Source organism: Lepisma saccharinum, chromosome 14 (genome assembly GCF_977018435.1).
Source record: "Lepisma saccharinum chromosome 14, izLepSacc3.1, whole genome shotgun sequence".
Taxonomy (NCBI): Eukaryota; Metazoa; Arthropoda; class Insecta; order Zygentoma; family Lepismatidae; genus Lepisma; species Lepisma saccharinum.
The window spans coordinates 64,471,162-64,531,073 of record NC_139242.1 but is presented as its reverse complement, the minus strand read 5'-3'; the positions used below and the strand labels follow the sequence as shown (position 1 = coordinate 64,531,073).

At 38.0% G+C, this 59,912-nt stretch overlaps 2 protein-coding genes across 5 annotated transcripts; one reads left to right on the top strand and one right to left on the bottom strand.

Moving 5' to 3' along the window:
* Positions 1 to 4,233: 4,233 nt before the first annotated feature.
* Positions 4,234 to 27,357, bottom strand: shtd (anaphase promoting complex subunit 1). Of its 3 annotated transcripts, XM_083135800.1 has the most exons (3): positions 27,260 to 27,349; positions 22,912 to 23,090; positions 4,234 to 10,720 (listed from the first exon to the last, which is right to left on the bottom strand). In XM_083135800.1, exon 3 carries the CDS (start codon positions 10,673 to 10,675, stop codon positions 4,787 to 4,789), a length of 5,889 nt encoding a protein of 1,962 aa, XP_082991926.1. In that variant the 5' UTR covers positions 10,676 to 10,720; positions 22,912 to 23,090; positions 27,260 to 27,349; the 3' UTR covers positions 4,234 to 4,786. The 3 variants fall into 3 exon arrangements, with proteins under 3 accessions (XP_082991926.1, XP_082991925.1, XP_082991927.1); XM_083135799.1 differs by lacking the exon at positions 22,912 to 23,090 and having other exon boundaries at positions 27,260 to 27,357; XM_083135801.1 differs by lacking the exon at positions 22,912 to 23,090 and having other exon boundaries at positions 27,178 to 27,264.
* Positions 27,358 to 27,616: 259 nt separating this feature from the next.
* On the top strand, positions 27,617 to 49,895 carry ND-B17.2 (NADH dehydrogenase (ubiquinone) B17.2 subunit). Of its 2 annotated transcripts, none has more exons than XM_083135016.1 (4): positions 27,617 to 27,770; positions 35,982 to 36,064; positions 42,985 to 43,100; positions 49,612 to 49,895. In XM_083135016.1, the coding sequence occupies exons 1-4, from the start codon at positions 27,679 to 27,681 to the stop codon at positions 49,741 to 49,743; spliced, it is 423 nt and encodes a 140-aa protein (XP_082991142.1). In that variant the 5' UTR covers positions 27,617 to 27,678; the 3' UTR covers positions 49,744 to 49,895. The 2 variants fall into 2 exon arrangements, with proteins under 2 accessions (XP_082991142.1, XP_082991143.1); XM_083135017.1 differs by lacking the exon at positions 27,617 to 27,770 and adding an exon at positions 32,833 to 32,965.
* The last annotated feature ends 10,017 nt before the right edge of the window (positions 49,896 to 59,912 follow it).

The window sequence follows — 59,912 nt, the reverse complement described above, 5'->3', positions numbered from 1 at the left end:
AAACACAATCTAATCGGCTGCAAAGTTCAATTTTGCAATTTTTTTTGCAAAAAGTCGCGCAGTGACTCTCGCGAGAATTGTGAAAATTCCTTGCTTCGTCGCAGTGTGCCGACCTTATTGCAAACATTCTTCCTGGTACAGATTTCACATCGCCTTGTGAACTCTCAAGTGATGCTGAGTCTACATCCACATCATTAAATAATGTTGAAGAAGTGCTTTGTGAATCACCTAGAAGTGATAAATGTGTTGGAATGTCTATGAACTTACTTTTCAACGAAAACATACTCAGTGGAATTTAGCAACATGTATTCTCGCGCTTCATCATCATCCTGGGCGAGTTCCATAGGTAAAGGTAATGTAAATTCCCCCGTGCATATAGCACCGTGCCATGAAGGCACACGTAGTGGTGTGGTGGGCCCCAAAGATTCTAGATCTCGAAATATTTTGCAGGTGATGTGATCAGCACCATGCTCCGGCAGCCTTCATCCCCCAGGGTTGCTCTCAGGTACCCATTGCTATGAGGCTCGGTGCGGAGACAAGGCTGGATAAATTCCAACCAATTCCGGGAATCGAACCCGGATATCCCACGAAGTTGTCAGACTAGACCAGCACGGCTCCTTGAATGAGTTTCATATTTCGATTATTTCAATAAATTTAATATATTTGCTTTTTTTATGGATTTTCTTCACACTTAAAATGTCTTGACTTATCACATACAAATAACCGTTGACTAGACAATTATTTTGTAACAAAGAAACAAAAGAAATGTAATTTTGTTCTATTTCTTTCATAAATAGCAGCTGCATTAGTAGTAATTGAACTAATTAATTAATTAATTAATTATGAGAATTATTAATTTATTATTATTATTATTAATTAAAGTATAATAAAACAATGGTAATGTGAATTTGTAGAAAGTTTTCGAAATAACACCCCCCTTCATGAAATCCTGCGTATGCTACTGCTTATTTGTATTGCATTGACTAATTGCTGGCCCGACTGGGAATGAACCAGGTTAGCAATGGAGACATAATGAAGGATCAAAAATACAAAAACTCCTGGCATAAGTAGTTAGTAGTAGTAAAGGTAAAGTAAAGTTCGTCGTGCATATAGAACCGTGTCATGAAGGCACATTTAGGGAATGTGGCAGTAGGGCGCCGTATATTCTCGAATCCGGCCATTTTGGAGGTCATGTGATCAGCACCATGCTCCAGCCGTCTTTACTCACCAGGGATGTAGTAGAAACGATTTTGATTTGATTCTTTATTTTATTTCGCTTTTTGTGCCACTTTTGGCTAATTTGCGAAGATGGGAATGAGGGATGATATGATGAAATTGATGAATGGACACTCAGAAACATCCATGCCCAGGCCAGGATTCGAACCCGGGACCCCTAGCATCGTAGCACGATATGCTAACCACTCCACCACAGGGGCCGGCTAGTAGAAACGAGAAAATAAAAATAATTAAAAAAAAAACATTCTGCGTATGTGACAGTATTTTTTTGGATATTGTCTTGGAAGTATCTGTTAACATCCTAACCTGCAATTTTGTTTAAGGATAAAACTTAGTTGAAGGCCGCGAGTGTTCCTGAGAAGTAATAAGCACATCACATAGATTAATGCGCAATAGTTTAGCTCGGGTTTTCGAAAAAAAAAGAGAAGGATATGCAAATCAATTCTACGAATGCTTACGTCATTGTGACCATGGAGTGCATTTTGCACACTAACGAGGATCTGGCATCTAGACATAAGGCCCGTATAATGGTCCGTGGGGTTTGGACTGTGTCCTATCCATCTACGTTTGTAGTTGTCCTTTCACAAATTTCATCATAACACACCTTTCATCCTTATCTTTGTGATTACCCAAAAGTGGTAGAAAAGTGAAATAAAATAAATCAATCAATCTGTTATTGTGTCCCTGCATTTTTCAATTTTTCTTCATGACTGAAAATTAATGTTTCACTGATGTAATGCATCATTATAATCATGTGAATTATTTTCCGTCACCATCGTGTGCTTAATCATTCCTTAAATCATAGACCCTAACGCTGTTGTCCTTAGTGTAATTGATCATATTGTGTGGAAGTTTTGATGTAGGCAAAAGAATGGTTAAGAATAAATCTCAATTAATTGTTCAAAATTTAAAATATAATAACTCTGACGTGACGAATATTAACTGTTCTTAGTTCGATGTCAAAGAACGATTTCTCCTAATTAAAAGGATTCCGGCCTCCGTGGTAGAGTGGTTAGCACAGCTTGCTTAATCACCGGCCTTGGCATTGTGTTCATTCGGTGTTCATTGTGAATGTCCCTTCATTAATTTCACCATTTCATCGACCATCCTCATCGTCGCGTTTAGCGAAAAGTGACACAAGAAGGGAATTAAAATAAAGCAAATCAATCAATCAATAGAACATAGGGTCTCCATAGAACAGTATGCAAAGCACTCGGTCATGGAGGCCCTGAAAATTGAAATAATAATTGCAACAGAAAACCTGATATTAGAGTATTTTAAGAGTTTAGGCATATTAACAATTCACGTCAACCAACAATACTTTCACCTGTATTGTGTGATATATGGTTCTGCCCTAACACTTCCATTGATTAATTTGCTTTTATTTTACTTATCTTTTTGTGCTAATTTTGGCTTATTTGCGAAGATGGGGAAGATGATATGATGAAATTGATAAATGGACACTCACAAACATCCATGCCCAGGTCGGGATATGAACCCGGAACACCTGGTCCTGAGATTTCGGTCTGTGTATGGAACCGCTGGCCATCCACAGTCATGAGGAAATTGGGGAGCTAAAAATGAGTAGCGTTGATCGGTCACGGAAACCTACAACGACTGAAGGCTTGTCTTGCTGACCACACGTCACCCCATAATTCCCACCTCGGCAGGTGGATGTGAGACCGGCAGTCGGTAGGTAGGACCTGGCCCTCACGGGGAGGGGGAGAGAGAGAGAGAGAGAGGCGCGCAGAGGCAGGGAGGGTGGTAGGAACACAAAATCCTTCCACAAACTACCAAGACTCCAACAGAAAGCTTGCCGGAAACAAGTTTGCGTGATGGCCTTGTCTGCTGCTGCCCTCCCCCACTTTCTTATCTATACAGGAGCAATGAAGAGTTTCCAACTCGCTTCTGAGTTAGTAGGAAAAGGAAAGTACATTTCATTTGATTCCGTCTGTACATACATAATAATGATACTATTTTGTCATCACAATGTTGTTACCTTGAAGACTGCAGAGGTAAAAGTAAGGTAAAAAAAAGTGTGCAGTGTGATTATCTGGTAACAAGACATTTTTTTTTAAAAATGAAATCCACCAAAATCATATATTATACCATGTAAGTTTAAGTTGTTACAAGTTACTAATAAAATATATCCACATCCACAAGGTTTTTTGAGGGAGGTTAGATAGTGGAAGCAATTTGAACACCATGTGTGTGTGTAGGATTAATTTAGTTTATTTATGTTGCTTTTCTGAAATTTTTGGTTAAGGGGATGAATGGTGATAAGTTCAGATGGACAACCCTTCAAGAGGTTACCCTGGCTGTGCATCCAGGTGCCAGGGCTATGTTAGACTGCAAAAATACAACCCAGGGTGTACTATGTGGAAGAGAGGTTGACAATTGAGTGCCTTTAAAGAGAAAATAGGTAATAACTAAATCTGAAGGGAAAGGGTTCTGATTCCCATAAACCCCTTTGATGCACCTAACTCTCCAGGATATATACCTGGTATGAATACAAACATACAGTCACTAAATAACATCCAACAATTAATATTAATATCCATACAACTACACCATGTTAATATGTAGGTGCTGGCAAGTGGCTGTGTGTGTACACATCCACACACCATCAAACAAATGCACTTGTGTATATATTCACAGTTAGTAAATATTGTAGTACATGCGCTATTTTTAAAATGTTAATCCCAGACTACCCTACTAAGCAACAAATATATTGAATGTTATGGTAGTAAATAAACCTTAACCTGCATGATAGTGTGCATACCATTTCTAAAATTCTAGATTTTAACATATTTTTTTTGTGTAATTCATTTGGTGTTTACACACCAAATTACAGCGAATGACATAATATTCAATAGAAAAGTGTGTGTGGTGAGCAAACAGGACAGGAAAAGAGGAACATGGTTCTGGATAAAGACATGCAGACCTTTGAAATGGCTGTGCAATACAAGGAAAACCAGACATGAACAAATTGCAAATTATTTTTATTTTAATACAGCAACAATTAGATCTCATTCAAATGGTTTCTTATATCTGTCTCGCATACATGCTTGTAACTATTTTTATTACTCAAATACTTTTAAATACACAATGAGCTTATATTTAAGTAAAAATAATACAATGAAACTCAATACCTTAGCCAAGCATTTTAGTGAATGCCTTTTGATATACAAACTAGACATATAGTTTACACAAAATTATAAGTTGCTCAAAAACAGAAAATGGCTGCTACAAGTTACTATGCATGTGGCAAAAGCCTGGAAATGCTACTAAACCATTAATGTTATCTTGATGCCACTGTAAATGCACGATGAATAGGAATATTGAATATTTGTTCTTGGTTAATGTTAATAGTATATTTGTGACATTTCAGACCCTATATTTACATTCTGATAATTACATTACCTCTGAACTTTGTGTCTGTTATTGTGTAACATGTGCAACTTTGTGAAAGCCAAGATTCTGAAAAAAAAAAAAAAAATGTAAAGAAAAGTACATCACAATGCATGAGCTCACATTACTCACCAAAGTATCACATGTTGTTACACAATATTGATGATATTTTCTGCATTGCAGTTGCTGACAATCCTAATGTGCTTAACTTCTTGGTGCACAAAAATGGGTTCATTTTCATCCGCAAAATGGGTAAAAATTTATGATAGTTAGGAATATCATGGAAGGTTAAATATGCAGTCAACTTCGCTAAATGCTCATTAGAGTTTATTGGCACACCTGTTAGGTACTGCTTGAGCAATGGTTTCAGATCAGCTTCCCAATTTTCCAATTTGTGTTCCGTTTGGTTGTACATTGACAAAGCAAAGTCTGTAGAAACTAAGAACATGTCCTGTGGATTGGGACTTTTCTTTGCCTGTACATTCTTCCATGTGAGCGCTTGCACAAAAAGTATTTTCAACTGCCACATCAAAAATACACTGGGACTAGCATCCATTGTATGAAGAGCCTTGAGAAATGTGATCCAGATGGGCAAAATGCCTGGTTTATCCTGCATCACACATTCATAAACCAAAGTTGAGAGAATCTGCACTAATTCCTTCTCAACTTCCGTACAATTTATGTTATTTTCTACAAAATAGTGTGTAAAGTTCACCATTGCAGGATCAGAAGAAAAATTGAAAATTGAGGCAGGAGACACCGACCAACACATGGCCTCTTCACATGTCAGGGTTTGGGCAAGCAAGCTGCGGAATCCTTGTGGGTCTTCTAAGTAAGATAAGCAGCCTGCTTTCTGCTTCACATCTAAATATCCATTGTTCCCCATGAGATTTTTAAGTTGGCCCCAATTGGAACCTCTGCTAAAAGTAATTGTCCAATATCTATCGTCTTCAATTTTCACCTCCTTTACTCTGCTTAGTTCTGGAAGGAGGCATGGTGCACATAGCTTAACACTTTGGTTTTTGTACCACTTTGTGTCCAGGAAAACAACAGATAAGTGAACATAACAAAGTTGTCCTGTATCTATGTCTCGTGGCAGCAAGAGACGTGGTTCCACTGCAAGAACGTAAAGGTGCCGAAATGCTTGCAAGTGGTATCTGTTGTCATTGCTATGAGTGGGGAACTTCGGGAAAAAGGCACAAATCATAGCTGCTAATGCGGAGGGTGATGTTGATAAGGTATAATGGCCTCCACCCAGAAATAACAATCCCAGAGCCATATGAGTTGCAAGATGCGACCCATATGTCACAACACTGTTCATTGGACCCACACGAGACCTCAGGTAACGGCAAATTCTAAGAACTTCCAACTCTCCAGTTCCAGCCATTACCATTGCCAGTGAAAGGACAATAACATTTAGGCAAGTTTCTATGGTCGATTTTCCTGCCAACTCTGCAATTGACTTCCCAGAAAGTGACGTAAACATCTTTGTATATTTCAGTAATGTTAAAAATGCTTTATTGTTTGCAGATCCTGCAAACCGTAATCCCAATGCCATGCATGCACCAGCAAGAATGTTACAATAAGCCTGGTTCATTGTTTCATAATCAACATTTTCCACCATATCTGTTCTCGGCCTGCAAAGACAGTATGGGCGAATTGTGTCGGGAACATGAGATTCAACCCATTCAGAGGTAGGAAGTATCTCATCCCATAGAATGAGTCCCCTTGCAACAACTCGCAGTAGAAGAAAATCAGGCCGAACAAAATCCAAAAGATACTGGGTATCTGGAGGCTTCATCCACTCAGCTACAGCTTTGTTACCTGTATGGAAATACATCATTCCTAGAGCAAGTGTAGCTCCTGGGCTTGTGACGTCAATGTTCACAGCATCTCCTTCCCTGATCTGGTAGCTGGGAGATTTATATTTCTCCTTTTGGGAACCAGTAAGTGGCCTCCGGTGACCACCAACCATGTAATAATGTAGCGTGTCTGGAATTGCTAAATCAGCTAGTCCAGTCAGTTTTGAACCTTGCCCAAAAACAACTAAACCAAGAGCTAAACCTGCAGCAAGAGAGTATGATTCTCTATCAACACTATTTTCCATTTCAGGACCCGGTGGTCGACCTATTTCCGACAGAAGTACCTCGGCAATATGCCTATGGGCAGTGCCCTCATATACCAACCCAACTCCAAGGAGTGCAGCTACCTGAATATTTTGTGGAATATCAAGCTCAATTGAAGTTGGAGGCAGTAAAGCTTCCACGTGTATGCTCAAAAGCTTTGTTGTTGATAAATCCATCGTCCCTCTCTTTGTTGCAGCAATTCCTAAAAGCAATCCTACACTGGTCATTTCATGGCACTTGACCAAGTATTCATAGGTGCTCAGGACAGCTAAATTTCCAAGGTGCCCATTCAAGCCAAGAGCCATGAGGAATCCTGCATGTTCTGTGGGTACATCGCTGTTTCCTTTTGGCTTGTTGTAAATAATCCACGTTGAATCAATGTCACATGCACTAGGACTTATCCGAAGGCCCGCTGCAACACCGTTATGAAACAGTGGCCACAGATTCATATTTGGAACAACTTCAATGTGTGTTAGGTCCACGGTAGTTCCTCGAGGAGGAGCTTTTCCAGTCAGACACAACCTTGGAATAGGAAGAGGTTCAGTGATGACGGGAGCTGCTGTTCTCAAAGTAAACATGCCTCGTCCTACTACCAAAGCCATCGTTCTGGTACAGAGAGCATACAAATGTTTCTCCTGTTCCTCTATGAACTCATGATCCGACACCTCTGGTCTCTGCGTAATAGCAATCCTCACGGGATGCGAAGATTGCAACAAACGACGAACTTCTGCCACTCTGTGGTCCTTGTTGAAGCGTAACTTCAACACCTCCATATCCATACCTTCCATGCCATCATCTTGTGCATCTGCCATTCGCCCAGATTTCCTATTATCTATATTGCTGCAAGGCATGTTTGATAAACTACTTGGTCTGGGTTTTGTCTGCTTTGGATGACACTGAGCTGCTAAATCCTGACGCACAACAAGCCGATATGCAGATTCAGGCCAATCAGAAGGTGGATTTTGACGGCATAAATATATTGCCGTGTTAAGGAGTAATGCAATGCCAGCAGGCAGTGTCTGTATATCTCTTGGTGTCATTCCAATTTCAGACATTAAAAGTACAACTTGTTCGGGAATGGAACCTTTACCGACAATTGGCACGGCAGGAGCATTGTGTGTAATGCTTTCATCTTTAGGTTGAATAAATTGTACGAAGCTATGCAACGGAATACTTTCACTGCACTTTCCATACAGCAAACCAACTATCTGAGCAACATCTTTTGTTCGTCTGTTAATCTCGTGAATGTATGGAAAAGGTGCAGGATTGTGGTTTCTAAGAATGCTATAGATATGATCAAATATACTTGGTGGTACTGAATTAATAAATTTTGGTTTCTGCAATTTTTCTAAATTTTCAGGTGAAATTTGGCTCTTCTGCTGGACAAATAAGGGACATAGTTTTGGGAAATCTCTCCAATAATAATTAACATACACCTCAAGTTGTAAATCAAATGCCAACTGATGTAACAGTTGAGCAAGATAAGGCAAACTTTCTGACAATAATAAGTTCAACTTGAATTCTTCATAAACCAAATGAAGTGAGAATAAAATAAGTGGAATGTGGGGAAACAGGACTGCATTTGAGTCAACTTTTCCACAAGATTCGGTTTCACAACCTGCGTAGCATGGGGGGGATTTTAAACCCAACATTGCACAGAGACTGTGTCCAACAGATTCATGATGCGTCGAGCCTAAGAAATAGTCCCAGTCCTCTTCTGAACCACAGTCCAGGGCCCTCTTTTTCTTTGTTAAGAAGACTGGACTGTAAGTTCCTTCAGTTTCTTGATGGACCAAGGAAAGTTTGTTCAATTCGTAGCCCATCAATTCGAACAGCACTACAATGAACATTTGCCACTCGACAGCTAACGGCACATTTTGAGTCCCTGGAGCATTTCTTACACCATACCACTTTGTGAACAACTGCATGGCCAAGTCATGCCCTAAAATGCATTTCAGAGCAGCAAGGCAATCTGATACTAAACGAGAAGAACTGAGCTGTGGTAAGGACAGGCGAAAGTATGATCCATTGCCGTATTCCAATGTAACCCTGTTCCCTACAGAGTCCCGAAGCCTAACGAGACCTGTTGGGGGTTCTTCAAATGATGACCCATTAAGATGTGCTGCAGCATGGCTAGGATCTGGTACAACTGGTGACAGAAGATGAAATGACTCATCAAAGTTTGGTTCCACCGAAGAACCTCGATGGCTTGACAGTAAGCTGCTTCTTTTTGGAAAAGGTGACAGGTACTGATTGAAAGATATGTACGATGGCTGAAGAACTGCAGCTGCTATTCCTGGTATGTGCACTTTGCTAACAAAATTAACACCTGAATAAAGCACAACCAATCCATTTAAGTCAACTACAGCTATCATATGTAATAGAGGTAAATTTGCAGCATGTCTAGCTTGAATAGTTGAACATGCACCAAACACAAGTTTACCTGAAATAGAATTATTTTCTTTTAACTCTACACAAATGAGCTGAAACTGTGAATGTAGAAGATAGCACATAAAAGTTTCCCCTATAAAGTTTGTTGTCAAGAACACCTCACTCGCAGAGCCAGAAGACAGATCTTTAGTGAAGCTCTGCGGTTCTGTCCATAGATGCTCAAAACAAATTTCAGGAACAAGTGGTTTTGATTCGATTGCTGAAGTGTCCATAGAAATATAAGACGAAGATATTTTGTCCTGAGCTGAAACATACGTGGCTGAATTTGAAGTGCCTGGACCAAATGCACTGCGAGATCTCTGTGCTGACCGAGTAACCCAGCCTTGGGGCGATGAAGTCAAAGTAACCCTTGGCAAGTTATTGTCACAAATGCTTGGTGATTGGCATCGACTAAGAGCAGCCATTGGGCTCTGGGAACGTGATCCTTGAACTGAATTTGAATGACTGTTTCCAGCACTAGAGCGAGCCTCATATGGATTAAACAGATTTGGGAATCTTTCTCGTGGGCCTATGATTCCAGAAATATGAGAAATGATGCTTGCTGATGCATGAAGTGAACCAGATACATTACTTTTAGTGATGGCTGAGGAATGTGCCGTTGTATCAACTGTCTTGGAGATATCGGCCCTGGCACATATACTTTGGCTTTCTTCTGGATATATTTTCCGTACTTTCCATACACTGTGAAGACCAGATCGTGAGTCATAAGTCATACATATGGATGGGTTCTCGTTAGTAAACACTATTTTCTGACAAGAATCTGTTATGTACGATAATGAATTGGCACACTTTTGTGAAACAACAGGTGATATTTCATCCAGAGGATGAGATAGAGAGAACACTATCGGAACCTGTCCTGAATTTGCCCCATGCAGAGATTGGTACTCAACAGTATCACTAATAGAAACACTGCTATTTGCTTCTAACAAAACACCAAATTTAGTTGTCCAAATACTTTGCACTTGGAAAGGCAGTGATGAAACATAGTCTTTACCATCAAGTGTGAAGGTACTGATGCCATTACTATCAACAACACACACAGAAGGCATCGGTTCACCCTTCGGTTCTTCAGAAAATGCTGTATTGATAAGTGTTGAACTATCTGTAGAAGTATAAAATGTGCACCACAAGGCATGCTGGATAAGATTCTCGCTTGTATAGCTACGTAGCACTGATCTGTTGTCTCCAGACACTATGCCATGACTCCACACTAAAGTTTTACCGGAAACATACAATTCATCTTCAAACTGAAGTTCTCCACTAACATTGGATTTTATTGTCCACCATTCTTTATTGTGCTCTGATATTGCTACCTGGCTAAGTCGGTGAAGAAGAAAGGACTCTGGTTGAAGCTGTGGGTGTGTAGAAGGTAGCACAACTTCCCCTGGGTGCTGCTCCATGTGCTTCCGACCATGGGGAGCAAACACCTGGGGGTCGGAGGCTGAAATCATTATTTCCTTCTTCTCATCCAGATTTGCTGGCCCAAAGTAAGCAACCTAAAAAAACAAGGGAAATAATATCAATCCAAATTTACTACAGGGATATTCTCATTAATCATTTATAAATATCAAATGTCAAAATATGCACACTATAGTGTTTGGCTTACAGTGATTGTGTTTCCTGTGATGAACCCTCTAGGATTATCAACTATATACCCTGGCTATCTTCCTGTACCCCAAAAGAAGGATCTGATAGGAAGGTGATATGACAAGCGCATGTTATGAAATAACTTGTTAATACGTGAGTTGGTAAATCTATTGTACTTTTGTTTAATTTGCATTTATGCAAAACAAATAAGTGAGTGTTCTTAAAACAAGTTAAAAGTGATTTTTATTTCAAAAAGATATAAGGTTCCAAATGCTCAATACAGAATTGAATTTTCTCTTTGTCTCTTTCTATTCGGTTATTTCATTTCACCTTTCCACCTGTTGAGTTACTTGTAAAGATGAGAATGGACAATGAACTTCTGAAATCGATGATGGGACAAACAGTGATGCATCTGCATCTTACGTAGGGTTCAAAATTAGAACCTCTGGCTTCACTCTGACCACTCAACAACAGGGGCTGGCAACCGAATTTCTCATCAGCCAGTATATATTTACTGTAATATTGTGTGTTAATTATGATAGCATATTATTGATTCATATTGTTACATTATTTTGTTTCTCTTTGTAATTATTTACATTATATCTCCACGAATTGATCAAAGAGCTATCTTGGCAAGAATGGAAAAATTTTAATTCTTACTGCTCCCGATGAAAAAAAAATACTTCCCACAGGCATATTTGTACACAATGGTCAGTAATTTTATGAAAAATACAAGGTCAAAGGATTTCTTGTTGGAAGAGAAAAAAAATTCTTACATAATAACGAAGGAGGCCAGATTTTACAACTTGAAAATGCTGTAGATCTGATATTCACCATAAAGCAAATACAGGAAAGACATTACGAGTATGGAAATGAATTGATTATGGCATTCTTAGATATAGAAAAGGCATATGATAGCAACAACAGGACAATGATTTGGAAGGCTCCAAGAGAGAAAGGGGTCGACGAAGAGATAGGGTGTAGAGTGCAGAGCACATACAAGGCCAACCAGAGTTGTGTGAAGATGCCAGTGGGAAGAACAGAATGGTTCAGTAGAAGTAATGGACTAAAACAGGGAAGTGCTCTTTCCCCACTGCTCTTCATAATTACAATGGATGCAATTAATGAAGAGGTGGGGAAGAAGATAGGAGAGGAAGAGATGAAGGCCCTGTTGTTCGCTGATGACTTAGTAATATGGGGAAACAGTGAAGAAGAAGTACAGTTAGTTGATAGAATAAGGAATCAGAAGAGCAGGAATGAAATTCAGTGCAGAAAAGAGTGAGGTGCTAATAACAACAAGAAACAAGCCAGAAATGAACCAAGAATGAAGATGGACACGGAAGAGTTGAGGGTAGTGGAGAGCTTCAAATATCTAGGAAGCATAATTGAGAGAAATGGAAGAATAGATGAGGAGGTGAACAGAAGAGACAATTGGTGGTAGACTACATCAAAGTGTTCAAAGAGTAATATGGAACAGGGATGTACCTATGAAATGCAAGAAGGTAATATACAACACATACTATGTGCGAATAATTATGTATGGAGCAGAGACTTGGACAATGACAGAGAGAGACAAAAGAAAGATGCAGGCAGTGGAGATGAAATTTTTATAAGGAGTATATTGGGGAAGACTAGAAGGGATAGAATAAGGAATGAAAAAATCAGACAGACAGTGGGTGTGGTGAAGCTTCCAGACAGAATAGATCAGGCACAGATGAGATGGTTCAGACACATGAAGAGGATGGATGCAGAAAGACTACCAGTAAGAGCTTATAATGCACAAGAAGTGGGTATAAGGCCAAGGTGGAGACAAAGATGTTGGTGGAAAGAGCAGATAGTGAAGAGCGTTAGGAGAAGAGGACAAGATTGGAATACCATGGAAAGAGTGGAGTGGTGGAAGACCAGGAAAAATTGAGAGGTTTCACTTCTATGCTTACCCAGCCAGAGGCAGGAAACGTCAAAGGATGATGATGATGAAAATGATGTAGCCTATAGCGTGAAATCCATGTACAAACATTAAGAAAATTAACAGTATGCAAAGTGAAAAGTACTGAACACAATTAACAGTATGCAAAGTGAAAAGTACTGAACACTATTTGTACTTTAATTAGAAGGCATATTTTTAAAGTAAGTTCCGGTTTGCAATTAGGCTGCTGTAGCGCTGCACTCGCCGTTTCGCACATGCGTGCTGAGGACCTGCATCTATGGGCTTGCCACAGACGGCAGTATGCAACCGTTTGCCCGAGTAGACAGTTGTTCAGGTGTAGTTACAATGCCTCAGATGATTGAAAGTCCAGCGGAGTGTGAACTACACGCTGTCATTTGTTTTCTAAGTGCAAGAGACGTGAAAGTGGCCGAAATCCATCAGCGGATTGCAGAAGTGTATGGAGACAATGCTATGAGCGGTAGCGTGGTAAGAAGATGGGTGAGGGCATTTAAAGATGGCCATACAAACGTGCACAATGAGGGACAAAATGGGCGACCATCCATCATTAACGATGACCTGGTGCAGCAAAACAGATGCTTTACAAATTCATCTTTATCTACGCAGTTTCCAGAAGTGTCACGCAGTGTTCTGTATGAAATTGTGACAGTACGCTTAAATTACCGGAAGTTGTGCTCACAGTGGGTACCAAAAGTGCTGTCTGAGTTACACAAAACCAAACGGTTAGCCAGTGCTTTGACTTTCCTCGAGAGGTACAGTGCTGAAGGCGATCAGTTCTTGAGCAAAATTATCACTGGTGACGAGACATGGGTGTCTCACTTTACACCAGAATCAAAACAACAGTCTATGGAATGGAACACGGCCTGCTTTATAAAGGCCAGAATCCTGAAATGTGGCAATGCTGTTTCGTCGGCCTAAACATCCAGCTACATAGCATGGGAGCGAATAGCAAAATTGATGTTGACTCTTAAAGAAACACGGGAATCTGTGTAAAATGTTTTCCATTTTCCAAATCTGGACAGAAGATTGACATTACGATGTAAGTGGAAAACATACATTAACAATTGAAATATAAATTTGCCGTTAAATAACTTGAAATAAGCAGAAAATACAGGGAGTCCATAAAGTCCTGCAAAAAACTAAAACTCTATAACTTGAAAACTATTAAGTTTATTAACAAAATATTTTGTGTGTACCTACAGCAAGGTTCAAAGTTTATTTCCTGCTTGTTAGGTTCATCGCCAAACCTCTAATTGTGCACCATTCACGTCCAAACACTGTTGCAGAATTTTTTTTTAAAACCGAGAATTTCGTACTGACGGTGCTCTCCTGGGATATTCAGAATCACATCTATTTTTTTTATTTTAGGTCATCCAGATTAGCTGGTTTCTGTGAATACACCTCGGTCTTTACATGTCCCCACAACCAATAATCGCAAGGTGTCAAGTCTGGTGATCTTGCAGGCCAAGGTGTGGGCCGTCTTCTGCCAATCCATCTACCTTGAAATTGTTCGTTAAGAAACTGCCGAACTTGTAGGGCCGGGCCTACACCTTCTTGCGTACGATCTTGTGTAATGTTGACTTCGGTATTCCCAGTTCCAGTGATCTTCATTTCAGCGATTTCATTGGACTCCGATGCACGCTGTCCTTCACTGACTGAATCACATTGTCACTCGATCCTGGCCTACCACTGCATGGCAAATCTGACACACTTTCCGTTGTCTTGAACTTTTCATACCATCTCTTGATACTTGAATTTGCTGGGGGTGGTTTCCCATATGTTGTCTGGAACTTTCTCTGCACTGACACACAAGATTTTAACTCTGCAAACCACAGAACACACTGTGCTTTTTCCTGGATGGACGCCATTTTAAGTCACATGATCACCTGATTACCAGTGCAAGCGTCACTGAGCAGTGTGACCAGAACAAAACTTTAAACTTCCACCCTTCTCACCTAAAAAATGTGTATTGTTAAACGCAACAGCTAAAAAGTTATAGAGTTTTAGTTTTTTGCCGGACTTTATGGACTCCCTGTACAATGCCAACTTTGCATTTCATACACAGTATCAAGTATGGAACTTTCCAATAATGTGTAGCTTGCCCTTATTTTATTTGATAGCATTTCGGAATGACATTCGAATCTAACAACTAAATATATAAATGATGGAAGATCTAACACACTGGACTTAAAGTTCTAAAAGTAAGACGTACAAAGTAGTTGTGGATGTGATAAACCAGCATGAATGAGTGTTACATTCAGAGTTTAAATAAATCTTATGTAGCCTACGTATTTCTGTACAACGTCTTCATTTCAGCAGTCTATGACATAATTGCCAAGATTTTGTTCAACAGACAGTACATTGTATTACAATGTGCAGATGTACAAATATTTGTTTTGTTTGCATATAGCCCATGTATGTACAAGGCTAAAATAATGCCGACTGCTGGTGACTATCTAGTCCCTGCAAGAAAGTGGATAATTTTACATGGTTCAGAAATTAGAAGGTGTTACATTTCCGTTGTTTTTCTCTTGTGGAGATATGTTACAGTGAAGGAATTAGTGATTTTGTGTTCTAAAGTTTTTGTTAGGTTAGGGGATTTTATGCTCTTAGAGGTTTGCTTGAGTTTGTATTGTTTCCCAAATTCTTGTTTGAGTGTTGTAGTTTAATCCTTGTACTTAATACAAGTAAAAGCTTAGCGCGTGGTGCCTCATACTCATACTCATTAATACACTAGCGAATACAATTTGAGCGAATGAAGTTATTACGGGATGAATAGGTTACATAAAATTAATACTTTTTCTTTTACTTTTGGACGTTCATTCTCTAATGTTTCTTCCGAGAAACATCGGCCGGTTGATGTCACGGTTTACAGGGTTGCCAAATTGAAGGCTCCGGCCTCTATTAAAGATGGCCGTGAATGGAGGCATTCAACAACACCAAAGAAAGTGAAGTTCAAGCAAACAATTTCAGCCTGAAAAATCATGTGCACAGTGTTTTGGGATAGGTAGGGGGGGGGGGGGTTGTTGCTTGTGGATATTTTGCCTCGGGGTGACACAGTAAATGCTGCGACATATTGTGAGACCTTGAATAAACTGAGTCATGCAATCCAAAACAAAAGGCGTGGCATCCTCAGTAAAGGTATCGTCCACACTTGGTGCATCGAACCCAAGATCACATCACATCATTTGGTTGGAAAAAAAAAGATCATCCTCCCTACAGCCCTGACCTAGCACTCAGTGACTATCACTTTTTCCTGCACTTAAAGAAGCACCGGGTCCATGGTCACTTCCTCCACCCTCGATTTCGCTAGGGATATTTTTTTTTTATGAAGATTGTGTGTTGTAAATTGTGAAGAACAAAATGCAGAAAGAAGTATTTACAACTGTACAGCCATTTAAAGTTGCGAGGTGGAAGTCTACTTGCGGCCATGTTAGTTTCGTAGCACCCGTACCGATTAATATATGTAAAAGTCGGTTTTTCAGGGCTGTACCCTAAGAAATTTCATAAAAATTGCTGGCTCCAAATTTCCTGCCAATTCCGGGCTCGCCCCTGGGGTAATTAACGTACTTCCCCCTACCGCTATCGTGGCCCTGCCTCCGCTCCGCTCCAGTTACCCACCTTTCTCTATATAGTCCCTTTTAAAGGCATGTTAGTATGTACATAAGTAATTTTAATATTATAAAAATGTAAGTTTCGTAGCACGTACTTCTGTAAAAATTACCTTCCGGGCTAGTTTGAAACTCCCTTTCTTAGAAGAAACTTCATTTTGGACGAAAATATTTGAAATGTGCTCGAAATCGGGGTGGAGGATGTGACCACGGAGCCGAAGCACCTTGTCGGTCAGTGCGTTAACGCAGATGATGATGTGAAAATGGCCGTGCAGCAGTGGTTATCACATCAGGCGGCCAATTTCTATGAAGCTGGCATTCAGAAGCTGATCGTAGGGTACGATAAGTGCCTTAATGTAGGTAGCAATTAGGTTGGAAAGTAGATGTAGGCCCAGGCTTTCATGAAAAAATAAAATTATTACAACATGTGTCCTTGTGTTTATGTAATATCAAAACGGAATTTACTTTAAAAATATGCCTCGTATTTAGTTTGCATTTTTTATCTCTAATCGGAACAGTGAGGATGAATGAAGACTTTGTGAAGGGGCAAACATAAAAGAACATACATACCATTACATTCAGAACCAAAAGATACAGTGGAGAGTCAAGATCTCAAGGCATTCAAGGCCTGTACTGAACATCAAAAACTCTCATTAATGCATGGGTTGTTCATCAGTTCAATAATGATGTAACAAGAAGGGTAACATGCAAGTATACGTGCTTCCCATGGAGAATGTATTTTCCGTTAACAAGCGACAGAAAGTATCGTAGACTAGCGAGAATAAATGTAGAAGTAAATCGAAACCTTAGTAGAATGCATTTAGGGACATTATCGTAATGCTAAGAGAAACAAACCTGGCCTGCCTAAGCTAACCACAAAAGCATATATTGAATAAAATCGTAAGTAATCGTTAAAACTCCACAGTATGTGTTAACAGAAGTAAATCAAAATCAAACCAAGTAAAAAGTGCATTCATAGCATGATGAAATTGCAATAAAACAAAAGGAACTTGGGCCATTTCTTCTTATGGGGTTTTTGAAATCACAGGTGTATGCCAACAAACCACAAAACCTTTTGGAACTGAAGGCGGAAATCATACGGGTGATTGGAGGCACCGGGACAGACATCTGCGAGAGGGTTATCAATAATTTTGTGGAGTGTATAAATGCATGCAGACTCAGTAGGGGTGGACATATGCCTGACATTGTCTTGTTACGTACCCAATAGGACCAAATAATGTAAATAGTTTGCCAAAGCGGAACAGAGATGGCAGCACCAGGCATGCAAGATTAAGAATTAACATAATATATGTGAATAACTTTATAAATAAGAACAAAGCAAATTGGAAAGATGAAAAACAATATAATCTATAAGAAGATAAAGAATAAATATAAAACAAATAAATTAATGTATATATTCAATAAATCAAACCAGTGATCATATGTAAGTTAATACGAAAATTAAAGAAGTCAAAGCACTGATACAAGTTTGTGTCTTTGAACAGATATTGCATCTGTCTGATTGATTTACCATTCCCATAGCGGAAATTTTGTTTACATCAGCGGCGGCACGTTCCAGTCGACGCCCCACAGCACTTTTGGTTGCGCATTTCAACTGTAGAACCTACTTGGATGCACGTGTCAGTCGTTTGACACAAAGTATACACTCTGTTGTACCCAGTTAGTGTTGGCGCATTCCAATCGCAGCCGCAAGGGAGGATATTAGTATTATTCCCAAAGCTTAAGATGATCTCCTGACCCGATGGAGGTCTGAGCATTTTCCATGTAAGCTTATGGTGGTTTTGGGGCATTTTGATCACGATTATCTCGACAAAAAATTTTCAAATTTTAACTGAACACTGAGAAAGGATGTTTCTAGAGAACCACTGATTAATATTTTCATTTCCTGCATCAACGTCCCGAAAATAAATTAATTCATTTTACTCTATTTTCACTTTTCTTGACAGGGCAACACTGCAGAGAGTCTAGTCGGCAGTCGGCTCTTCACGAACCCTCATTCAAGACTAATGAGTCGGGAGGAGGGGAGGAAGACCCGAGGAGAGCTCACCAGATGTTTTAGAGCTGCAGAAACTGGCTTCGGGTATAAAAATCTGGGGAGAAAGCTCTGTGAAGATCAAACTGGGTATTTTTGAAATTATAGGGTTAGATTGAAAGTGGACAGAAGAAAGTGTTCAGGAATGCGAATAGAATCAGAATATACTCATATATTCACTTAGTCTGGGGTATAAAATTTCTGGAAGAACCAGAATGGTGAAAGTATGCTGTAAAGCATTGTTGTTCTCAAGGAGGGGTTGAGGGTGGCGTATTCCCCAGTATCTCAGATGTGAAGAAGAGAAATGAATTACATAATGTCAATTTCAAAAAATATTTCAGCAATGGAATAAATTATTGATATTCTGTGATGACAAAAAAGTAAAATATCTGTCTTATAACTGCCGCACACAGAGGGGGAAAGTGCTACAGCCCCTTCCGAAATTTTGAGAAAATCAAATAAACAGCAGGTTACATAGTTCATGAATTTCTAACAATTGTCCAGTCAGCCTCCTCCCCCCCAGATAATGCCATAATTCCCATAATGTATTCTATTACGACACTGTCCTACTACTGAAAGTATTCTCTTTTAGCTTTACTGAACAATACCATACAAAACCATAAATACCATATCTATGCCAACGATTTTCAGTTATATTTCTCTTTCCCCCCGCAAGAAATACTGCATGCAATAGAAATTGTGAACAATGACCTTAAACAAATAAGTACTTGGTCTGCATACCATGGCTTACATTTAAACCCGACTAAAACCCAATGTATTCTTATAGGTTCCCCTAGAATTTTGAGCAAAATAGATAAATCTAGCCTCCCTAGACTCAATGTAAATGATATTCATCTGCCCTTCTCCACTACTGTTAAGAATCTGGGTGTGATACTCAACAACCATCTCACCTGGACAGAGCAAGTTAACTCTGAAACAAGAAGAGCTTTTGGTGTATTGCATTCACTCTATCGGCTCAAAAACTTCCTCCCTGAACGTATAAAAATTAAACTGATCCAGTCTCTTGTATTTCCCATTGTTGACTATTGCATCAATTGCTTTCTTGGATGTCAATCACGAGCAAGCTAAACGACTGCAGCGAATTCAAAATGCCTGCATTCGTTTAGTTTTCGATCTAAAATATTCAGAGCATTTGACATCGTACTTTGCAAAGGTCGAGTGGCTTAAATTAAGCGATAAACGTAATATTCATAAGTTAATTTTACTATACAAAATACTCCAAATAAAAGACCCGCAATATCTCTATAAACAATTTCAACATCTTTCCGACTTTCACAGCCCCAACACCAGATTGCACGAAAGGTCTTTGCTCTCCATTCCACTCCACAAATCCAACTTTTATGCAAATTCTTTTACTGTTACCTCAGCAGGCCTTTGGAACAAGTTGCCACCTTCATGTCTCTTCCTCAGTTGAGACGTTCAAAAAATTGTTCAAGTTACACATATTATACAATGAAAATTAAATGTTTGATTTCCCTAATAATGTAGCGGGTGCAGAGAATGATAGAGGGACGTAAGGCACAAAAATGATTTAACGTAATAGTTAAGATGAATTATCGTCAAAGGATACCGTTTTGGACTGTTTTAAGTATGTGTAATATTGGACTGTGCTTAAGTAAGTGTAGTGTTATGTACTTGCTTGTACGTGTGTAAGGGCAAAAATATGTATGTGTGAGTGTGTGTGACCGTATCTATAGGTTAGATTACCTTTCTTATATGTAATTTTTCTTTGTATTTTTTTATTTCTCTGTAATTTTTATATATTTTTTCTTTCTTTTTTTCAATATTTTAATTATTTCATATTCAATTTTTTTTGTAAACATGGTCAAGTGGAAGAAAAAGCTCCACAGCCTTAACTTCGCCATGTAAAAGAAGACGAAATAAATAAATAAATAACAATTTACTTGATCTGCTCCTCATCCAAAGTATTCCTTTTCTTCATTTAGCACATTAAATATGGTGCACCTAGTAGCAAAAGGGACTTGGAACCAATTAAAGTGAATTAATTACTAATCAAATATGTTCTTCTCCGCCTCATCGCACACATTGCAGAAAGATGTATTTTTTTTCATATATATCTTAGAAAAACATGTTGAATTTTCCAAACGTTTGGCAGCACTCGGCGAAACATGATATATTGGGGGTGATTCTTGGAAATCGACCACAGCTGCAGACCCAACACACTAGTTTCTTCCTCCACGGTAATTTTAACCGGCCTAGCGATCTGGTGGCAGGAGGAAAAAGGTCAGAAATAAACAATAAAGCTTTGGAAAACAGATGGACGTTGATACTGGATTTCTAATGTTTTATAGTGTTCGCAAGAGGCGAGGTGGTCTAGTTTCTCGACCCCCGTGGCAAATGGTGAGTGCAGCATGCAATGATGCCAGGGATCTCGGGTTTGAATCCCGGTTCGGACATGAATGTTTGTGATTGTCTATCCTCAATGAACAAGTCGAGATTTGAGATTAATTGAGATGAGGTTTGTGTGGGGAAAACTGCCACTTAGGGACTTCGCTTTGAAAAAAAAAATTGTATTTCATCTGACTGCCACACGAGAGACCCTGGTTCGATTCCCATGGTGGGTGATCCAAGGTTGGAATTTCCCCAGCCTCGTCTTCGCATAAAGCAGCTCTTGGCTCACCCAGCCTCAAATCAATGGGCACGTGGGGGCAACCCTGGAGGGTAAAGGTGACCAGAGCATGGTACTGATCACGTCACCTCCAAAAGGGCAGAGATCGAGAATGTGTGGGACCCTAACCTCACATCCTTGACTGTGCCTTTATGGCACGGCGCTACATGCACGGAAATTTCACCTTTTTATAGTGTTTTCAATGGTATTGAAATATTATATTGGCATAAATACTTGTATTTTGTGCCTGAAATGTTTCATTGCATTAGTATCATTAGTATAGAATCGCCTTTACTGAGTAGGTGTATTTCAGTGTCACGGGCCGCTCTTACAACAAACACTTGTCAAATACATATTGCAATTGATATTTTACACAACACTTTCTGAACATCAATTTCACAGTAGAAAAGTTAAAATATAGAAAACTAATGGACATATATACAGGGCTCAAAAAATCTCTGTCGCCAGGGCGACTAAAAGTTTCAGCCTGGTATCTGTGATCTTTTGCTGTAATATTGCAGTTTTCTAAAGTTGCATTAACGAAATTTTGAAGATTGTAAGTTCAAATTGCAGTAGAGCGTAAGTTCACAAAATATTTTTTATCAACGTTGTGAACATTCCATAGAATAAGTAACAATTTCTTGCTTTTTGTTCCCAAACCCCCATTTCCCACTTTCTCACATGATTTAGCGATGTTTTGAATATGGTGATGCTCAGCTTCTTATAGATTGATTGATTTTTAATTGATTTGCTTCATTTTACTTTGCTTTTTGTGCCACTTTTGGCTAATTTGCGAAGATGGTGATGAATGATGATATGATGAAATTGATGAATGAACACTCACAAATATCATCCATGCCCAGGCCTGGATTCGAACGTGTGTGATGTGCTAACCACTCTGCCACAGGGGCCGGCTCAGCTTCTTATACTATGCATAATTGCTAGTAGATGGTTTCCTGACGCCTGATTTTTAGAACTGGCACCTAGCTCTGAAGAAGATTTTTCGAGCACTGCATACACATATAGTGATATAAGAGCTGTCGAAATGATTGGTTTAATGGTTAATTGGTCTAAAATGCATATATCCACAACCCGAAATTCGGACACTTGGGCCGACCTGTGTGCAGAATCATTGTCGCAATTATCCAAGAGTAGCAGAAAGTGACGAATAATAACCAAATTAATCAGTCAATCAACGGACACTCGGTTCTATAGGGCTGAAGGTTTAACCTGGCACGGCTCCCGCCAAAATCTTCTCCATCGTCTGCAGGGCGTTGTTGTCACTGATTTCAGCGCAAGCGAGCAAACGTGGCAATCTCCACAACCAGAGCATTCACGTTTATGACAATGCGGCAACAAAGGGCCGAGATTCCCCAGGTACCCGGTTCTGGTTACCTCGAACTTTACATTGTTGGCCATCCCTAGTATATATGTATTTATATGCATACCTTCCCAATGGCGTAGTGGTATAACATCGATACCTGGTAATCTAGGAGCCCCGCGGTAGATACCCGTTCGAGTCACTGTGTGGTTTGGACCCCACTTTAAACTGTAGGGTGGCTATCCTTCCTGTGCATAACACGAATTTAAAAGCAAACTCAGCGTGTTATTTATATGTATACAGTATGGTCCGTATCTACATTCATAATGAAAGAATCGGCAATAGTGTATTTTACATTAACAATAATAATGCCACAACCAGCCCCTTACGGGAACGCCACTGGTTTAGAAACATAATTCACCCTCACAGTAAGTTGACGCATATTCTTGCACCACATCCCAACTTCATATTTTTGTGGGTTCGAAACACACTTCAACAATTTCATTCCACCATTGCTTACAATTTAAAAGCTACCCTGTTAGAAGTCCAAAAGACATGTTGGTTTCTGTTTATCTTCTAAACTTGGTGTGTGTTGGGACGAAAACACCCGCCGTGTTCCAACCCTCTTTCTACAAGGTCATTAGCCAACCGCAACCACGAGCATCTGCAGTGAGATCGCTGGCTGGCAGCAGCGTTGCTCTGTCAAGAAAAGTGTAAAAAAATGCGATAACAATAAATAAATTAATTTTCTGGACGTTGATGCATAAAATGAAAATATCAATCAGTGGCTATCTAGAAATACCCTTTCTCAGTGTTCAGTTATAATTTGAAAATTTTCTGTTGACAGGTTCTCGAGATAATCGTGACCAAAGTTACCCCCAAACTTTTCGCAAGAGTAGGAGATCGCCTTAAAGGAAAAAAGCTGGATAAAGGAATTCATTACATCGTCAAAAACATAAATAAATGGAAATCCAGAGGGAAGTTCACAAAGAAGACAAGAAGGAAGTCCAGATCCAGAACGTCCAATAAGAAGGAAGTCCAGATCCAGAACATCCATTAAGAAGGAAGTCCAGATCCAGAACAATCCATTAAGAAGGAAGTCCAGATCCAGATCATACCTTACGAAGGAAGTCCAGAGAAGAATATACAAATCAACAAAAGAAATAATAAAAAGGATATTGAAATAAAACTTGATTGTAAACAAGAATTACAGAAGAAAGTCGCTTATCATGTAAATATTCTTATTCCATGTATCCTGTCTGGTTTCGTTGTCTGCAAAGATATTCTAGCTGAGGTTTAAGATTAAGATTTATGCACCTTGTACCAAATAGAGCTAGCAGTTTTTCATACGTAAATGGGAGATGTTACTGCTTACATATATGTGAAATATAACAATTTTCATGATATTTTCCCTTTTATATTTAATTTTCTAATTAGGAATCCTATACAGAACATGCTATAACTTGACAAGTTTAAAAACAAGATGCTGCAAATAGCTGTTGCGCAGTGTTGCAGCCTGGAGGGAGGGGAATGGTCAGAGGATTTTCAACAAAATTTGTATTCACTTTTTCCTGGGCTGTTTTCTACCTGTCGGAGTACAGAACTTCAGCTCACCTTTCGCCAACGACTCTTTTCCTTCTTTTAAAACTTGAACTCCTCGATGGTGCAGTGGTAGCATCGTCACCTTGTAATAAAGGAATCCTGGCTTCGATTCCCGGTGGAGGCACATAGTGGTTTGGATCCCACTTTAAACTGTACGTCCAGTATCGATTGGCCTTACTGTGAATAAAGTGGACTTAAAACAACAAATCAATCCAATCTCATAAAACTTGAGAAACGATCCATTTAGATACTCCCGGGGGGTGCTTGTGGAATCGACATTATACTGAAGTTTATGTAACTCCTGATTTCGCAAATATGTTGCAACATTGTAAACAATTTCTCTGGCCTGTCCTCTAAGAGGCTTTCCAGAGCAGATTGTGGATTTCGTTGGACCCGGCATGATTTGATTTTTGCATTTCAAAAATATGCAGTCAAGAGTAAAGCAAGAACATTTCAGTGCTTTGAAAAAGAACACAGGCAAGCATGTTATCAGATTGCCTTCTCGTAATGATTGTTGTACAATAAACAAAATAACCCCCACCCCACTCAGCTTTAAAAAAAACCAGGCCACTGCTCGATGTCGCATTCAGAAAATGAAGTTATTCGCCCAGTAGTTTATCTTCGTTATAAACATTATAATACGCATAATACTACAGTTTACGATCCGCGCACCGCTCGCATTTTCAAAGACCGGATTAAATCAAATGAACCACTGATAAACTGATATGAACCGGCACCGACAATCTACACAGTAAAAATAGTTTGTCATTTTTGTTTTAGCTTAATTTGCTGAGTTGGCACCACTTGTAGTCTCAAAACCAGACCAGTATGTAGAAGTGTGGTGGGGAGGATGACGAAATAGGAAGTGCTCCACAGCGATCTGCGCATATCGGGACTTAACTTGTCAGGCTATATATAATATGGTATTCATTAACCCATTCTATGTATTAAGTAGAAAATTGTAAGTTTCCTCCATATCAAATCAACAAATCCTGAATAATGATTCAAATAATGAATGATTATCAGAACATTCTGATCATTAGGATTGATGGTACTATTATCGTATGAGGGAAACACCTTCGAATCATATTTCGGACTTCTTTACATTGCTAATGTAATATTTTGGAATGCGGAACATTTCTTAAGGTGAAATAATGCATTTCTAACTAAATGCATTATTTCTAAGATAATGTCTATTTCTTCTATTTACGAGTACTTACTGTTACTTGTTGTTTCGAATCTATAACACATTATAGCTGTGATAGCGTACTGGTTTAGGGTGCGTTCTGAGAGTGTTTTGTCGATTTATGCAGTGTTGCAACCTCATTCACCGGAAAATATCTACTTTTCTGCCTGGATTGTTGGCAGAAATGAGGTTTTTTTTTTTTTTTGCAAAACTACCTATATCTGAATTCCACATTTCAAAAATTCTTTCCATGCTTCAGATTTAAAGTATAATTTAACAATACAGGGAATTTCTCCAATTTGTTTGAAATTTTGGATACTTACTAATTTGGGTCTCCTAATCACGAATCTGCACTTAAAATTTGGCGCTCAAGTATAGAAATTCCTGAATTATGGCTAGCACCACGGACCATTGGCGCTAGCCCCACGAACCATTGGCACGTGGTTAGGTTAGGTTAGAAAACATAGTTAAAAAATTTTAGGGTTGTAGTAATATCAGGAATATATATATTTCATTCTTTAAGTATTCGAAACGGAAAATCTTGCGATAAATAACGAGGGTAAAATTTTCGTATTCCAAAAACGTATTTCTTCAATTTTACAAGAGAAAGTACTTACCGAAATGGCTTTATTTATACTTTAGGAAGGTCTTGGAAGTTTGTTTTCACCTCGTTGAAATTTTTTGTCGGTAAATCATGTAATTTTCGGCATTAATGTCACTCCGATGCTCGAAAGCTGTTCCCTTGATGTCTGTCTACTACGTGAACCAAATATTTGCGAGCTTTTCATGACGTAACAACCGGTCAGTGTTTCCAAATACGCGGTTTTGTAACTGTGTAACAGTTCTAGAACGTAAATAAACGTGAGTTACTGTTCATCATTTCTGATTACGACTTGTGACAACATGACGTGTACAGGATCAGTGGCGTGCTCAATGTGAGGTTGATGAGGGTTATGACACCCCCTTTCGCCCAGTATCTCTAAGGCTATTTATGAATGGTTCGTGGGGCTATTTATGAATGGTTTGTGGGGCTATCCGTGAATGGTTCGTGGGGCTATCCGTAAATGGTTCGTGGGGCTATCCGTGAATGGTTCGTGGGGCTATTTATGAATGGTTCGTGGGGCTATTTGTGAATGGTTCATGGGGCTACCCGTGAATGGTTCGTGGGGCTATTTATGAATGGTTTGTGGGGCTATTTATGAATGGTTCGTGGGCTATCCGTGAATGGTTTATGGGGCTATTTATGAATGGTTCGTGGGGCTATCTGTGCATGGTTCGTGGGGTTTTCGAACCCGAAAAAAATTTCTAATTTTGAAAAACAAATTTAACTATGTTTCCTAACCTAACCTTGCCGTGCATGGTTGTGGGGCTATCCGTGAATGGTTCGTGGGGCTATTTATGAATGGTTTGTGGGGCTATTTATGAATGGTTCGTGGGGCTATTTATGAATGGTTCGTGGAGTTTTCGAACCTGGAAAAAATACAAAATCAGTAAAACGAAAGTAGGTATTTTTCTATGAAGAAGGGTGCAACAGTGCATAACCACTGATCATGGACTACGCTTGTCAAGATTTCTCCGCCATATCGCGTTTAACGCAAGCAAAAGCGAACAAAATAAAAATACTCGATATTTCGAAAATTGAGATTATTTGCCTGCAAAAAACGAAACGCGAAATAGAAGAATCCTTACGAATGCAGAATATGGGTATCAATGTGAAAAATACGAAAATAAGGGAATTAGAGACGTTTGATAGTTACCGAAATTTTAATATTTTAACTTCAGATTCGTGATTAGGAGCCCTAATTTAGCGAGTATGCCAAATTTCAAACAAAATGGAGAAATTCCCGGTGTTGTAAAATCGCTCCAGATTTAATTAATTGTAAAGTTTTAACACTAATACTTCCAATGTGTTTATTAGTTTAAAAATAAGGCATGCATAGATAGTGAACAAGATTATGTCCGCATTCTAGGCGAAGAAAATTCAGACATTTTCCTTACATAAGTTTTCAGCGAACATTGTATGTAAAACAATAATGACAGAACTTTGGAAATCTTTGACGGAAATATTAGAAGCTTTTACCGTGGATAACTTCTGCAAAACACCTCTTTCGTAATTGGAATGTTATTCAAAATCACCTCTTGCTTTCCGCTTTTTGTGCAGACACCACAGAATCACCGACGAAGTTACAAACTAGTTTTATTGGGCTTTCTTTTTATCATTTTTTTACACTGTTGCATATAAGAGCAGAAAAATAAATGAATTTGATAGATAAGAAAGATAATTATTATAATGGAAATATTCTGTGATTATTATGAATATTATCCTATCTAAGTAGGATGAAATTGCTGCTCAATGCTCATTCTCGGCTAGAATCGACTACACTTTGTATTTACTGCTTTTTACCCTGTGCGATTAATAATTTGATACACTGTGATGTGTATCTCTGTGTGTGTGTGTTTTTGTATAAACTGTGGTGTGGTTATTCATGTTGAACAAAAATGTCGTACCTCGGTTTTGATAAAATACAGCGATTATTTGAAATCATTAGAACAAATGGTGGTTTGAGAAAATCTTTGTATCTACTTTATAGGTTAGTTATTTCTTTGCATTTATTGTGACGTTACTGTAGAGTTAGATGGATATGATATGAATAATCCTTTAAAAACCACTTTATTTGTAAAATTAAATAAATTGGCCATAATGTTTTGTCAGCCCGCAGCTAGAATTGATCTCCAGGGAGCAAGGGCTCAGAGGGGCTTTAAGAAGCAAGTTCATTTCGTACTACTTTACTAAACCGGAGACACCTATCAATGATTTATTTCGCAATTTTTTACATTGCTAACGTACTATTCTGCATTGCGGAACATTTATTTAGGTGAAATAATGAATTTCTAACGAAAATAATTTATATTTCATACATTAACGAGTACTTACTGTTGTTCCTTATTTCCCACAAACCATCCACGGGTAGCCCCAAAAACCATTGACATTAGCCCAAAAATTCACGAACGAACCATCACGGGGACGAGGTATGCCTACTAGGTTAGGTTAGGCCTGTTATGTTAGGTTCCATTAGCACTCCTTTCGTTCAATTTAGCATATACGGACAATACGAGAGCGTATTGTGCTCTCGTGCAGAAAGCAAATGGCGGCAGCAGCAATAGCGCGTCGGAAATGGATTTTCGTGGAAAACCACATGCATTCGCATTAAAACGGATCAAAACTACATTCCCGAACATCAACAACGCTACAGAAAATGTTTTGTGTAAGTACTTTCTCCTGTAAATTTGAAGAAATCTGTCTCCGGTATAGTAAAGTGTTACCGTTCATTTTTCAAGAGTTTAACAGTATAAAATGAAGATAAATTGTTTGTGTGAATTTGTAGGGCAGGTTGTTCATTAGGTTAATTCAGCACACATCATTTAGAAATATTGGTACTAATCTGATATTCCCCGGACAGATTTCTTCATTTTTAAAGAAGAAACATTAAAATTTCAGTAACCACCAAACGTCTCTATTTCCCTTATTTTCATATTTTTCACATTAATACTTACTTATTTTGCATTCCTAAGGATTCTTCAAGATGGCGTTTCGTTTTTTCGATGTAAATAATGTCAATTTTAGAAATATCGAGTATTTTTATATTGTTCGCTTTCACTTGCGTTACATGCGATATGGCGGAGAAATCTTGACTAGCGTTGTCCATGATCAGTGGTTATGCAGTGTTGCAACCTTCTTCATAGAAAAATACCTACTTTGCTGTTACTGATTTTGTATTTCTTTCCAGATTCGAAAAATGCACGAACCATGCACGGATAACCCCACAAACCATGCACGGCAAGGTTACGTTAGGTTGTGTTAGGTTAGGCAAACATAGTTAAATTTGTTTTTAAAATTAGAAAAATATTTTTTTTCAGGTTCGAAAACCCCACGAACCATGCACGGATAGCCCCACGAACCATGCACGGCAAGGTTAGGTTAGGCAAACATAGTTAAATTTGTTTTTAAAATTAGAATATTTTTTTTCGGGTTCGAAAACGCCACGAACCATTCTTAAATAGCCCCACGAACCATTCACGGATAGCCCCACGAATCATTCATAAATAGCCCCATGAACCATTCACGATATCCCCACGAACCATTCATGAATAGCCCCACGAACCGTGCACGACAAGGTTAGGTTAGGTAGGGTCATGTATAGGTTACAATAGTTAAATTTGTTTATAAGATTAGAAAAATATTTTTTCGGGTTCAAAAACCCCACGAACCATTCATAAATAGCCCCACGAACCATTCACGGATAGCCCCACGAACCATGCACAGCAAGTTTAGGTTAGGTAGGGTCACGTATAGGTTACAATAGTTAAATTTGTTTTTAAAATTAGAAATTTTTTTTTTCGGGTTCGAAAATCCCACGAACCATTCACGGATAGCTCCACAAACCATTCATAAATAGCCCCACGAACCATGCACTGCAAGGTTAGGTTAGGGAAACAGTTAAATTTGTTTTTAAAATTAGAATATTTTTTTTCGTGTTTGAAAACCCCACGAACCATTCATAAATAGACCCACGAACCATTCACGATATCCCCACGAACCATGCACGGCAAGGTTAGGTTAGGTAGGGTCACGTATATGTTACAATAGTTAAATTTGTTTTTAAGATTAGAAAAATATTTTTTCGGGTTCAAAAACTCCACGAACCATTCATAAATAGCCCCACGAACCATTCACGGATAGCCCAACGAACCATTCATAAATAGCCCCAGAAACCATTCACAGATAGCCCCACGAACCATTCACGGATAGTCCCACGAACCTTACATAAATAGCCCCACGAACCATTCATGAATAGCCCCACGAACCATGCACGGCAAGTTTAGGTTAGGTAGGGTCACGTATAGGATACAATAGTTGAATTTGTTTTTAAAATTAGAAAAATATTTTTTCGGGTTCGAAAACCCCTTGAACCATTCATAAATAGCCCCACGAACCATTCATAAATAGCCCCACGAACCATTCCAATTCCTTCAAAATTCCATGGTGAATTACAAATTGTACAGGATCTTCAACGCCGTGCAATTTCACCACACATCCTGTGCACTTCATGTTGTCGCAAGTTCGTAATGACAAATGATGAACAGTAACGCACGTTTATTTACGTTCTACAACTGTTACACAGTTACAAGACCGCGTATTTGGAAACACTGGCCGGTTGTGACGTCATGAAACGCTCGCAAATATTTGGTTCACGTAGTAGACGGACATCAAAGGAACAGCTTTCGTGCATCGAAGTGAAATTAATGTCGAAAATTACATGATTTTCCAGCAAAAAAAATTCAGCAAGGGAAAAACACACTTCCAAGACCTTCCTAAAGTATAAATAAACTAATTTCGGTAAGTACTTTCTCCTGTAAAATTAAAGAAATGCGTTTTGCGGATACGAAAATTTTACCAAAGAAACTACTTACGGTAATAAGTTCCTCTAGCATTTTCTAACATCTGGAAGGTGTTTGTGTGATGTAACGGATTTCTTCACATTTAAAAGATTGGGGTCTCATTTGGGGGCAGGTGACTCCGGCCAATTTCTAACATGCCTTTAACAAGGACTCTATAGATAAAGCCGGGGAGCCGGAGTGGAGGCGGGGCCACGTTAGCAGTTGGGGGCGGTAGGTCAATTACCCCAGGGGCGGAGCCCAAATTTGGTGGGAAATGTAGACTCAAAAATTTCAAACGAAAATATTTTTTTAGTTTAAATTGCCCACCGATTCTGGGATGGATAGCCCCAAAAACCATTCACGGAATGTTCCGCGAAGCAGATAGGTAAGTACAAATGTCAAAAAATGGCCAAACTATGAAGTTATAGGTGTCCGAAGGATAGTAAACTGTTACCAAGATCGATACCTTGTTCTTTGCCTGTTGATTTCTTCATGTTGGGAAAACGGCGTCTTCTGTGGAGCTATTGTTCTTATGGTAGGGTTACGTTATGTTAAGAAAACACAATTTATTTCATTTTTTTTCTCTATTTCGATACGTGACCGTCAATTATTACATGCAGATTCGTGATTAGGAGTTCACAATTAGTGAGTAGGCGAAATTTCATAGAAATTGGAGAGTGGTCCGGTATTGTAAACTCGTTCCGAAAATTGATTCACACTGCATGCACAAGTTCAGCCAGCAAGTAGAGCAAGTCTTCATGGGTCATTCTAATTTTATATGTAGTTTTTCAAAGGTATCAGGGGAAACCACTGATGATGGTGACCCTTCGTACCCCCTCGAGAAGCTTGAAAATTGAGTTTCAAAGATTGTTATTCATGCGAACGTTTCTCGTTGCTTTTGGCGTTTAGAGATATGTTGTAAGCGAATAATTAGTGATTTTATGAGGTATGATTTATGACATTACGCATGAGGAATGCCTACTTTGTTAGGTTTGGTTCTCGTAGCATAAGTACAGTTGAAGTGAACGTCGCAAGTGAAAAGTGTGGTACCAAACATTTTGTCACTTTGTTCTACAATATTTCAAATGTACGATTTCGGTATGATTTTGCAATACCTGAAAATGCCATAATTTCAATAATAATTCGAATACTCACTAATTATGGTGGCCTGATAACGTATCTGCAGTTAAGATTTGGTGCTCCCATGTAGAAATTGTAAAGAACGTGAAGAAGTTGTAAAATTACCTTATCAATTACGACGATGATTCTCGATACACAAAAAGCAATTGGGAATCATGTTTTCTGACAGTCAGTTTCGGTTGGGTAAATATTAATAATACAGTGGTATTTGTACATATTTCGCATACTCACTAATTTAGGGCACTTAATCACGATTCTGCGGTTAAAATTTGTCGCTCAAGTGCTATGAAATTGACATTTTTTGACGTCCTTGGTCGCAATTAGTATTGGACCCCTCGACCGATGCACGGGTAGCCCCACAAACCATTCACTGATAGCCCCATGAACCATGCATGGTTAGGCTGGTTAGGTTAGGGTAACATAGTTAAAATTTGGGGTCGTAGTAAAATTAGGAATACATATTTCGTTTTTTAAGTATTCGAAACACAAAATCTTGCGATAAACATTGGTTTTCTTGAGAAATCGAAGGTGTCAGTTGCGATCACCTACCTGCTTATTTTGCAAGTTCTCCACGTGAGCGCCATATTTTAATTGCAGATTCATGATAAGGAGCCCTAAATTATTGAGTATGCGAAATGAACGAAATTGGGGAAGTTTCCGGGGTAATGGTTCCAATTGTTTTATGATTTTTTTCAAATTCTCCTAGCAGAAAGACTAATTGTCATATAATTTTGGAAATAATTGTCACACGAAATTTGAACCTTCCGTAAAGTAATGGCACTGTTTGGATTCGAAAAAAAAGTTGTTTATGTTTAAAAAAAATACTTAAAATTACCTTACACAAGTATGCGTGCTTCCCATGTACAATATATTTTCGGTTGACAAGTGACTGTAAGTATCATAGACTAGTGGGAATTTCATGTAGAAGTAAATCGGAACCTTAGTGGAATGCATTTAGGGACTTTATTTTAATGCTAAGAGAACCAAACCTGACCTGCCTAACCTAACCACGAAAGCATATATTGAACAAAATATTAATCGCTAAAACTCAGCAGTATGTGTTAACAGATGTAAATCGAAATCAAACCATGTAAAAATTGCATCTGTTGCATGATGAAATCACAATAAAACAAAAGGATCTTGGGCTGTTTCCGGTATTGTAAAATCGCTCCACGATTTCTTCAATGCAGAGCCTGCATGAACATTTGTGAGTTGCCAAGAACAAGATGTGTGAAGTGTAGCAGACGTTACCTATTTTTAAAAATTTACACTTTTTTTTATTTTTTTATGGTGATAGTAATCACGTGTTATCCTTCAATATCTGCAGTTGATTTCTTGTGTGTATGACGAAAATTTCTTCAAATACGTGGTCCTGGATGCGAAGAATTGGACGTGTCCTGTTCACATTTCGAGGATAAATATCTTGCTTATTTGTGGTTTCGGGGCATTACAATCACTTTCAGGCACCTTAAATAATCGAAATGTGCAGATTGGAAAGAAAAAAGTTGGAATTTTCGAGGGCCTAAGATTGGTCACCAGCCGCAAACTACTTTTTTCAAATATTCATCAGTAATAAATATAAAGCTCATCTTTTGATGGAATGCCGATTCCAAAGACTTCTATGTATACAATATGTTAAACTGAAAGAGCTCACCTGATGATATAGCCTCCAAGGTCATTGTTACTGGTAAATAATCTATTTCTTTTCAGACAAGATCTAAACACTCTCAGAACATTTGTGCATGAGGTGTGTTTTGTTGAGATTGGTCAAAATTAGCAAAAATAACAAAAGTAAAAAGAAAATAAAGTGAGATGTGTGTTTTTTCTTTTGTAATACATCTGTGGTAAGGAGTCTTTTTATTGTCTTTTCTGTTTCTTTTATGTGAGGCTCTCAACAGTCTCCACCTGAATCTCAACATATTCAAACAGTACACTACTTCCTTGCCGAAATCTAGTACCTATTATCCTGATGCATGTACCTTAATGTTTCTGTGACAGCTTCTGTCATTTTTCCACTAGCTTCGAAATGAACATAATATGCTTGAAGCATTTTTTGGGCTTAATATTTCAAAAATAATTTTCATTAATGAAACAAAACCAAAACTGAGGTTTTCTAATGACTGCAAGTAACCCAATATTTGCTGCTATCCTGTCCTCATCTTAATTTCCATTTTGCACCAACTGCAGCACATGAGTTACCTCCCTGTAATTTCCAAATATTGTCCTAGTCACTTTTAAATGTCAATACCAACATTGTTCTAAAAGTCACGAAATGCACCTTCCTTCTTATAATGTGGCAACTTTTGCCATTTTTAGAAAAATGAGCAACATAGAACTCTGAAAAAACTGTTTAGTAGGAGAAATTTCATCTATACATTCAACCGTAATCACATGTAACTGATGGTTAAAGGATGGTGGATTGCAGATCCCCTTCTTTCCCACCAAGATAATCTTCTAATTACTTCTTGCTAATTAGAATTGGCTCATGAACAAGATGAACGAACGGCTGGCTGTTCGGGTTCTGGGAATTTGTGTTTCATCAAGTTATGAGCAAAATAATATCCACTGTTTACATTTCCACTCATCACTGCAAACAAATTTTACAAATTAGTTTTACCTAATGTCAGCTATGGCCCTGTATTTTGTCCTAAATTTCTGGAAAGAGTGAAGTTTGGTGTCAACTTCTTAAAGTTAGTGAAAATAATGTCTGCTAATGTTGTGTATCCTCGAGAATTATGTTGAATTTTTTTTACTGACCTGGTGAAGTTAACTTTTGAGCTATTTTCACCAGGTTTTAAACTGCGTATGTGCATGATCTATGGCCAGGCCTGCACATTCTTTAATTGCTGACAACTGGTGTGTATCATGTTAGGTCAGTGTGCATTTATTTTCATGCGGGTGGCAAGTACTTTTTTTTTCTGCACACCATGAAGTTGGAAAACACCACAAGCTGTTCCGGTATGGACTGCTGCTGCTAAGCTTTCATGTGATGTAGGTATTAATGGTTATTAGTTCTAAATGATTTCATTGTTAGGTTAGACAGGCCAGGTTTAGGGCTGTTAGCATTAAAATTACTTCCATAAACACTTCCAAGGCCCAATCATGTGATTACTGATCTTCAACACTTTGCTGTTCTCACCACTCAGGCCCGTAGCCAGGCACCTGGTGATAATAGTTGCAGCCCTTTTTTTAAATCAACAAAGTTAGATGTCTTACATAATGTAAAATTGGTTCTACGATGCAGAAACCAAATAATAGATATATTTGATCCCAGAGTATGGCGTGCATGAGTAAAAACCTGCCATTTTGGAATGTTTTCACCTCTTTTTATTAGTAGAAACTGTTTGTGTGCACACTCATAAACAGTGAAGGAACGCGTCAAAAATAACTATCAGTCCCAAACCTAACCTAATGATGTGAAACTATAGCTACTGTTGTGTGGAATGTCGTATTGGATGCTTATTTACTTGTGAAGCCTTCGGGCTTTCTGCTTCACAGTAAGGTAACAGACATACTTTATTTCACAATAACACATTTTCATGAGCTAAAAACAAATGAAAACATTCATAAACAACGTAATCTTCATAAACCATGCAAAATATTTCACTTTCTCGAAGGGGTTAAAGACCGTGTACCCATCTTTTGTCATTCTATTATCATATCCAAAAGTTTTGTAGAATTTCCTGACCAATTCCAAAGAGAGAGGGAGAAAGAATGAGACAAATTATGTCTTAAAGCTTTCCTGGCTACGAATGATTAAAAAAAAAAAAATTCAAATGGTCTTCAATTATTGCACACTGACAATGATAAAATTAAATTAATCAGAAAATATTGCAGATGTTGCTTCAGGGTTGAAAGCCAGTATAATCACCCATCCCAAAGACATCTTTCAGAACACTGGTATCTTTAGGTTAATCTAGAGGGGGCCATCCTAGCATTGACATTATGAAGTCATGAATAGTGCCACAGGAATAATTTACTACTTCACTATTATATATCAACAGATAAAAAAAACTCATCACATGTGTTTTGTCTGCCTGTTATATGTAGCAACTTTCAATAAATTGTCATTCGCTCATTAACCTGTCTGTGCATATAAATTGGAATTGAAGTTTTCTGATGATATTGGCCTTTAAATTCCTGAATTCTCATGTCAGAATATACTTAATATAAATGTATTTGTATAATATTTTCCACTTAATCCTTTGTTTTCCTCTTTCCAGAATGGATGATGTGAAATTAGGAACCCTTGTTGGAGAAGATAAATATGGAAACAAATATTATGAAAATAAAATGTATTTCTATGGTAAGTGTACAATGTACATTTTCACATGAAGAAAGTCTTGTTGAGTAATAATATAATATATATTTTTTTACTTACGTGAAATTTAAAAGATTTCGTAATTCCGCGTTGCACAATTTAATGGTTCAGTCCTATTAATTTCGAAGATCCACTATCTTCATTCACAAAAGGGTACGGCGTTTTCACGTAAGTAATTTTAAACCGCGTTTACCGCAACCACCATGATTATATTTTTTTGTTTTTAAGGTGATCATTATTCTTCTATCAACATTTCATTGTAGTTTCCCAGAATAAGCGTACAGTAACTAACAATGTATGATTGTGTGTATTTGTGTAAGTTTGAAAAATTCTGGGGAACTTGAATGTAACGTCACTAGGAGAATAAAAAACACTTTAAAAGTAAGAATTACTGTATCAATGAGAATTTTTGAGGACATCATACATGTGTTATATTAATAATAGATTTTTCTGTTGTACCATAGTTAAGTCAGGTTTATGGTTTAAAAGTTTGTGATTTTAGGTAATTTTTTCAAAACTAAGTACCAGAAATAAAAATTATTCATGTTCATTCTTCTTTAAAATATTATATAACAGGTAGTAGTATGTACTTCAACACCCCTTCCATTTAGATCCACCTTGCTGTGGCGAGGAAGCTCAGTAACGCATATAGTATTCATCCTAATGTCATTTTATGTGTTCAGCATATTCTTATTAAATGTGCTGATTTTACTTTCCTCAGGCAGAATTTTAATCTTCTGAACTGTTTATCATCCCTGTTGGGAGATGATGACAGTGTTTTAACAAATCGTCAGCTCATTACTGTTTTGTTGTATCTCCATTTTTCGTCAGAAAGTAGTTGATGATGTTTTCGTCCTTACAAAGTGTCAAGTGGTGTGAATTATCAGTATTAATAAAATGTTTGCACAGATCTTGTAGTGTATTGAAAATCGACATATGACAAACTTCAGTCAAATCTCCTGCAAAGTCAGTGCAGATGGACAAATGACAAAATAGTATTCAGCCAGTAAAATGCTTTTAGACAAGATTTGGTCTTTCACTGAAAGTTTTTAGTGTATTCTTACAATTTAAATTTGTGGTGTTTGTCTTGTGCAGCTTACAAGCTTGAACCTTTAACCTTTCTGAAAGAACTTTTTTAACCCTTAGGTAAGGATTTTGGATAAGGGGATATTTTCTTGTATACATTGAAAGGTGCGGCCGCGGTGGCTCAGTCGGTAACGCGTCTGACTACCATGCTAAAGGTCCCGGGTTCGATCCCCGGCCGGTTCAAATCCGGGAACTTTTCTAACGGTGGAAGTGGCTCCGGCGCCTACCCAGCGTCGAATAACATGGGTACCTGGAGGAAACCCTGGGGGGTAAAGGCGGTCAGGGGCGTGATGCTGATCACATCACCCCCACTCACGACCGGATCGAGAAAGTGTGGGGCGTTACCCTCACACCCCCTATACGCCTTCATGGCGTGGTGCTATGCACAGGGGAACACTTTACCTTCACTTTATACATTGAAAGGTGCAAAATGGCCATTGTGCCAAAGCATCCAACAATTTTACAGCGAATTGAAACACATCAGTTGCTGCAACAGCTCTAATTCCACCGTTGACTTTGCCTGAATAGATCATGTGTCTTTTTCGAGTACTTCCTTTATTCATTGATACCCTGTCTCACGTCACATTACTCAACCCATGCCAAAACTACATTGAGAGTTTGCAATCAGTATCTCAATTGTATGCTATTATTGCTTGCTTTTCTTGTTTGTAATTTGTCATGGGTTTCACAACTCATAACAAACTGAAAAAAGAACAAGGTTTTCCCAGAATCTTACCCCATGAGGGTTCCACTTGCAACCATCACCCATATTTTGCCACTGGATGTGCCCAGTTGACATACTGAGTTGTAATTAATGCAGATGAACTGTAATAATATATGTTGTTTTAACCTTTATGTGCCGGATAGCCGATTTATACCCTCACTGCCTGATAGTTGATTGACCAGCCTGCACCCTGCAATTAACATGCCATTTCCCCAAAATCTAAAGATGGTATTTTAGTTCAGTCCTTTTTGTTACTTTATATACATATCAGGGTCTGACATACTCAAATTGCAAAATAAAATGTTACTTGTTAGTATTTAAAAGAAGCACTTTTACAAGGGTCGTTCAAGGTTGACCGGGACTTTTATTTCTGCAGAAGAAACACCAAACTATGTCAGTTTTTCAAAGTATTCTCCGTGCGCGCCGAGGCACCATTGCCATCGTTCTGGCAGCTCCCGAATTCCTTTGGGGTAGAAAGAACTTGGTTGTTGTCATAGCCACTGGAGGACATCGCTCTGCAGTGCTTCGTCTGTCGTGAATTTCTTCCCTCCCAGATGGTCTTTAAGGGGTGCAAACAAATGATAATCAGTGGGGGCTAAATCCGGACTGTAGGGGGATGGGGAAGAACTTCCCAGCGCATGTCGGCCAGAGTTGTTGTTGTCACATTGGCCGTGTGAGGGTGGGCATTGTCATGGAGAAGAATGACATTTCCAGACAACATCCCAGGTCTTTTCTTGCGAATGGACTTTCGTACAGCACCACTCAACAATGTGGAGTAATACTGGGCATTAATCGTGCTCCCTTTGTCCAGAAAATCCACATGGATTCACCCTTCATGTCCCAGAAGACACTTGCCATGATCTTTCCAGCGGACGGCTGCGTTTTGCTTTTCTTGGGGGGTGGGGAACCTTTATGCCGCCACTCCATGCTGCCTCTTTTGGTCTCTGGGGTTGAATTGTGCAACCATGTTTCATCACACGTGATGATGGATTGCAACAATTCATCACCTTCTGCTCGAAACCGATTCAGAAGCTGTTCACAGACCGTCCTGCGTGTCCACTTCTGATCGAATGTCTGCTGGCGGGGAAACCCACCTTGCACAGATTTTGCGGAAGCATAAGTGGTCGTGAATGATTGTCTCAACACTCCCGACACTGATATTCACCTCGGCAGCAATATCCCGCACTGTTACTCGCCGGTTCTCAAGAATCATTTGCTCAACACGTGCGATATTCACTGGTGTGACTGCAGTCGTGCGAATGTGTCCATGCGCTTCATTTGTCACCAGCTCCCGTCCTTCGCGAAACTGCTCACACCATTCATACACTCTTGTCCGCGACATCGTTTGTTCACCATACTGTGCTTGCAATTGTCTTAAAATCTCAGCTGGTTTCACTTTCTCCTTCACGAGAAATTTGATTACACACCGCTGCTCCACAGCCACAGACACACTGCTTGCCGCCATGTTCGCTGCAACTGCTGCGTATGCGCGAAATATGTCATGCCGGGGCTCTAGTTACTCGCGAAGAAATACATTACGTCACCCGCACGTTTCATCATGATCCGGCTATTCATCGATTTTTTACGTACGAAAATCCCGGTCAACCTTGAACGACCCTTGTAATTAAGTTGTTTTTTTCCAAGAAAATATATTCATTGTTGTTAAAAATGTAAAATATGAATTTGTAAATACTTTCCAACAAATCTTTTTTCTCTGATATGTTTTACTTATATATATAATAATGATATAATGGAAAACAAATGTTTGCATCTTTCTCGTTGCTTTTCAAATATACAAGGGTTGGATAAAAAGTTATGGCAACACTGGTATAATTGGTACTTGACTGTATTGGCAGAGGAGCACGTGTTACATTCCTTCAAAGTAATCGCCCCTCATCTCTACGACCTTCTGTCACACGTATGGAAGGCATCATACACCGTCAGCTCGTCCATCTCTGTCGATGTCCTGCAGTGACCGCCCTATAGCATGTATGATGGCTTCGAGCGTGTCGTAGTGCTTCCCTCCCAGTGGTTACTTCATTTTGACAAAACGGTCGTAATCACACGGTCTCATACCGGTGAATACGGCGGATGTTCCAGTACCTCCCACTACCAGTTATGCAGGAGCGCCGTCACATTGTTTGCAGTGTGACACCTTGCATTGTCAAGCAGGATGATGGGACACCGTGCCGTCGCTTCCTTCTTAATGCGAGACGGAGGTGGTGTTGCAAGAAGGTGCAGAAGTAGGCTGCGTTGACCGTCTGCCTGAGAGACGTTGTTCTTCTTGCCTAAACATATTGTTAGGGCGCTTGCACTCTCGTCCTCTGCTTCAGAGAACTGCTGTTTTTGACTGAATAACATACAATCGCTCCCACTCACTATACTTCCTCGTCTGACATTCCTTTATCAGCCACGAAATGCTTGTGGCGCTGTGACTCACCCCTTTCACGGGACAGCAGTGTTGCCATTACTTTTTATCCAACCCTTGTATTTCCTTGTGTAAACATTGCACTTGAATTTTTTTATTGGAACTTTTCTAAATATTAACTACACCACCTGAAAATACATTGATCTGTATTAATTTCATTTCTCATGAGAGGCTTCTCGATTAATTTTCTACATCATGGTGCATTTGAAGAGCACGTGCCTGAAAAATTCCCATCCATTGAAGCTTACAGGCAGCATTTTTTACTGTACGTGCTTTATTATTAAACTTTTGTCAATTCTAGATACACATACATACTTCGAGACCTTACTTTTATTTCTCAATTGTTGCGTAGAATAACTCACGAAGTTATCTCTTTATGTACAGTTTATTTACACTTCTACCCTTTGCCGTATACACTAGGGATGTGCCGAAGCCGATTACAGATGTATGAAAATCGGCCGAAATTGACACATCGGCATCGGAATCGGCAAAAATCCGATATTTAAACCGGTACAGATTATACTAGAGTTTTTACCTTCTAATAAGTTTTATATTCTAGGTTTGTAAGATTTATTAAAAATTTAGTTATGATTCGTCATTATTGTAGAGTTTTTGTAATAAAATTATTGCAAAGTCATTCAGAGGATCAATCTAACTATAAATCGGAAATAAAACAGTACATTGCTGAACCAGGATCTGCTGTTGTATTGGAAATTCAAAAATGAATATTCAAACCTGAAGCAAATCCAAAGAAAATACTTTGGAATACCTACTGCATCAGTATTCAGTGATTGTGTGTTCAGTGTTGCTGAACAGATTTGAGATAAGAGAAGAAGTAGGTTACTTCCTGAAGTGTTTCTGAAGTTGAATCTGGCAGAACAGGAATTCATTTTGCATTTCAAAGAACTGCTTGTGTACTAATGTTTAATAATCTCTTGAGAATCCATGTTCTTCTTAAAGGTTCACATAACATTTTGTAGATGCTAATGTACGTACATTCGCACTCTTGAGAATATATATGTATATACATATGATATGCAATAGAAATGTACATAGCAAATTTATTTTTGTCATGCTGAAAATAACATTCCATTTCTGTTTAATAATCTTATGTATCGGAATCGGTTAAATATCGGCATCGGTATCGGTTCCAAAAATTATCGGTGAGTACATCGGCATCGGTAAATTTCCAGCTTCGTCATATCCCTAGTATATACATACAGATCCAATATCAACTGCTCTCGGTTGCCTTTTGCCCCAAAACACAGAGAATTGCACTTCTCAGGACTTCACTCTGCGAGCGCACCATTTACCATAGCGCTAACCTGCTCTCGCCGTTTATCACGCAAGAGTCCCTATGCCATCCTCTTATCAGTGCAGTACATCTTATTTGAGCTACGAGCACACTATTTAGCATAGTGCTAACCCACCCCGGTGTTTATCATGCAGAGGTCCCTAAACATACGGCGCTCACTCTGTGTGTATTTCTATGCATCCATAAAAACTGCCTTACTCCATCGGGCCTTGTATCGAAGTATCTGCGAGCCGGCAACTGCCTGCGTATCTGAGAACCTGGGATTATGAGATTTGAGAGAGCGTAACAAGTCTGAACCCGGTATTTATACCTCCGACAAACGACCTGCCTCCAAACCGCAGGGGCATGGTCCAATTGTTAATTTCAAACAAGGAAGCCATTGAGGAAACCCAACCGTTGCCTTCCCGAACTACCGGGCAAAAAGCAACATAGGCCAGAGCATTTACAAAGAAAGAAATTCGTACATATATACTTTCCAATTTCCTGCTGTGTGCGTAAAAACCACACAGCTCAATCCAGCAATTGCTTATTCCCCATGCTTTTTATTTTTTGAAAAATGTGTATGTGAGAGTGGCGTGTTTTGGAAATGTGCTCTTTTGAGCTCCCCTGGAAATTTCTAGACATAATTACCCATAGGGTCAGTGCTACAACAAATATTTTCGAACTGTGTGCAGTAGCATTGATTGACACACTGCTTTTCTTTTAGGATCATTATGCATTTGTATTATTTTCCGTCAAGTCGTGTATAATGATTTTTAATGTAACTAAGCATGATTGTAGGAACATAATAGTGTTATGTACTATTTTTTTCATTCACATCAGTTTATCGTGGTGGCCACAGTGAGCTGCCAAAGATGAATTTTTAAGTAAAGTTTTAATTTTCTTCTTTTTTATCTATCATTATTGGGAGGAAAATATAAAAAAAATAATTTCCCATACGATGCTTGTCATTCAGAAATAAATACAGTATCACATCTGTCTACAATAAATAGTTCTCCTATGTGCCTCCACCAGGTTCATTGTCTGTTGTACACCAAGGTTAATTATCAACTGACTTGAATTAGTTCTGTTGTGCTAAGGACCTTGCTCTCCTTTTAGAAGAAGGATATACCCATTACCATTTTTAATACATAAACTATCATATCATAGTTCCATTTCAAAGATTTTTTTGTAACTATATGGTTATTTTCAACATATTTTTTATGAGAGATATTAATGAGAGTACCTAGTGGAAGTTATGCAAACAAAATTAATTTTGTCATAGTATAAAAATTGTTGTTTAGAATTAGCAGTAGAACAGGTGAATATGGAAAAAAATTGTTAACTGTTTTTTTAAATATTTTTTTATACAGGCCGTAACCGATGGGTGCAGTACAATGAGGCTGTTCATTTGGAATATGACGGAAGCCAGGTTCCGGCAGAGTGGTTTGGTTGGTTGCATTACAAGACAGATCTCCCTCCCATCCAGGTACATTGTTGATGTATATACATGATGTACAGATGTTTATCCAGAATTTTCCACCTCAGGAGTAGGTCATTTATAGGGTGTTTATTTGGTGCAGTGGCAAAGATATAATGCAATAATATTAAAATATTATTTAATGCACTTAATGCGTTGCCTTATATAGTTTCCACACTTGATTTCGTGAAAATGTACAGTGGGATCCATGAGTATTATCATGCAAATTGCCCATCACTATGTTCGTGCACTTTATTTGACCCAATAACAGGGTGACTAGCAACCGGGAAAATTGGGAAAGCTGGGAATTGTCAAGGAATTTAAAAAATCTGCAATACTCAGGGAAAAGTCAGGGAATTTAATGAGAATTCAGGGAATTTTAATTTCTGCATGAATTAAGATTTTTAAATTATTTCAAACTTATCGAAAGTCGTGTGAATTCTTGCCCGACCCTGTGGCCGAGTGGTTAGCACATCGCGCTGCGACGCCAAGGGTCCCGGGTTCGAATCCCGGTCGGTCTTGGTTGTTTGTGAATGTCCATTCATCAATTTCATCATTTCATCACTCATCCCCATCTTCGCAAATTAGCCAAGAGGCACAAAACGCGAAGTAAAATAAACTAAATCAAATCAAATGACGCAGAAAAAATCAGTTTTTCAAGTCAACTGGCTGCAGGAGCCTTGTTTTTCATCACGGCTAGAAAAAGTGACAAATGATTTACATTCAGCCAAGTGTAACTTGTGCTGCAAGATTTTTACTTTAAGCAATGTGGGTCGTCATGCTTTGTCGAGCCATATGCAAAGCGTTAAGCACAAAAAATGTCGACGAGTTTAAGTATAAGTGCCTCGATTAAAGTTTTTGTGAGTGCAAGTGCGAGATGTAAACAGGAAAATATTCCCTGTCCAAGTGAAGAACTCAATTCATCGAAGAAGGATAAGACCTTTAAACCTGCTTCATCCAGTTCCTTTTCCGAGAGTGAAAATACACAAAGTTCCGATAATGTGCTACAACCACGGGGACTAAAGGCATTCCTGTTGAATGACAGTTTAACTAAAGCTGAAATATTGTGGTGCATTCAGACTGCAATGTCACACAGTTCTCTGGGAACTGCAGGACGAAATGTAAATTTGTTCAGTGTCATGTTTCCCGATAGTGATATCACGAAAGAAATGCAGCCGCAGAAAGATAAGATGGTTATACCATTGCTTTTGGTATGGCACCTTTTTTTAAAAAAGGATCTACTTGAGGAACTTTCGAAGTGTGAATCGTTGGTCATTGGATTTGACGAATCCCTAAACAAAGTAGCCCAGCGGCAACAAATGGATGTAAATGTTATGTTCTGGGACAACGATTGTGGGGAAGTAAAGACACGATATTTGACGTCAGTGTTCCTGGGTTGTTCAAGGTCAAGTGACATATTAGAGGCATTTCAGAAGTCAATAAAAGATATTAAGTGCAATAAAATTTTGCAGATTAAATGCATGGGCCGAATGTGAATTTTAAATTTCTTCGGGAACTGATGGCAACAGGATGGACCATAGTATCCTTTTTGCGAGCCCTGCATAATTTACTAAAGGATTCCCCTGCATGCAGAGCACACTATTCATCAATTACTAAGACTTCACTATTTCCTATGAAGTTCTGTGCTATTCGTTGGTTGGAGAACACGAATGTTGCTCAGCGTGCACTGGATATGCTACCCCATGTGACTCTCTTTGTTGCCGAAGTGAGCAAAACCAAAGAGATCTCATCAAATAGTTTTAAGGTAGTGGAAGACCACATCGAAGATTCCCTTCTTCCAGCAAAATTATAGTTTTTTAAAACCCTGGCAAATGACATTGCCACCATTTCTCTATTCAAGTTTCAGCAACATTGTAAGAACACAAATGGATCGAGTTGTGAGACCATCTTTCCTGCACAAAACTTCTTCAGTTAAAAGTCTTGTTTTAAGTAATGACAACCTAATGCACCCAAAGGATGTAAAACTTGGAATTGCAGTGAAAAGTGCATTAAGAAACACAAAGAAGCTATCTGATTTAACTATACTGCAATTCAAAACTGATTCCCAGAAGGCCATAGCGAAATTCATCAAAATAATCCAAGAAAGATCTCCATTGCAATACAGTCTGACCAGATATCTTTCCTGTTTGATCCCAGTGTTGTAACTAATCTCAGTGTTGCATCCAAAAGGAAGGAGAATCTTCTTACAATTTTATTGGGAGCTAAGTGGATGTCAAGCAAAAATGTAGATGCAACATTGAGAGAGTACAAATCTGTATGCAGTAAGAGTGAAGTACAGTCAAAGTGTAAAAACTTCACAAGGGAAGCAAGGCTGGACCACTTTTGGAGAGGAATCTTTTCCCACAATGATGCAACAAATGTATTGGAAGTATTAAAGCTTGTTTGCACATTATCCCATGGTAATGCAAATGTTGAGCGTGGGTTTTCTGTTAACGCAGTGTAACTGATTATGAAGGAGGATCTACTCGTATCATTGAGATCTGTGTATGACCGCATTTGTTCAATTGGTGGCATACAAAATTTAGAAATAACAAACCCCTTATTCTATCAGCCAGAAATGCACATGGGCTATACGAGGATGCAATGGAAGAAAATAAGAAGCAGCTGGATGCAGTGAGAACTGAGGCAGCCAGGAAGAAAGAGAATGACAAGAAAGTGAAGAAGCTGGAGGCAAGAAGGGCCCGCTTACTTGAAGAAGCAGGGAAGGAGGCTGAGGTCCTTGCTGAAGAAATTCAGAAACTTAAGAAGTGAGAAAGGTGCTGCTGTGCTATGTGTCCATAATGTAAATATGTTTAGACTGCTTATTTGTAAATAGTGAAGAATTGTGTATTGATGATAGCCTAGAGTGAATGAGTGCAACTATGTAATCCCTGAACTTGATAATTTCAGCTTTAGGTAAGCATTATTTTATTCATAATTGGGAAAAGAGAGACGTGGTAGTATATAAATACGGAGAAACTAGTACTCACTTTTATCCGCGAAGCTGTTTTTTCTTCTTTTTCGATTAATTTCAGTGGCCACTGCCACCATCCTCGTTGGAACTTGCTGCGCTGTTTTAGTTAATCACATGTGAATACATTCATCTTCCAGGGTAGTCAGGGAAAATTTCTTGTCAACAGGGAAAAGTCAGAGAATTTTACTCAGGGCTTTGCTAGACACCCTGAATAAGATCCTTCAAGAATTAAAGGAAAACTCAAGACAAGCTGTTGACAACTTCTGTACCAGCATACATAAAAATACATAGGATGTAAGAGAAAAATTAATGAAATAGTCATGGACAATTTGCCAAGCAATACTAGTGAATCCCACTGTATAACCATACACTCCCTCAGCAGCTCACTGTCAAACACCAGCCATTCTGCTTTTGTCCACCGTGCAGGAAACCAATGCACCAGATGCATGACATAGCAAAGGTTTAAATCTGGGTGGCAATACAGTCAAGAACTCTTCTTGAGCATCGACATGCGTGGTCTGCCTGATTTGGGTTTATCATCCACAGACCCAGTTTCCCAAAATTTGGCAAGCACCTTACCGACGGTACCATGGTGGATAGGGACCCTATGTGGGTGATGGCGGTTGAAATCATCACCGTCGTTCTTCGCTCGCCTGAGATCACCATGATCTCAATGTATTCTGCCTGCATAAAAGCCATGTTGTGTTATGTCACCTGCAATGATAATGCAAACAAAGAAACATTAAAAACTTCGTCACGATTGGTGCTAGAGCAACAATAAGTATACCATTGAACTCTTGAGAAAATTTCCTATTCAATTGAGGTGTCACAAGCTATGGTTTCCATTTAAGATTTCAAAGTTGAATTGAAGATGGCGGTCGTCATCATATGCCCTTCAACATTTCCCCTCATCCCTATAACAAACTGTGTGTTAGATTTGCAGAATAGTACATCATTCAACTTTTATTCAAGTTATTTTCTTGTAGTTTACAGTTATTACAAGCATAAGAAAACAGTTTTTTGTTGTGACGTTTCAGGAGAACACATGCTCCCTTCATCAGACATTTATTTATATTTTGACTAAAGATACAGTTATAACAATGGTTAGCAATTTTTTACACAAAAGAAAAAATCCTTTATATAATGGATGTTGTCAATGTTACATTGTTGTAATATAGCAACCTAACTGTGAAAAGAAGCATGTCTGTTTTATTTTTATTTCAGATAAAAATTTTTGATCACATTATTTCTTATTTAAAATTATGAATCCCAAATATCATCAGGTAATTCAAAGTCATCATTGTTTTCACAAAATTTCTTGATGTTTTCTGTTACATTAAATTTTAAAGATGGTGGCTTACTCCATTTGTGAAAAAGAAAGCTCCATACTGGATCTATGTTACCATTTTCATTATTTAATTTATTCCAGTGTTCTGCAATGAACGAAGCTTCCCAGACATTCAACTCTATGTTTCCCGTCAATCTTTTTAAAACCCTTCTCTTTTTAATCAAATGTTTCTCTTCGATGATGTGAGCTGACAAACCTGTTCTTGGGTTTAGATTTATAATGTCCAAATCATGTTCATGTCATTTTATTGCCATTTTCCTTGCTGTTTGTCCTACATAATGCTTTGAACATGAACAACTTATATTATATATTCCTGTGGTTTCCACATCTGGTGGAGAGTTTCTTATTTTGAATTCATTAAATGTACATTCTAAACTTCTTGGTGATCGAAAAACAATTTTGAAATTAAATCTTCTAAAAAATTTTGCAATTTTGTGAGAATCCCTTGTGGAATGGAATGCACACAAATTTATCTGTATTTCTCTTTTCCTTTAGTTTTCTTGTGACTTGTTTTTTGATTTGGTTTATTCTGTTGGTGTGAAAGCCATTTTCTTTTGCTATATTAAAAAGCCTTTCTTCTTCATTTTTGATATCCTTATTATTAGAACATAGTCTTTGTGCTCTCGGAAAGAAAATTGAAAATATATTATCCATTGTTATACGAGAATGTTCTGAATTGGCATGGATGTATTTTTTATTCGAGTGTCTCCATACTTTTGGATCACCCTGTAATAGCAGATAAAATGGTTTAATATGATTTCAACACAACTATTCATGAGCAGGAGCACCAGGTGAAAGGTCCCCAGTTAAAACCCCAGTGGTATTTTTTGCAACAGTAGAATACAAATTAATGTAACTGTGAAATATGTATTACATATTCGAGGACAAATATTTTAATTTTTTAATGAAAATTACAAATAGTTTTGAAACTGCTCAGTTCCAAACTACTTTAATGAAGGTGTAAGGTCATGAAATCTGATATAAATACAACAACGGCAAGTGTGTAACTGGAAGTTGGTGATTTTTATGAAATTGGATGTTATTTCCTTTAATGTATCATGGGTTTAGTGTTGTAGAGATACTATAAAATCTTTCCTCAAACCCATGCACAGATGCAAACGTGTTTAATACAGGCTGTCCAAAATGTTAACAAACTTGTTTGAAAATGTGTAGCTTTGTATGTGGATAATGTACTGTGCAGTAGGAATATTACTGATCAATATCACCCTGGATAACCTCACAGAGTGTTGTGCTGTTTTGAAGTCCTGCATCCAGGATTCCAGAATAATTCTAATAGTAATATTTATTTACACATTGATATAAAAATTAAACACATTTTTTTATGTATGCAAGAACATTGAAAATATGACCATACGGGAATGATCTCGAAACAATCTGTAGTTAAATATATACAGACCAACATAGCATGTACTTTCATGTGATCTGAAAGCAAGCTGCTTCTAAGAACACTTGCTTCCACCTGTTAAATATAGAATAAAATCCTAACAATTAGTAGTTCTATATTATAAGTAATTGAAGTGTTTTACAAATTTATGTAAAACCATTGAATAAGAAAACAATCACCTACAAAATTCTTGAATTAGATATTCAAAAACTTATTTGTCACAGTGCAGGTTCAAAAACACAAATTTTGGAACTTGCATCGGCAAGAGGAAAGAAAGAAGAAGAAGAGAAAGTACTTGTTTGCAGTGGATTTGAACACACATCGTTCAGGTTATAAATCCGTAACACTAAGCACTCACTTGCAGATTATAATTTATACAATAATGTTTACAAGTCTTTGAGTGTTTCATCAGTGGTGAAGGGAATTTTTTTTCTTGCTGTTTCACTTTCAAATGGCTTGATTTTAATACTGCTACAATTTTTTACTTCCTGTTGCCTACGGAAATCTTTCTGATACACATTTTTAGACATTATCCTCAGAAAGGCAACATATTACTCTCCAAGAACTTGAAGTGGGAATGGCAATCTTGAAAATTTTCATATTTGAAGTTTCGCTTACAGTGCCATCATCATCAGAGCAATTACTTTCTGGACTCATAATATCACACTCTCATGTAGGACAGTGTAGACTTGAAGGTAATGATAATTCAAGTAACTGACAATACCAATATTGCATTGCTGAAGAAACCCCAACCTTAAAATATGAAAAATAATAATATCTTATACTTTTTCAGGACCCATCCAGAGTGAATTACAAGTGGATGCAAGATCACACAGAAAATCTATCAGGTACATCTGGAGCATTCATGCCATACAGCACAACAAGACCAAAAATTGAACCGTGGATTCCTCCAAAAAAAAAGTGAAGTCCTATAGTTTACATGAAGTAGAAATATGGTAATTGTGTGTGATAATTCGTTAATAGGTTACAAAACTGGGAAGTGCCAATACTCAAGTTTTGACACATGTAAATAATGTACAGTGAGGAAGCTATAGGTAATCTAATAAATAAATTGAAACCTTCTAGTGTGCAGAATTATTTTTAATGTTAACATTTGTCTTTATAATGCCTTATCTATTTTCCAGGACCAGGATCCCCATGATTTTGAAGCTTTTGTTGCTGCACAGTGCCTTATTTTGGTTAATCAAAATGATTGGAATGATCATTATTACATGAAACAGAAAGGAATGAAATAATAAGATTCACTCATGCTTCAGGTATGACTTGAAGTAATGCAGAATCATTACCTGATGTTTTTAGGTATATTATGTATTTAAGTTAATAAGACAGACTAGATGTAAAATTAATGAGTAATGGATTTGTTTACTGTGTTGGGCAGGGGTAGAAAAAATACAGTAACCCAGTCACCATGGTACCTGAAAATTTTCACCTTGCACCTGAACCTCAGCTACTGGACAAGTCACAGGTGGTGGATAGTGAAACCCCTGAGGGGAAGCTGCGAATAAGGGGAAACCCAAATAAGCAGTCCCGGATCAAGGCGGCAAGGCTATCAGGGTGTGGAGGGTGTCCAGTGGCATGGACATACTTGGCAAATACCACAAATACCCATCGACAGCCTTGTGATATGGCAAATAAACACCGCCATGAAAGTGGTTGGCCCCACTGTCTTGTGGGCCTGGAGGGATTCAGAAAGGCTAAGGGAGTTGGAACCCTGACAGAAAACAAGGGTTTACCTGAGAACCCACAGGTGGCAGCCCCACCACCCACCACCTGATTAGCCGACAGCTGAAAGCATAAAAATTCAAGTAAATAAAGAAGCAAGTCGGACTGGAAATTGGAGACAACGCAGGCTATGAATAGGGATATTGAATATTGGAATGCCGACAGGTAGGACTGAGTAAATTGTGGATCTAATGGAGAGAAGAGGAATCAACATCTTTGGAATGAGTCAAACAAAATGGAAAGGAAGATAAGAAATGAAATTGAGGAAAGATTTTAAACTGTACTGAGCAGGTACCAAAGAGGGCAGGAGAAGTGGGGTTGGATTTGTGGTCAGAAGTGCAATAAGTGAGGAAGTAGAGAAGGTAAATGACAGAATAATAAAAACTAAAAATGAATGTAAGTGGAAAAGTAATCGAAATAATCGAAGTGTATGTCCCACAAAAAAGATGTAGAAAGGTGGAGAAAGAAGAATTTGAAGAAGACTTGGAAGAACATGTAGTCATGGCAAATTCTGATGGGTGATTTTAAGATTTGTATATCATGGAAAGGCCTTTTCCGAATTCGCCTTCCTACTGCCAATAGAGCGCACACAGCGTTTACAACACCAGATGTTTTGTCCAGGCCCGCTTGACGAGGCTCCTCAAGAACATGCCTCCTCTGGTACCCGGGCAGTTAGTGATTGACAGTTCGTAAAAACCCTTGTCATTTCTATCCTCAGACATGTCCTAGGTTTTGCTGTTCCGTTCGATTGGCATCTTCATTGTCAAAAGCTGATCTTACCATTTCGTGTCAAAATTCCAGACAATAATATAGAGTCCTGCAGCAACAATATGTGGCTTGTAACATATATACTTATGAAAGCTTCTCTTCAATGAACAAGAAGTCCCAGTAGTCTAGTATTATTTGACCTGCGGGGTGAGTTAGTTAGCACAGCGTGCTACAACAGCAGGGGTCCCGGGTTTGAATCCCGAGTAAGACATGGATGTTTATGTTCTGAATGTGAATGTGAAAAAATATTGAACTGAGTAAACACTGATATATGAGAAAAACAGAAAATATGACATCAGACTGCCATGTAGTAAACCCAGGTTCGATTCTCAATGAGAATGATTTCAAGCTGAAATTTTTCCAACATTATCCTTGCATAAAACCAACTCTGTGGTTAATCCAGCCTCTGTGAATGTATTTGATCTATTTTTATAAAACTTTCACTGATACGCAATATATGCACTAATTTAATCAAACTTTCATATTTTAATTAACATTAGGTCTAAAGCAAAATATGGTTATTTAATACCATGTGGTCCAAAAAGATATTAATAGATAAAATGGTCATTTGTTTTCAGTACATTTCAAGCTACATTGTATGTTTCGTGTATTTTCAACATTTTGATTTTGACGAAAATTCAAAGTTTAGGATTTTTTTGTTAGGGAAGTTATGTAATATAATATCAGAGTATTTCAGCTGAATTACTGTTATAGCTCTTCGATCGTTTCTTTATTCTCTTTTTCAAAATTTTGAGCCCAGATGTCTTCTATGGGGGAGCTAAAAAAAAATTATATTTACAGCATAAAGATTACTCTATGACAGGTACCTGTGAAACAAAATTTCCAGATTGATATTTCATGGATAACAAACCTACAACAGGGGAGGGATTGGCCAAAAACAGGCATTTTACGTTATTATTTACAAAGAAATGTTTGCTTTTTAATAATCATGTAATTTGAATTATTGTATTATGAATTATTTTTTTTCTTTTTTTATCCCATTAATTATGAAGAACTTCATCCTGGCTCGACAAATGTCACAAGGTCTTTGAAACTACAAAATAAATTGCTTTATGCCAAATTTGTCAGATTAAGCAGTTTTTACCTGTTTAGACCACCACTTCAACTGCGACATTTGTCCGAAAGGGAAGTTGACCGATTCTGGCCTATGTTAACTTATTCTTTATAGAATTACAAAAAAATGGATTGCTTTTTTTATTGTAATTTTGAAAAATCCAATTATGTATAAAAAGATGTTTTGTTACTAAAATTAGGTACTTGTATTTGAAAGAAATTGGTAAAGCCACCCACCTGCATTATGCAATGTGTTTTAAAGGCATATTGGTGTGTGGGTGGTGGTAGGTACATATTCACAGTCTCAGTTACTTATAGAGGTGATGAAAATCGTCTCTATGCTCCCCCGTAATTATATAGTAGAGTCCCTTGTACGTAGATGCACCCCGTGCAGTAGGAGAGCTCACTTTCCTCACAATAATATTATCCACATTATTATCTTCTCTGGGAATCGAACGTCCGGGCAGTCGAGCTCTCCTATCGACTGTCTTTATCCTCCCAAAAATAATTTCCGAAATAAATTATGACCGATTTTGAATCAGGTGCAACACAAACAACATTGGAGATATTGAATTTGTTGAATCGGCAGAGAAAACTCGATTTGCAGGTTGTAAACTTCTATTGGCTCCCGATCGTTCGTGTGTATAAATACAACCCCCTCCCCCAATTTTTTATAATTCTCTAGGCATTGAATTAATAATAGAGGTTAGCATATTGAATCTTTCACTCGAAATGCATTATAAAATTTTAAAATTAATTCTTAATGATATATTGATTTGGTGTTTTAAGTCCACTTCATTAAATCCACATGCACAGTAAAGCTAATCGGGACTGGACCAGGCATGGAACCCCCATTTTTAATGGGGATGTAATTCGAATTATTAATATTACAAAAGCCTCCCTGCTATTTATTCCATATCCATGTCTCTTGAGGATTTCACCAATTGAACGCAGGCTTGTGTGACATGTTATCCTACAGCTGTGTGAAACGTTGCTGTTGATTTGATTGTTCTCTAGAGGTATGTGTCGCTTATCACTTCAGTCTGCAGCTACAGTGAGATACGTTGCTGTTGACTGGCTCGTTCCCAAGCAACACGGAACATTCGCATCAAGCAACAGGAGCCTATTCAGTCTAAAGCAAAACATGTACGAACAACAAACCGAGGCGACACAATACACGATATTGAGAGAAAAGTCCAGTCCGAGCGACATGCGACACGAGTAGCTGCTTTCAGTCATGAACAAGCTATGAGGATATAATTGAATTCATTGTCACTTGCGCTCTTAGAGAAAACTCACACCGAAGCGACACGCAACACATGTCGCTTGGGAACGAGCCAATCAGCAGCAATGTTTCACACTGTAGTGGCATGACAGGCCATTCAAGTCTATGCTCGATTGGTGAAATCCTCAAGTGACGCGTGTTGCTGGTCACTTGCCGTTCTGGTTTGATTTCTCCCTCCATCATGATTAATGTATTCACATAATAGCCAAAGTAAAATATTAATGAAACTAGAATTAGAAAATTTGCACATGTGGGTTCCATTATTATAACATAACATTACATACAGTATAGTTGAATGTGCAGTGAATTATTTTTAAAATTTAAATATCTACCTTCAGCATAGTTGTCTTACCTCTTTGTGAAATAGATCGGTGTTCTCTAAATGTGAATGTATTGCCCAAGCTTGTTCTTTCTATAGACACAAATTGTATCTTTAAAGTACGTTGAAGTTAATGTGACTATAATTGAAATTATATTCAGAGATCGAGACGAGAACAAGAGAGCGTTTACATAACTTGGGACAAGAACAAGACTTACAGTTTAAAAGGGAACCAGACTGTCTCACTTCCTTTCACTGTAATTTTTCTAGGGCCTCCCAAGGCACGTATCTAGAAATACACTGAACCAATTGTATCAGGAATAATAAAAATATAATATTTAAGTTAAAATTATATTATTATCACATAAATAGGTAAGAAGATCAGATAACAACACATATTCATTATCTAGCTTACCTGTAGTTAAGATCGGCATAATTTGCATAAAAACAAGTGCCCTGGCAAAGAAATCCAATTCAAATTGATGAAAAATTGAATAAAAGAGAATGTTACATCCAGTGGGCGAAAAATAAAGTTCCTGATTAATATTGTATGCACATTGTTATAAATAGTACCATGCAAGCATACATCTTTGGTACTGTCCTTCAAAGCCCCATGATTCCAATCTTCCTTCCAATAAGTTCAAAGAGTGGGCTTCCTCGATGGTGCAGTGGTATTGTCGTTGCCTTGTAATCAATGGGTCCCGTGTTACAGTGGAGGCACGTAGTGGTTCGGAACCCACTTTAAACTGTAGGTCCAGTCCCGATTAGCCTTTCTGTGCAAAAAGTGGACTTAAAAACAACAAATCAATCAATAAGTTCAAAGGAAATTATAACCATCGATTACACTGGGGAACAAAAAAAAAAGATTTTGTTTTGTGGCATAAAGTTTAATAACAATTTCAGCACACATAACAGCTGTGATTGCCAATTCTATGATTGGTTCAGTTGAATTGACTCCAGTTATAAAAATAAACACACCATGGAAAATGTAGGAGGTAAAATTACTCTACGCTTTTCTCGGTAATATCAAAATTTGATAATGGGCTGAAATTCCAATTAAGAAACTTATTTATTTATTTGTAAATTTTTTGCTAGGCAACTTATGAAGCATTGCTAGGCAATATATCAGACACTCAAGAAAGCTTAAGAAAGAATACCAAAACATAAAAATGGTTTTAGAAAAAAATTGAATATGCTGAACATAAGTGGCTCGTGTGTGTGAATTTGAAGATACTGAATTTTTTACTAGGACAGCAAAGTGGGTATACAAAGTATCCCTGTTTCCTATGTTTGTGGGATAGTCGTTCTAGAGAAAAGTTTGTCCCCCAAAGGGAAAATATTAGTGGGAAAAGCTAATATCATTCATGAACCGCTGATAGATAGGGACAAAATCATCCTTCCGCCACTGCATATTAAACTTTGGTTGATAAAACAGTTTGTCAAGGCGTTAGATACAAGTGGTGATTGTTTCAAATATATATGCCACACTTTTCCAGGACTAAGTATTGAAAAATTGAAGGCAGGAATGTTTGACGGACCACCACAAATTCGTACACTTATAAATGATGCCAATTTTACAACTTACATGTCTTACATCGAACCTGAGGCCTGGCTGAGCTTTGTGTCCATCGTCAAAAACTTTTTGGGGAATCACAGAGCAGAAAAGTACCCCGATATCGTTGGAAATATGTTGAAAAATTTTGAGAAATTGGGAGCTAATATGAGTGTGAAGATACATTTTCTACATAGCTACATTGACAGATTCCCTGAGAACCTTGGTGATTTTAGTGAAGAACAGGGAGAAAGGTTCCATCAGGATATAAGGATAATGGAAGAAACGTACCAGGGACGGTGGGATCGCCACATGATGGCCGACTACTGTTGGAGCTTACAGAGGGATTGTCCTAAAAAGTGATACAGCAGGATATCGTATAGAAAACGTTTCACATAGTTTGTTACTTCATTGTGTGCATATTTCCTTAATTATTATGATCATAGGCCTATATAAATTTATTTTTATAATAATGATTGTAATCACAAAAAGAAATATTAAATTGTTGTTGGAAGTTCATTTATATGTATGTCTTATGTTTCCGCCATTTTGGTTTAGTTGTATTTATTTCATAAATTAGAGCAAATTAAGGAAATATATTATTATATCAGTATTCAGCAGCATGAAATTGCCCTAAATTAGCTCTCAAACACTTTGCCGCAATTTCACTGTTCCCCAGTGTTATGTAATAATTGCTACACAAGTATATTTCATTATTTAATTCTTGCACTCCGGACCCCCCCCCCCCCCAAATAAGTCCTTGAGTTTCCTCAATGGAATTATTAGTAATTATCTCCTCTAATATTCAAGGAGTCTCACGTTCGATCCTCAGTGGAACTACACAGTGGTCTGGATCCCACTTTATCCTGTAGGCCCAGTCCCGATTACCCTATTTGAGCATATAATTGACTTAAAACAAACTTTAATTTTGCTATAATTTATGTAAGATTCAATTGGGACAGTCTCTGTATTAATGTATTTATCCTTTTGGAAAACAGAAATAAGACAAATGAAACACAATGAAAAAACAGCCAGGTGAAGGAAATCAACTTTGGATTTTCCGAAATCGTGGGAGCATGGTCAAAAGCCGCCCCCAACAGAAAATACAATGCCAAGGGTAGAAGAAGAAGAAAGCCAAACCACGCCCACTGTAGTAAAAGCTGGTCAGAGTCATCTATCGGCAGACGGCTGAACTTGTAGGACTTGAACATAACCCCGCCAGATCCCGCTATGGGTCGAATGAAGCCATTCTCAAAGCACATAACATGGTGTTTGAAAGTACATATCAATGTTTGCAATGGCGTATTGTCACAATGGGCCTCTCAATTTGAAAGAAATAGAAATCAGTTTACTCAGGAAGGATGCAAGAAAGTCTTGCAAGGTTAAATTTTTGCAGTAACTTAGAATCGGGCTCTATACGCTGATCCAAAAACTGAGTTATTTGACAACTAATATATTTTAAAATATAGAAGTTATAAATTTTTTTGATATTCACTGTTAAGATTCATCCTTTCTAATCAATTTACCACAAAGCTCATTCAAATGTCTCAAATAGTTTTCGAGTAAAAGTGTACTGAATGAAGGTCTCTTTTTCCGCTGCCCATGATATGGCCTCTTAATGCACAGAGATAGGACAGGGCATACGGAAATACTTGTAGCAGATGGATCGGGTCAGAAATGAGGAGGGAAAGAGGCTTCTGAACTTTTGTAAGAGAAACTGACTGTTAGTAGGTAATAGCTGGTTTAAGAAGAAATATGACAACCATAAAATTGCAAGATACAGTTGTAATAATGAACAAAAGTCTGTAATAGATTATATATTGGTAAACAAGGAAGTAAAAAAGATATGAAGAACATTAAAGTAATGCCCAGTGAGAAAAGTGACCACAGGTTACTAGTGAGAGATGCTAGGGGATTGAAAATAAAAGTGAAGAAATTGAAGGATACGATGATAAAAAGAGAAATATTGCATACTAAAGTGCCAAGAGATGAACCCAAAGTAGTAGAAACTGAATGGATAAGATTTAAAACAGAATTTTGAGAGGCAGTCGAAAAAGGAATGTGGAAGGACAAGCAAGGAAAGAAAGAAGAAAGAAACACCATTGTGAAATGAAAACTCGAGAGGCAGTGAAAAACAAAAATGATGCATTTAGAAAATGGTTTACAGTTAAATCACAAAATGCACGAAAAGAGTACGTGGAAAAGAAGAAAGAGGCAAGAACAGTAGTAAAGGAGGAAAGAAAAAAGTGGATGGAAGAATGGGACAAAGTGCTAGAAGAAGATGTAGATGGGAACAAGAAAGTATTGTATGGATTAGATAGAAAGAAGAGGCAGTTGTAAGCTAAGGGATGAAAGGGGAAACATTGTAGAAGAAGATGAAGAAATAAGGAGAATGTGGAGAAATCATCAAATTTAACATTTCCCACAACAATTTCAAATACTGAAATACATGACAAAGGCCTGTCCTGAAGACTTTTTATGGGGAACTCCTTAAATTAAAACAGGATGTTCTCATATTTTATGGAACATCTGGGGACCCTACCAGGCCCGTAGCCAGGAGGGCTCAGCCTGGTAGGACATAAATCTTTGACTTTGATGTCATCATGTAAATTCCCTTCGCATCTGCATCAAAGGTCAACAGCTCCCAAGTTTTTGGGAATGCAGGGTAGTTTCATTACTTCGGCCGGGGGTGGAATGTACTGTAGGCACTGTGATTGAATATTGTGCATTTTTATTTTGTGTGTGTGATATAAATATCTGTATCATCTAAAGTAGTATGGAGTGTGGAAGGGATGAGTTCAGTATCAGTCAATTAACATTTGATTTTGATTTAGTTTATTTTACTTTGCGTTTTGTGCCTCTTGGCTAATTTGCGAAGATGGGGATGAGTGATGAAATGATGAAATTGATGAATGGACATTCACAAACAACCAAGCCCGACCGGGATTCGAACCCGGGACCCTTGGCATCGCAGCGCGATGTGCTAACCACTCGGCCACAGGGTCGGGCCCAATTAACATTTCAAGAGATGTTTTAAAAGATGTAGTATTTGTATGATATTTATACATTTTATACACCTTAATGACCCCCCCCCTTCCCACACACATAATTTACATTCATTTAATACTGTTAAATTTTTGAAAAACAGGCTTGGTTTACGAAGCCCCCTCTGGCCTGGACCCTACGTGTTTCCTGTCCCAACCTGACCACTGCTTCGAAGAGTGCTCTCTCTCCCATCATTTTCTAAAAAGTTATGTAAACACGAAATTTACATTGTATGGATTCCTGGGCACCTATCTCAAGGTAAGTTGAATATGATATTTCACAGAATAGCACAGTGTATTCCACTTGAAATAGTTCTGAATTCATGAATAACATAAGACAGGTTGCTTGTGTGACCAATTAATAATGAAATGACAAATAAATACTGCCAGATATGCCCAAGATTTTCCGCATTAAAGATTAAACTTGAGATTTGTTGATGTGTATTGCATAAGTGTACTTTGTAAAATTTGCCTGCCCTTCCAACATTTTAGTTTCTATTTGAGTTGTTAAATAAGTTACTGTATCTGTACAACCGAAGAATCAAAGAACTTACCATTTAAAAAGTTGTAAATTTACAGGTTAAAATCTCAGCTAGAGCTAAAGTTGAATCAAAGCATTCAAATGCACTTCCACAGAGAATCAACATGAGATACTATGAAGTGGTTTGTTGAAAACATCGTATTGATTTTCTTGTGGTCACCATGTACACAATGTTTTGTTAACATAACATCTTTGAATTAGGCTGTTACAAGAAGGAGTAAGCAAGGCATTGTCCTCCCAAGAAATAGTGCTGGCCCTCCAAGCACTGTTTAATCTTTCAGGAACAACTCTTCAAAATTGTTGTTGACATTAATTGTGTCTTTTTCTGTGATTGCATCTAATGATACATGACAATTTTTTTAAAAAGGAAGAAAATCAGATATATAGTTTCAGTAGAAATGGGTGGTCGCAGTGGCGTGCACACAAGGTAAGCTAACGAAGCACTGCTCGGTATGCAATTAGAATTTTGCATAATTCACAGGATAATCAGACTTCCCGAAAGTGTAGAGAGTAGATGTACTATTGTGTATTTAAAAATTATATATTGTGCTTCAGCTATCTAAATGGTCACTGCACGTTACTGGGTGGTCGCATTTGTAATGACTGCCCATGTAAACATAGTCTTCTTCTATATTGTAATACAATGGCTGCAGGAATGGTGTGAACATGCTTAAAAATTACCAACAGGTGTCTTATTGTATGTAACATTGATATGAGAAAAACTGCAAAAAGCATAATCCCGAATAAAATAAAAATCTTATTGTAGCC

Coding starts and splice junctions, on each gene's coding strand:
- ND-B17.2 (XM_083135016.1), top strand. CDS start 27,679: ATGTCGTACCTCGGTTTTGATAAAATACAGCGATTATTTGAAATCATT. Junction 27,771..35,981: donor TCTTTGTATCTACTTTATAG/GTTAGTTATTTC, acceptor TCCTCTTTCCAG/AATGGATGATGTGAAATTAG. Junction 43,101..49,611: donor CAGATCTCCCTCCCATCCAG/GTACATTGTTGA, acceptor ATACTTTTTCAG/GACCCATCCAGAGTGAATTA.
- shtd (XM_083135799.1), bottom strand. CDS start 10,675: ATGATTTCAGCCTCCGACCCCCAGGTGTTTGCTCCCCATGGTCGGAAG.